Genomic DNA, 71893 nt, shown 5'->3' on the forward strand with positions numbered 1-71893 from the left:
TACTCATTGACCTACTCAATGCTCAGACCTACCCACGCTACTCATTACTGAGTTCATGTTTGTGACTTTGATTTCTGTTTTGGGGGGTTTAAGGGGTTTTTGGGGGTGTGGTCCTAAACTTTTGATCAACTGTTAAACAGCTTCTTTGAGTTTAAGCTTTGTTTCCAATAAATTCCATACTCAAAAAATGTTTTGTCCGACTCCCATTTCCTCTTGTTGCTGAAGCTCTACTACTACTATTACTTTGAACCTTGTTAAGATCCAACCATGCAAAATATGATTTTTTGCCATTTTTCAAGTGGTCTTAAACTTTTGATCAGGACTGTATTACAAGGCCCGGGAGCCAGAGTGAGCGGGAGACGGATGAATGGTTGAGTTTTCCTTCCTGTCCTTAGATGGGGGTGAAACAGGGGCGAGCAGGGGGCAGGCAGGCGAAGTGAGGGAAATCCGTACTTTTTGGTGGAGGTGAATGAGAAGCCGGCACGTGGCTGCAAACAGTGACAATGATGAGAGTGGAGGTGATGGAAGCTGCAGGCACAACCAGAGGACACAATTGTTGAAGAATAAATCAAAAAGCGATGAAGCCGTGTTGTCACCATAGGTACCTGACAGACCGGTGAGGAAGAGATGGCCATGACTTAAATGCAGCTACGCTGATTGCTGCTGACGAGCAGCGGATGGGTGAGAGTGGACTGTGTTCCGCCCCGGATCGGATCCAGGAAAACACAGGCAGGGACAGAAAAACACTAGCCGGTAACTTAGACCTAGACACTCGAGGCAGCTGCTTCAGGTTTGTGAACCTTGAAATTATTTGCAAAGTAAAATGAGAAAAACGGTGCAAACTGAGGTGTGAACAGTTTGAGACTTACCTTAAAAGATGCTGCTATTTTTGCAAAAATATAAGGGATCTATATAATTAGAAACAGTCATTACATTATCTTACTACTACTATTGCAGGAGGATTTCATTTTTTTTAAATTGAAGTTTATTATTAGTTTTATATTAATTTAGATGCATGCAAATATAGGACTTATAAATACAGGCCTGAATACATATTTCATTTATGCACTTTACAACTCTATGGACATTTTGCTAAAATACCATGTTTGTTATTACAGGTGCCTGCTAGTCAGTTGGAGTCTGAAAGAAGAGATACACAACGGTGAATGGTTGGAGAACATTTGACTTTGGTGTGTGTGTGTGTGGTGCAAGGGGTACGGGTGGGAGTGGGGATGGGGGGTAGTGATGGATGGCAAAGCCCAGCTGAGCATATTGCTCCCTTAATAAAAGCTGCCCTGCAATCCACATGCAGCTGAGGGTGTATTTTCTCTCTGTGACTCCCTCCTCACTTCACCATCATTTTTAAGAGCGAAAACTGGTTTAAGTGTCAGAAAGAATGATGCCCCTCGTCATACTGCACCTCACCTCTGAGCAGTATCAACAGCTATATTCACACCATGTGGCTCTCTATTGGAGTGTGCTGTTTTCTTTTTTAACTCCTGTTTTTACCAAGGGTCCAGAACAGGCAAGTAAGACAGAAGACAATGTCAAACTTTCATCAAATAAGTTGTTACCCAAAAGTAACGTTAGTCTTTTCTTTAAGACGACTTGGTTGGTAATAGATTTTTATTTTTTAAATGTCATCAGTTCTAGAGAGGAATTGTGACTTTGGTTAATATTAGCCCTCATTTTGAAGTAGGGTTGCCAACTCCCTGAAAAATAAATAAGGGACACCTCGTGGCCAGGGCCGGGCAGCCCAGTTCACCCTTCCCAGTGTGGTGAATTTTGTAGCTCTTTTTTTTGTGTGTGAAATTATTTTTTAACCATTTGACTTGAATTTGATTTAAGCAGATGCATATTCTTTGTGATATGACCATATGGGAAACAAATTATCATTTAGCCATTTATTTTTAGCTCAAAATGACAACATTAACACAGTAAAACAGGTCTCTTTCTTAAACAGAAGCCTGTCATGCTTAACTTTTGAGAATATAAGTAAATCTTTCTTTAAAAGAACTCTGTCCTGCTTAACTTAAAGCTGCTCCTGTTTATAAACCCACTTGTTCCCATGATTACGCATCATAACTCATCATCATTATTAATCTATGTATTACTTTTATGTATTAGTGATCTATTTGTTGTACTCATGTATCCTTGCAGTTGTTTATTACACAAAATAAATTATATTATCACACTTCTGGCCACATAGCGCTGATATTCACTGCACATGCCCATATTAACCTTAACCAGAGGGTTTAAAAAAACAAACCAATGTTTACATACCATATCTGCTTCTGCCGTGGCCTGGTGGACAAAAAATTGGTTAAGGGTTCCCCGAGCTTTCACGCCCCTCATGTTCTTCATGTGCCCACCACTAGAAGCATGCCTATGGAAAAAGTGCGCCGGCGCACAGTGCACTGCGCTTTATAGGTGTTATCGTGCACTTTTCCAGCCAGGTGTTTTCCTTTTCCCATCCCTCCCTGTACTTTTGCAGCCTTTTTTTTCTCTGAGGGGAACAAACATTGCTGGTCTAATGCTGGGCTTACACTGTGCGATTTTTGGCCCATTTTGAGATGATTTTTGAGTCGTGCGACCGATTTGGTGATCGGCCCGATTTTGGCCTTCATCGTGCATCGTGTAGTATACGTGGGGTAACGAGAAGCGATTAACACCTCATGACCAGCTCCCGATCATCAATCGCTCGTGAGCCGCTCACACTGCTCACGCGCAAACACGTAAACGTCGGTGAAAAAGATGGAGCAGCACGGCTGTGCAGCGTGTGATCTGGACACAAGCGATGGAGGCACAACTTGTAGAACTTTGGAAAGCTCATCCGAGCCTTTTCGATGTGGCATCACAAAATTATCACGACCACAACAACCGTGAAAATAGTTGGATCTACACTGCTGCTCAATCACAGCTGCCTGATTAATGTTTTTCATTAGCAATTTAGCAAAGTTGATGGTGGTGGTGTGTCTGTGTGAGTGAAAGACAGAGAGAGCGAGCGACAGATTTTCTGTTATAACCTTCATTTTATGGAGGCACAGTGTGAGCGCTCAGGTCGCATCAGAGCATCGGGCGGTATAGTGTGAGACTCTGCATCGTGACCTACCAACTTCTAACCCCTGCGAGTCAATCGTGCAGTTTGAGCAGAAGCTGAATCGCGTGACTGAAAAAATCGCACAGTGTCTGCCCAGCTTTAGGCGTACTGTCGTCCGAGACTTGCACCGCAGTTTGTTTCACATTTTCTCCAATTGGTATTTTGAGATGAGACAAATTAATAAAATGCATTTCACTATGGGCTATAATAAAGTACAGTCAATGAAACTGAGTAAAATCAATGTAGACTTGAATAAAATAACTAGCATCTAAAATCAAACTGTAAGACTTCAGTTTGTGCATGAATTTGGACACTCAAATGTTATTAATTTTGACATAATTAGCTTTTCTGTGTTTTAAAACTATAAACTGCTTTTCATACTTAGCCTTCAACAGTTTGTCCACATGTGCCTAGAAGTCCCATAGGATGTTAGCCCGGTCATCCTCATTCTCTTCCAGGCCATACTCACCACAAATGTTCCAGTATACTATGCTAGCCATTTGGTTATGGCATCTCACTATGACATTGTACGCTAGGTGAAAGGAAGGTGGCTAAGGACTGATGCTGGCTGCACTGTCTTGTTTTTATGTCAGTGTCTTCTATCTATTCCTTTGGCCTGCAGATCTGATGACTGTCAGGGTATAGGTGTCGATTGCCCAGATCTTGTCCTTCCCATTCAACTGAGTCTGCAGGACTTGGTGGTTGAGGCATTTCTAGTGGTCCCCTCATGATTCCCAGGTACGTATCGTTGTCCTTGATGTCTGCAATGTTACCTTGCCTACTGAGGGGGTTCAGGCCTATGCAGAACAGTGGGGACAGAGCATCTTCTTGCTAGATCCTGTACTTGACGGTGACTTTTACTGTTGGCTTGAAGTTGGCCTGTGGTGTTGCACCAGCCCTTTGTGCTGTCTTGAGCTTGGCCTCTAGTCTCCTTCGTATGGAGTTCAACTCATCCATCCATCCATCCATTCGCTACCGCTTATCCTTTTCAGGGTCGCGGGGGGTGCTGGAGCCAATCCCAGCTGTCATAGGGCGAGAGGCGGGGTACACCCTGGACAGGTTGCCAGTCTGTCGCAGGGCTAACACACAAGGACATTCATACTCACATTCACACCTAGTGGCAATTTGGATTATCCAATTAACCTATCCCCACAAACTGCATGTCTTTGGACGGTGGGAGGAAGCCGGAGTACCCGGAGGGAACCCACGCAGACACGGTGAGAACATGCAAACTCCACACAGAAAGACCCTGGCCTGATGGTGGAATTGAACTCAGGACCTTCTTGCTGTGCGGCAACAGTGCTAACCACCGTGCTGCCCGGAGTTCAACTCAATTCAATTAAATATTATTTCTATAGCACCAAATCACAACAGCAGTTGCCTCAAGGTGATTTATTTTGTAAGCTAAATATCCTACAATAATACAAAGAAAAAAAGAAAAACCAAACAATCATATGACGCGCCCTATGAGCAAGCACTTTGGCAACAGTGGGAAGGAAAAACTCCCATTTAACAGGAAGAAATGTCCAGAGAGACAGGATGATAAGTTGTGGCTGGACACTGGGTGATTAAATATCAACAACGGTGACTGGATGTCTAGAGAGAATTGATTTTATAATTTTTGACTCCCCCCCCCCCTTTTTTTTTTTCCCTGTCAGATTATAATTTCAAGAGGATTCGGAATTCCATGGTCTCCTACTGGATTACAACTTCCAAGGACTTGAATCCTGTCTTATTGGGTCATATCTACACAGAAGGGACAAGGCATGCCTATTCTCTCCAACCTCTCTCCTCTGAAAGATCAGAACAAAGTGAGCAATACCATAGAGTAGGTTAAATAGATAATTATAATTCAAGTGATGTGATTATTTGTTATTATCATAATTATTACTTTTTATTTATTGCTTTGTTCCTGGGAAAATTGCTTTGAGAAATTATCCCACATTCAAAACTCTAAATTGTGTACATTACCTTCTTAACCCTTTGATTTTTACCTTTACTGCTTCACAGAGTATTAGTTTACATCGGTATCGATAGCACTTCCAGGTTACTCCAACCTTTAAAAGTAACAGACCCCAGGGACTATTTTCCAGACCACTAAACCCAGTCATGTTGCAATGAGCGTGGCTGGTAAAATTTGCAAGGCTGCGCAGGTTGAATTTAATGAATGAATGAATGAATTTAATACAAGAGAAACTATGGAACAGGTGAAGCACTGTGAATAGTTTCCAGATGGACTGTGCAAATAATAGAAGAACACAAAACATTAATTGTGATACTGTTAGTGTGCAATGTATGTAAATGTGAACGTGACTCTGTTTTTTTCTCCAATATGAATTGCAGAAATTCATATTGGAGAATTTAAATGACACAACTGACCTTAAATTGCCACAGTCAGATTTTTGTGTCAGCTTTGTGTACAATATATTGGCAATGAATCTGCATTTATAATTACATTAATTGCAAATTTGTGATTAATTGCAAATCTCTGTCAATCTGTTTGAGAGTGATTACAGTCACAGTTACAGAGTGGAAGAGGGACAGGTTGCCACCCACTCTAAGTGATCTTTGAGATTGAAGGTGGTCACTGAGAAGTCGAGGGTGTTGTATGTAAAACCTCTGGGTATCCAGCTGGCTGCTGCAGCTGGTTGCTGAGCAGATAGCAATAAATAAAACATAAAATAAATAAATGTGATAACTCACCAACCACTGTTTATTTGTACTTGTGTGACTGATATCTCAGGTATTGTTTTACATTGACTATTATTTTATCTATAAATCCTTTATTACTAAAGCAAGACTTCATTCTGAAACATTTGGAAGCATGTCATATGCATTAAAAGCTAAATAAAAAATATTTAACCGGGGGCCAGCCTTTGTTCATGTTTGAACAGGGTCCATTAAAACTATACTTGAATAAACTGAACATCTAAATGCATGCTATACATAAATTGTATAAGAGTTACAGATAATGAAAATCCTCCTTTTCAACAGTAGCAAACAGGTAAGGGCACACTGTATAGATTCTTATACAATCTGCAAATGACTTCTTTTTGTTGTCAATAACTAAGAAGATCAAAACTGGGTGATTCTCCTTGCTTCACAGTGGTGATCTCTGTTTATTGTAAATATTCAGTCAGTAGACAGTACAATTAGCAGAGGAACGCTGGGTGCACAGGAAGTCACTGGTGACCTCTTTATAATCCCTGGATTCAGTTAGACCACTTCCTGTTGAACAAATGAGAAGAGAAAGAGGTATGAGCACACAGAACACAAAAGGCCTGTAGTACCTTGATCATTAATATGCAAATTGCAGAATCAACTTTTTGGAGACTTGCTTGAGTTCTGCTGTCCTTTCATTTTCATTTATAAATCCTTTATAAGGTATAGATCAGGGCTCCCCAATCCCAGTCCACAGGGGCCGGTGTCCCTGCAGGTTTTAGATGTGTCCTTGACCGATCACAGTTGATTTAAATGGATAAATTACCTTCTCAGCATGTCTTGAAGTTCTCCAGAGGCCTGGCAATGAGCTAATCATGTGATTCAGGTGAGTTGACCGAGGGTGAGACCTAAAATCTTCAGGGTCACTGGCCTTTGTGGACTGGGATTGGGGACCCCTATTTTCTATGACCTCACTTTAGATGAGGTCATAGAAAATACTGAACTAACAACTTGTAAATGCAGAAATAACAATTACAATATGAAATAAGACATTATAACACATCTTTTAACACACAAACAACAAGCTCATCTTAATCATTATATGTATAAATGCAATGACTAGAAGAACTTTGCTAATGATTTCCTTGGCTTTTTAAAATGATACTATGACCCATTAACAGCTCCTAAATAACTTGTTTGTAGTGGATGTAATATTTTTTATAAACTTGGTTTTCATTCAATGTTATATATGAGCTTATTAATCCATTAATATCCATTCATATCCATGTAAATGACACAGTAAGGAGTGATGCTTTCTAGATGATTAATTATTTAATAAAACCTTACTTACCTTATTGCCTCCAGTAATATGTAATTACTTTAACATGTTACCACTTGTAGGACAAACTTATCAGTGAAGCCCAGGAATTGCAAAAGGATGTCACAATTTTTATCAAACCTTACCTTCAATCAGGTTATAAAGGTTGCAGTAGTTGGTGCCATGGTCTTTAATGGCATACCAGGTTTCAGAGATAGACATGCCCTAGAAATTAAGTAGATCAATTAATTAATAAAAAAAAGGCCATATTTGTTAAATAAAACATACAAATGCAAAAGGTAAGCAATAACAAAAATAAACAGAAGGTGAGGTGGTGAGAAAGACAGAAAAATAAAAATGAAGACAGAAAAGAAAGGATGCATCAGAAGAGAAAGGGGAGAGCATGGTACAGTGAACCAAATATACAGAAACCAAAATTATTGACAATAGACAGTTTGCTAATTTTGTTTCTTTAACCTGTCATATAATACTGTAAATTAGAGAAGAGAGATAACCTACCGAAACATGACAGCAAGTGTAGAAGTGAAAGGAGACCAATCGAAAGTTAATGTCATACACATTCTTCTTAAAGGGAGTAGTGTGCTTGGCAGATATGAAGTGAACTGAGGCAGAGTGCAACTGGAGGCAGAAATTAATTAATTTGTTAATCTATGTATTGTTTCTACAGAACAGAATTAAGGTTAAAGAGAACTCAATAATACAATTATATAATATTATGTGTGTATGGGTGTGACTTCACATACCTTGTACAGGCACTTTTCTCCTCCCATAGTGCAGCTAGCCATGGTTTCCCATTTCTTAATCTGTGAAACCAGGGATTCATAAACTACCTGACATGGTATCCCAAAGTACCTGCATGGCATAAAACAAACATAGCTACTTTAGTGTAGTAATTGCTAGTGTTGCATCACCTTGGAATACTATAACAAATGGTCCCATCTAGTGGAGATTGGTTGTGAGTGTTACTTGAGACTATTTGGAATTTGTCTATTGTAAGAAACAAAAGATGGGCTTTTTTTTTTTACTGCTGACAAAAGGTAATTATCACTATTTACTTCTTTTTGATTATTAAATCTTACACCATATATTTTTATATCACAAGGAAGCTTTATATGATGAAAGATTACATGTATTTCATTTAATTAAGGCATTTTAAAAGTTTGCAAGTTTGTGTTATGACATTTTTAGCCAATTAAGAATGACAGAAAGGTGAGACCAGTGCTCTTTATGAAAAATATTGCCTCAATCCAGTTTATAGTAAACTATGGCTAAGCTCAAAAAGTTTCCAATTTACACAATAAATTACATTTCGGTGGCAGCTCAGTGATTTTACAGGCCAGTTCAGTTGTTACTACCGAGAAATGTGATCTCATTATTGTTCTATAAAGCATACAGAGTTGTTTCAATTACAAAATAACCATTACATATGCTTTAATACTTTCATATAGAAGAATATAATATTTATACACATATTAATTATTGCATGTCTTAGGTTTACATATTGATATAGAAGATACTTTCCTCTATTGAGATTGCATTGACGACAAAGAAAGAAACGAAAGGCGAAGTACTGTTTACATGCAGAGGCAGACTAACATTACGATGCATAAAAGAATATTTACTAAGCATTACTTCAGATACATGTTTATCACATTATTTTAAGGCAAAGCTAGAAGAACAACAGCAACAAAAAAACAAATTGTATACAGAGAAAATACATCATACCATTCTACTTTGCACTGAGCATGGAGAGGTCCTGCATAACAAATCTCAGATGAGCCAACTGCCAGGAGAACTGCAATGACCCAATAAACTGAATGCATTTTGTCGTTGTCGTTTGGAATTCCACTGCCTGTAGTTCCAGTGACTTGGATATATAAAAGGATGAAAAAAATGCCAGCAATCACAGGATGGTCATGTGCCTTTCTGAAAAGGAAAGAAGACCAAATTAGATTAACTTCTGAGGAATAGACAATAAGCAGAACCTTAAGAATCACTTGGCTTAGAGAGACATCTAGAGTCAGTATCTAATAGTGCAGGGGAAACGCCTATTTTATAACCACAATATGGCCATTCTGTCTACTCTACCCACATACAGCTTTATTTATTATTAAGTAATCAGCACTTGGAAGAATCTCATTTTGATAAAAGATAATGTTACACAACTTGTCAACTATTTGACCTCTGTAACTTTATTTTTCTTTAAGCCTGTCCTGTCTGGCAGCTTTTGCAATCTGAATGTGATGTTCCAAAAAACATTTGCTTTACCAAGATGAGCTCTATTCTCATTAGGCTCTAATTCTCTATAGGCTCCTCTTGTTTATGTGTTACACGTGTGTTAAATTTTTTGGTTTATTTATTAGGTTAAATTTGTGTCACGTCCATTATTACAATTCATTTCCAATACAGCAATGTCCAAACGAGCAGGTAGGGGGAAAAAAGAGAAATCATTAAATAGTGTACAAGAGTAGAAATAGAAATGTGCAATGGATCTCTTTGGCTGCACCTGCAAAATAAGAAAACAAAAACAAAACAAATAAAACAACAAAACCTGGAACGGGAAAAATATAAGAAAGTATGCATACACAAATTAACAAGAGAGCAGCCAGCCCCACCACCACCATGGCACGAGCTGAGAACATGGCCCCAGGGTCCTAGGTGCCCAAGAACTGACTGCACCTGGTGAGACAGGGTATCTATCTGGCTTTTTTTTTTTTTGTATGTCCTGTCTGGCACTGTAGCAATCAGAATTATTGTCTGAAGGCCAAGACAAATGCCCAACAGATTTACTTTCCCAAGTGGGCCTTTTGCTATACTGGTCCACTTGATTGTCATAGTTTATTTGATCTTTATTAGTTAGTAGCACAGTGTGCTTTAAGGTAGGAGCCAAAAAGGGTGTAGTTTGTGTGTGTGAGCACCTGTGTGTACACCTGTGAGCATGAACACGCTTGTTTTTAAAAGGTTCCTACATGTAATGATCTGTTAGAGGGTGTGGGGAGCCATAGCCCCGTCCACCAGGGCATGAAGCAGGTATGGAGGAGATCAAAACTCCAGACATCCGGAGGCCCCCAGAACACGAGACCAAGGAAGACCAACAGAGGGGCAGCTGCGCCACTATCCCAGAAAGAGCTGAGGAGAGTCCCAGATGAGGGGTCACTCAGCAGCCGCGGAGCGTAAGCCGGGGGGGTTGCAGTGACGTGCCCGGGAGCTCCGCCGGCAGCCAGCTGTGCCAGAGTGACCGAGCCCCAGGCCGAGAGGCCGAGGGCACCTGTCCCGATTCGTGATTGAGGTGAGAGACAAACGACCACAAGTCCAAGTGCGTCAAAACAATGATTTTATTAAACACACGTGTGGAGGAAATACACCATCACAATCTTCAGCATAAATCCCCCAAAGAAAGCATACTCAGAATGTTTTATACGTCAGGGTATTATTACGCCCCTTCATGTGTCAAAGCAGATACATGACACGCATAAGTTACAATAACCACAACCTTTGACACATTCAAAAAGAACATTTTCTCCGTCTCGACGCCAGATGCTTCCTGTTGATCTTACTCTGCTTATTTCTGGATCATCAAAACCACATCCTACAAAAAACTGTCACTTCTGCAGGCACAAAATGTAGTTACAAGCAAAATATGTCTGAACTCTTACCTAGAAACAAGTCTGTACACTGTGTGTGTGTGCAGGCAAACTGTGTGTCTCGCACTGAGGTCGAGACACCTCAGTGCACTCTGTCTCACCTCGCCAACTCAAGCTCACAACCAGATAGAGGCCACTCTCATATGTGTAGGAATCTAACTGAAACTATATATGTATATATTGAATAAATGCTTTAATCAAATGCCACTACTCAAAGCTTAATAAAAGCATATAAACAAATGAAAGGATATGAATGAATAAACATGAAATTAAAATGATATAATCCCCACACACCCGACCCCCGAAGTAGCCCGATCGAGCCCCAGGCTCCAGGCCCCGATAAGCAGCCACCAAGGAGTGAGCCAGTGTGTACCTGGACGCCCACCCCCAGACACAAAGAACCACCAACGCACCGATGTCTGAGGGCGTCTGCCACTGGCAGGGGAAGTGGTGGGGGGAGATAGGCCACCATACCTTGGAGGGCCTGAGATGTCCCCAGAGAGGTGGCGTCTGATACCCGACCTGACATATGGACAGACATACAGGCACACACAGATACAAACATCCATTCCCACCCTCATGCTCTCATATGCAATTACTCAACACTCACCCAACGTGGAGACAGACATAAAGAGACACTGTACACACAATCACACTCCCCAAGCGTAAAAGGGTCTAGGTACCCTTGCCCCTGGAGGGGGAAACTGCACCCAGACCCAGGTGGTGTTACCCTTTTCCCTGCGGTGGGGAGATGCAGACCACCCCGAGTCCGCAGCAGCAGGGAGGCCCCACATTTCAGATCCCAGTTCGACGGCCAACTCCTCCTCCTGGCCCCCCCGCTCCAGCAGGTCGCAGAGAACAGGGGTGTGAGAAGACTCCAAACCTCTCTCCACCCGCTCATATGTAGTGTTGATGCATGTGTGTTCTAAGGTGCATTTAAAACCCAGGAGGGCATGGAGCTACCTGCCAGAGAGCAGCGGGTAAGCGCATAGCCCCTCCTGATAGCCCTCAATGTTTACGTGTATTTAAAATTGAGAGGTGGGCAACGACGCAAAGGGTGAGGTGTACACCCTGATGGTAATTTGGAGTCCTTGTAGCGTGCCCACCCCCAAGATCCTATATGTATGTGTAATGAGAGTAATCTGAATGTCTAAGTTGTGAGATAAAATTGAGGCACAGTCAGCCAGAAGGGGACAGGGGGGGGATGCCTCCCCTGCACCCTGGTGACACACCTTTATCCCAAGGCCCTGCATGTGTGGGTGATTGTGGAGGAGCCGGAAGAGGGAGGCAGCTGGAGATGGGGAGGGAAGGAAGGGAGGAGCAAGTGACCCCTCCCTGGGGCCAGCTCCCCCGCTGACCCCAGTAGGCACCCCCATACTCCGTACAGCAGCGCCGCCCGGCCCCACAGAGCCCAGGACAGCCCATCCGACCCCACCACAGAGAAAACTGCACCCACCCCGTCATCCACTCATCTTCCAGACTACACGAGACAATAGATGCCCAGGCTGAGATCTTCCTCCACCTCTCCTGTATCTCCCCCTCCTGCAGAGTGAGTATCTTTCTGGCTTGGTGTCATTAACACAGGCTTAGAAGATGGCTGGGGCATTAAGGAAGCCAAATGGTTTCCCCAGATATTTGAAATGCCTCAGGGGAGTGTTAAATGTCACCTTCCACTCATCATCATCCCAAATAGGGGTAGGTGGTAAGTATTTCTTAGGCTGAACTGGTTAAAGATGGAGGACCCCTGCAGGAGTTCAAAAGCTAATGCGATCAAAGAAAAACGGGGTAATCAGTTTATGGGCAGAGTGTTTTGTCTTTCCTTTCCACATAAAATGAAATCTGCAGCTAATTGTGAGGAGAAGGAACAGATACCATTTACAGAGTCGTGAAGGTATTTTTCCATAGCTTCCCTCTCTGACTTGGACAAGCTCTAGTAGAGGTGACCAGTGGCAAGAGGCAGCCCTGAGAGGAGGTCTATGGAGGCTGCAACCTTGCAGACGCTGGCGGAGGACCATCTGACAGTGTTGCTGGCTGTTATGGGTGGCACTTCAATGGACCCAGAAGCAGACACAATGCACAAGAGAAAATCGAGGTAGATATAGGTTTATTGAAAACATAGTACAGGGGAACCCAAGGAGAATTTTGTGGGGCAGAATGCCTGGAAATGGAGAGATTAGAATTAGCGGAGAGTGGCATGCACAGTAAGTTATCAATGAATAGTGAAGTGAATTTGTCTTACTTGTGATGTGGAGAAAGAACGCAGCGAAGGAAGTGGAGAGCTCCGTGGGGATCAGCAAATTGAGGTAGATCGAGGGGAAGCTTTAGGGGTCTATGAGCACGAGGGCATGCCACGTTTTCCAGGTAAACAGGTGAAGTGAGACAGGTAACCGTGCAGGTGAGTGGCAGCGCGGGAGGCAGGTAGCAGCTACGGAGATAGTGAGTATAGAGAGAAAACAAGGGAGTCGCCAGGATGCTGGTAACTGAGGAGAACAACAGAGAATTATTCCAAGAATCACCTTTCCTTCCTGGTGCTGTTAACTGACACTCTGGACAAGACTTGCAAAACTGCACAGTGTCTGTAAACTGCTGTGGCCAGTAAAATCTAGTTGACATACGAGAGAAGGTTTTGGCTTGACCCAGGTGTCCTGCCCAAGGGACTGAGTGGGCTAACTGCAGTACTGTGGATCTTAAACTCTTAGGCACAACCAACTGGTCTCCCACCCTACTGCGGCGATATAATAGCTCACCCTTTAAGAAAAATAGCTCTCTGCCTCTCTCAGTGACCTCTATTGCGTTTGTGACACTTTTTGAAAACAGGGGAGCTAAAGATGGATCCTCTCTTTGAAACTGAGCTATTTCACCAGGTACGACTGGTAATTCGTCACATTGTGGCACTGGAACTGGTTCAGTGAACTTTGTCCCCCTCACCTTAGCCTGTCGCCTCTGGGCTCTGCTCTTTCTTATGCAACCCTGACTTTATCCTTCAAAATCAGGAACATCACTGTTAGCGAATGGAAATTCACCCCAACCTAAACCTTCTTCTGCGTGATGCTTATGTTACGTGTCTGCAGGCTGCATGTTTTCTTTCCCTCCCCTTTTGTTTGCCATTCCCTTAGGTCGCAGACTGCAGGCTGATGTCAATCTGGGGACGTCCAATTAATTAGAGGAGGGAGGCCCTGATTGGACAAACCAGGAGTGAAGCCCTTGATAAGGAGACTCACCTGTGGCTGGGCGCGGCTCTCTTCCCTCCTTGAATTGTTTGACACATGTGTGACGGTTTCCTGCTGTCTTTCTTTTGTTTGATGATTGTGGTGGGAGTAAAGTGGACTAGGTGAGTTTGGGGACCCCATACACTTACTCACGTAGAGTCTTTGTGTTAGAAACACTAGGTAAGTAGGTTGGTGCCACCCATGTAATTTTGAGCTTGTTTTAAGTTGAGGTTTGGGTCTATCTCTCCTGTTTGTTGCTTTTCTAGGATAGTAGCTCAGCTCAGCTAAGTTTTGGTTTTGTCTTTTTGGGGTTTTTTTTGGCACAACCTAACTGTCCCTTTTTCCCCCACATTTGTTGTTTGAGTCTGGGTTGTTTATTTTGTGAGAGCGCTGCCATTAAACCTTTTTTCATAACACCTGTACTGAGTTTCGGGGTTGTTGTGTTATCCCCTCCTGCCCTCGGGGAGACGTAACACAAGTGGGGGCTCGTCCGGGATCTATTTCCCAGAGCTATGGACAACGCTGGTGCTTGTTACAGTGTTACTGCCTTGTAATTAAGTATGGATTTCGACTTAGAAGATTTTATTCGTGCTCCGAGACATGAGAAGTTTGAGTTATGTCGCAAAGACGACTTATTGAGTATTGCGGCACACTTTGATATTCCAGTAAAGAAATATAGTGCGAAGAAGGAAATCAAGGGCATTATCTTACAACGTCTGGTTGAGTTGAATATCTTGACCGGTTCTGATGTGGGTGATAGTAACGTTCTCTCTGTTGAGCAAGGTGTCGCACCTCTGAAGGCGGAGGATGGTGCAATAGCTACTCCCCCCAAAGTCCAGGTGGAGCCTACAGTTCCTCCCACTCTACCTCGCTTTGATCCTCTGTCCCCGGACTTCAGTGGGTCAAATGGACATGCTAGACTTAAGGTGCGTCTAGCTCGCCTTCGGCTGGAGGCGCAGGAAAGGGAGCAAACACGTAAGGCCGAGCTTGACTTCAAATTTCGGATACGTCAGCTGGAAATTGAAGCTGAGAAGGAGGTAAAGTTGAAACAGCTAGAGGTGGAAGCTATGAGACTTACACAAAGCCTGTCTTCTCCCAGCTCACCGGTTACTTCAGAACCCTTGCCTTCATCTGGCAGCACCTATAGGTTTGATGTACGCAAAAATATTGCTTTGGTGCCAACATTTAGAGAGACTGAAGTCGATTCCTACTTTAATGCTTTTGAAAGGATTGCAACAGCATTAGAATGGCCAAAAGAAATGTGGGCTGTGCTGCTGCAATGCAAGCTAATGGGCAAAGCACAGGAGGTTGTATCAACTCTCTCTATCGAAAATAGCATGAAATATGATGTACTGAAGGAGTCCATACTTCGTGCACTCAAAAAAATGAACGGGATGAATTGTTCAGTTTAAAATAATTATTTATTTTCATTTTACTTAAAATATATGTCTTTGTTGAGTTAAAATATGTTTTTCTAATAAAGTCTACATAATTGTGTCTATTATTGTCTGTACAGAAGACGAATGTGTTACTTGAAGACATAACATTTAATTTAAGTTAATTAGGATTGATATACTTCATATATCCACAAGGTGGCAGTAATCCAACAACAGAGGTCATAAAAAAACCAAAGAATAACAGGCTTGGGCCTGCTCATGCGCAAGACTTGAAATTTATCGAAAAAACGTTGTTTTGGCGGCAAGCTGCAGTTGGATTTTCATTTGTGAGAGGTAAGACCACGTCTTTCTTTGACTATGTTGTCTAGTATCTTCATATTGAGCATGGTTATATGTTGTGTTTGTCGCACAAGACATGTTACATATGTTGTCTATGCTTGTGCTGCGTTAGTTTTACTGGGTCTTGGACAAGTTAGAGATGTCAGATATTTCATCCTGTCATCCAAACAAGGGAACCGAGAGACCATTGGAAAGTTGGTGTGTATAGGTATACATCTAGGGCGGTATTTTTGTGCCTCTATTCTGAGCGCACGTAAAAAAAAAATTTTTTTAAAAAATTCAAGCGCAAATGTTGCATTTTGAGAAAAAAATTCTTGAGTGAATAAAATTTTAATTTGAGCGAACCAAATTCATTGCTGCGTGCAAGAAATGTATTGTTTGCAATTATCCATCTACACATGAATTTGGACACGACGTGACCCCCTCTCACTCAGTTGTTGGTATTAGTGATGGGTCGTTCGCGAACGAAATGGCTCTTAGAGCCGACTCTTTGACGTGAACGACGAGAGCCGGCTCCTTATCGCGAGCCGTGACGGCTCGTGGGGTTTTTTTTTTTTTTTCTTTCTCTCACCCTCTCTCTCACACTTTTTTCCGCTTCACTCTGCACGCGAGCCTTGTGCTTTACGCTGGGAAGAGGGGGGAGGGGCGGTAGTTACACTCAGTAGCACAGGAACAGAGCCAGAAGGAGAGAGAGAGAAAGAGAGCCAGGGACAACAACTTCACATTAGAAAGGTATAGTAATCATCCACAACTATTTTCGGTTGCAGATGATAAAGGATTCAGAAAGTGCGGATTCATGCGGGCCCATATGACAGAGAATGTGCATGTTCTTTTTGTTTTCATATTATAATTTATATTTAATTGTGTTTTGCAGTGTTTTGTGTTGTTTTCACTTTAAATTTGTAAAAGGAAACAGCTGAAAATTTAAATAGTTAAAAGTTGAAATGTTAATAGTTGATTTTTATATTATATGATTTATTTATTACATTTTATGTGGCGTGAATAAATAAAAGTATATTTACAGTGGTCCCTAGAGACAAAGCACATACAAACTTCAAATCACGTACGAACTCTGAAGCATGTACAAACTCCAAAACACGTAAAAACACGTACAAACTCCAAAACACGTAAAAACACGTACAAACTCCAAAACACGTACAAACTCCGAAGCACGTAAAAACTCAGAAGCACATAAAAACTCAAAACACTTACAAAAGACAACAGAAGTGCTCCAGGATGCTGGGCGCAGTGTTGAGCTTTTGTTATCTTGTGGCTACACAATCGAGCAAGTACCAACGACCGGATTTGGTGTGTGATAGTAACAGGTAGATGAACTTTTTTTTTAAATTATTTGAATATATTTGAGTGCCTGTGTATAAATACACAAACAATACACACATGCTTTCAATTGTGTAATTTAAGTGATCTAGTAGCTCTGCTTTGGAAGTTCAGTTCATGCTAGAAATGTGTTTTAGAGTTTGCACGTGTTTTGTCTCTAGGGGCCACCGCATATATTTATATATAAACATATATAAATAAAACCACTTTTTTACGTTAGTAATTCCTTTTGTGCATAATTTTATATTATTGTGAATAATAAATTAATTAAAGCAACAAAACAACCTGAAGAGCCGGTTCGGAGCCGAAAGAGGCGGCTCTTTTTAGTGAGCCGAGCAAAAAGAGCCGGAAATCCCATCACTAGTTGGTATTTGCTCTTGCTCAGATCTCTGCTCTCCAAACTCGATTTAGCTACATTCTGGACCGTGTTTCTGGAAAGTAGTAGCTAGCAAGCTGATTGGAGACTGTAGCAGCCAATCAGAATTTTAGCATCCAAGTCTGTGATTAGTTGGTTTTGTGGCACATTTAAAACGGTGTACAGAGAGTTGAGCGGATCTGATCAAGAGCAAATGCAAACAACTGAGCGAGAGGGGCTGTCATTGTGTGTGTGTATATGGATAATAGCAAACACTGAAATACATTTCTTGCATGCAGAAATGAAATTTTTTCGCTGAAATTAAACTTTTCTAAGATCAAAATAATTTTCTCCACAAAATGCAACATTTGAGCTTGCATTTCTTTTTTTTACAGCGCTCAGAATAGATGCACAGATGAAGTATGTCCCTCATAGAGCAAACCTGGGAATAAGATGAGATATAATAGTACAAATGATAAAATTTAGTGTGCCTGTTTATCCCAGGTTATTGTAAACAATTGTATTAACTGCTAACATGTTAATATCCTTACTTTGCGGAATGTGTAAGACACATTTTTAATGTTTCTTTGCTTGTTAAAGTGATTAGCTAAATGGGTTCTAGGATATTTTTCCACTTGCTTTATTGAGATTGCTTTATTGTAATTTGAGAATCACACAAATGTCTAATAGCATAACAATGATAACATGAAGTTGTGACATTTAAAATCCAAAAATTGAGGGCCAGAAGCCACTGTGACACCATTGTTGTGCTCTATCAGTCATCTGTATTATATGAAAATGGTCTGTAAAGACAGCATGTTTCCTAGCAGAGTTATACATATCAACATGGTTATAAATTAAATTTTGTTAAATAAACACTACATTTTTTTTAAATGAAATTATTGACGAAAAATAACTGGACAGACAGAAGGTCAACAGACCTGATAATTTTTTCTATAGAAAGTTGGCACATGGCAGTGTCAATCTCTTGCTTTTCTTCTGAGTAAGATTTTATTTACTTGTAATTCAATCAATAATTTTTAAGTTTTTTCCTGGCCTTTACCTGCTCCCTCTTATACTGATGTGGTGTATGTGGTATGCCTGTGCTTGCATGTGGTATGTGAACTGTCATACTTTTTTCAAAAAAAAACTGTTTTACGAGTTAAGTTTTGTTTACTTTACTTTTATGTCTTCTCCAGATCTGAATGTGGCAGTGTAAAGGTTGCAGTGCAAGGACCTCAACTAGGGGCCAATTACTTAAACATTATAGATTAAAACATCCAGATTATGGGCACTGGCGCCCATATCCTTGCCCATATATTAGTTGTCCATGCACATTTAAGTCATGGAATGCACTCAGGTCCCATTTTTGTAGGATTCATAACAGAGAGAAATCACAGAAAACATTGTCACTGGCCACATTCAGCTGCCATGTTTGTGGATTCTCTGAAGTTACCTCTGAAAAGGAGTATTTTAGTCACATAAATTTGCATCTGAAAGCAAATGAAACGGTCCCATGCGTGTTCAAGGGTTGTACATTTATGACAAACATCTATGGAACATTCAAATCACATAAAAATAGAAAACATCTTGGTTATTCTTACAGTGACTTTAAAGGTGGAATAGTAACAGTAAGAGACCGTTTTAACAGGCCAGCTCCTGAAGGGGAACATGAAGACAGTGAAGTATTTGACGAAGGCCAGGTGGAAGTGCAAGACTTGTCTCAGACTGGGATCTCTAAAAGTGATGAGAGGATGATAGAAGAGAAATTTGCAGTGATGTTGCTTAAGCTGGAAAATGTACTCCATGTTCCAAGCAGTGCAGTGGATGAGTTTTTGCAGGACTTGCACTTCCTGATGAGTTCTGCATCCCTGACTGCAATAAATGCCATAGTTACAGATTTTTGTACAAAGCAAAGTCATATTAATCTTAATGTGAAAGAAATTGAGGATTTGGCCTCTGCAGTCTGCATCTCTAACCCTCTGACAAAAACACTTGGACATATGGGTACACTTGGAACTGCTTTTAAGCGGAAACAGTACTTCAGCAAAAAGTTCCATGTCGTTGAACCAATTGAATATATTTTGGATAAGGAGAGCAACCACACCTACCAATATATACCATTACTGCAGACCCTACAACAGCTCCTAACAAAGAATGGTATAGTAGATGACATAGTAGAAAACTACAATGCTCAATCCAAGGAAACTGAAAGTATGCAACAAGAATACAGATCATTTCAAGATGGAGAATTTTTCAAACAAAATCAGTTCCTGTCTGCTGATGAATTGAGAATTACCGTGATGCTTTACATTGATGATTTTGAAGTATGCAACCCTCTCGGTACTTCAAGAAAGAAGCACAAACTTTGTGCAGTGTACTGGATATTAAGCAACTTATCCCAAGACCAACACTCCTCTTTGTCATCCATCTACTTGGCAATACTGTGTAAAAGCAGCTACGTCAAGGAATATGGGTATGAAAAAGTGCTTGAACCTCTTTTGTGTGATTTGGCAGTCTTGGAGGAGCATGGGGTATTTGTCCCACAGATTGGAAAAAATATTAAAGGCACGGTACAGTGTGTAGCTGCAGACAATCTAGGTGCTCATGGGATTGCAGGTTTTGTGGAGAGCTTTTCAGGAGAGTATGTTTGTCGATTTTGCACAGGACGCTTCAGCGACTTTCAGACCAAACTGGTACTTTCTGGAGAGTTTACTCTTCGATCCAAAGACCTGCACAAAGAACATGTCAAACATGCAGTAGAGAGTGGAAAGCATTGTGTTGGAGTAAAAAGGCCATGTGTGCTGACGGAAAATCTTTCTCATTTTCATGTGACAACTGGATATCCACCTGACATACTCCACGATCTTTTGGAAGGTGTTGTTCCAGTGGAACTTGCACAGTGTCTGGGTATGTTCATATCCAAAAAATACATCACTTTGGACTCTTTAAATAAAGTGATTGTCAGTTTTCCCTATAAGGGAAAAGATAAAACAAACCGTCCACATATTGTTCCACGAACATTGTTAAGAAAAAATACAATAGGTGGCAATGCAGCGGAAAATTGGACTCTGTTAAGATTGCTGCCCTTCTTGATTGGAGATGTTATACCTGACGGTGATCCAGTGTGGGAAATCATTTTGGATTTAAAGGAGATAGTGGAACTTGCTGTTGCCCAGATCCATACAGAAGAATCAATTGGATATCTTCAGTTCAAAATTTCTGATCACAGACAGAAATATCAAGAAGCATTTCCCAACAAAAAACTTCTGCCAAAGCATCACTACTTGGAACATTACCCTCAGATGATCCGATGTTTTGGTCCTCTTGTTGGATTATGGACAATGCGATTTGAGGGAAAACACAGTTTTTTCAAGGAAGTGGCTCATCATACCAAGTGTTTCAAGAATGTTGCTCTAACACTGTCAAGGAAACATCAAATGCTGATTGCCTATCACTTACACTCATTACATCCACAGAAATCTGGAGTTGAAGTGTCAAGTGCATCAAGAGTTCCACTTGAGGTTCTGAAAGATGACATTTCTCTGCCTATCAAAAAGATGTATCCTGACATGACAGAAGGAAACATGACTAAAAGTGCAGACTATAGAGGGATCAACTACAGAAATAGAATGATCGTTATCTGTGGTTTTACTGATGGGCTGCCTGAATTTGGAGAGATAATCAGATTATGTGTTGTTCAGGGTACACTGAATTTCATTGTCAGCAAGTTTTCGTCTTGGTTTAGGGAGCACTACCGGGCCTTTGAACTGCAACCATGTACAAGTGGCAAAATGTCCCTGATAACATATGATGAACTGGCAGAGAAGTACCCATTAAATGACTACTTCATTGGTCCCCTTCGAATGGTTACATTGAAAAGATATCCTTACATCAAAAGCACACAATGAATATGTGAGTAAACAGCTGTAATTAATACCTTACTCAATATGCACTTTAATCTCACTGGCATAAGCACCTAAAGTAGCATCTGGCTTTATTGTGATGTTCAGCCACTAACTCCTTGTGACTTGTTGAATCTAACAGTCTGTTAGGCCCATCAGTACATCTTCTAGACAAGAAAACCTTTAATCTGTGTTTATGTTGAGATTAGCCAGAATTTTTCTCACTTCTCTGTTAAGTACCGTTGTGAAACATGTTGACATCTCAATTTTAATACTTTCAATTTTGTACGTAGTTACTGGATTTATGTTCATGTATATATATTTTTTCTTTTCTAGACTGAAGCACGGAATCGAATGATGGCTGAACCAGTAAAACTGCGGATCATCCTTGGTTCCAACAATACTGAAAAACTGACGATAGCATCGGGCATGCCAAAGTCTGTGGAGGATCTTTCAGATGAGATCAAACGTCAGTTTGATATTCAGGGGGACATTAGACTCCAGTACATGGACAGTGACTTTGATAATGAGTTTATCAACCTTAAACGAATGGATGATATTCAGGACAAGAGCACAGTGAAAGTCATCTGTCTGACTGATGCTTCAGACTTTGGTGAAGTTGGGATGAACCAAAGTGGGGAAGAAACGTCACTATCATCTTCTGACACACTATTACTTTCATCCTCTGACTCCGAAACTGCTCGATCTCAGTGGCCTGCAGAATTCCAAATACCAAAGTTTCCGTATGACGTGGAGATGCAACTTCAAAGTGCAAACCAGGCTTTCATATCAAATGGAATTCTTCTGAACCCAGGACACAAACTTAAGTCAGACATTTTAGAAGCTCTAGCTGAGAAAATCATGACGTTTAAGGCATATCCTTCAAACTTGGAAATAGAATCTGTTGCTGAAGCTTTAATCAAAGCACATCCATGCTTAAGAGAACAAGGATCTTTCAGTGGTTTCTACGGATGGAAGATTAGCCTCAAGTACAAGATGGCAAATTATAGGACAAAGCTTAGAAACTTGGGGTGCCCAGAAGTGAGCATTAATTCCCTCAAGCACAAACCAACCGATCGATGTCACCCAGCATATGCTGTCAAAAAACCTAGAAAGGCAGAGGTAAATTTTTGTCCTCCTTATCCGGCTGGAGAGACCCAGGACAGCCTTGAAAGGGAGAGATTGGCATTGCTAACTGAGGTCAAGAAGAAGCATAATGAGATAGTTATCAAAGAGAAGATGGCCAGGACCTTTGCATACAGGAGGCAGGAACTTGTCAAAAACAATCCCATGATCGCCGACTTCAAGATCAGATGGCCAGGACTATTTAGTGTGGCTGAGGTATGAATCTTTATAAATAACAATAAAAGCTGTAATGGCTCCAGTAGTATGTATATGTGTACGTATAGTATATATAAATATAGTTACAGTACAGTATGTTGTGTTTGTTGACATGTTTTTAGGTAGAAGCAGAATTTGTAAGGATTACTACTGCTCCACTGGTTCCGAGGTTTCTTGCACAACTTGACCAATACACTGACCAACTAATAAAAGTCTTCAAGAATAAAGGAGGCGCTGCAGGGAGGAAAATCAGGCAAATTTTGGCCCCAGCCACACAGGTGCGTTTTTCTGTTCGCAGCAAAATGTTATGGCATTATAAGATCACTTTCAAATTTAAACAGCTAGTGTATAGTACCTGTAAGTTCCATTTTGGTATGCAAAAAAAGATGCCGTATTAGTTTGTCTTTCCCTCTGTTGCTTAATATGGATATGTATAATATGGTGGAAACCCTGCCCACATGTTAAATATTCATGTGATCATTAATTGGTCTTGTGTACATGTCTGTGTCAGCAGTGGATATGTCATTCATTTTGCATATACTGTCAGTTTGTGTCATTCTAAAGTATTTCTGTTTTCTCTTTCTGTACCTCTGTCACTCTCTCCAGAATGAAACTATTGAAAAGAGGAGGGAGTGTGTCCTCAGGGCACTACCTCTTTACCTAAATGAAGACCCAAGCATCCTCTTTAAAGAATACCTGGTTGGTAATTTTAGCGTAGTCTTTATCTGTATTAAACCAAATCTTGAATAACTAATGTTGTCACATTGTTATAATTTGCATGGAATCTGTTTAAATGCTTTGGGGAAATGTTAGGAGTTTTCCTGTAATGCAACTCAGGTCAGAATAAATGACACTCAGACAGGTTTGCAGGTTTAACGTGCACATGGGTGAGAGTTCAAACGGAGACTCACACTCCGCAGCAGTCACCACCCTTTATTTATACTCAAGCATGTTTGCGTCACAGTCACATGAATGGAAGAGATAACATATAACAGTAGAGACTTCATCACATGCAGGAAGAGATAACATACAATGGCATAGACTTCGTGCTGAGCTTGCACAGTGTAACTTCTCTAGTAAAAAGAGCAAACACATCTAGAGAACCTCAAATGAAATGTACTTCTATACATAAACATAATAAAATCTTTCAACAGGAATCTTTATGTATACACACATTTCAGGAAGAGTTATGCAATGTAATGCAATCCAATACTAAAAAGTTAGTAATACATAATACTTAGAGGATGCATATATACAGTGGGGCAAAAAAGTATTTAGTCAGCCACCGATTGTGCAAGTTCCCCCACTTAAAATGATGACAGAGGTCAGTAATTTGCACCAGAGGTACACTTCAACTGTGAGAGACAGAATGTGAAAAAAAAAATCCATGAATTCACATGGTAGGATTTGTAAAGAATTTATTCGTAAATTAGGGTGGAAAATAAGTATTTGGTCACCTCAAACAAGGAAAATCTCTGGCTCTCACAGACCTGTAACGTCTTCTGTAAGAAGCTTTTCTGTCCCCCACTCGTTACCTGTATGAATGGCACCTGTTTGAACTCATCATCTGTATAAAAGACACCTGTCCACAGCCTCAAACAGTCAGACTCCAAACTCCGCCATGGCCAAGACCAAAGAGCTTTCGAAGGACACCAGGAAAAGTATTGTAGACCTGCACCAGACTGGGAAGAGTGAATCTACAATAGGCAAGCAGCTTGGTGTGAAAAAATCAACTGTGGGAGCAATCATCAGAAAATGGAAGACATACAAGACCACTGATAATCTCCCTCGATCTGGGGCTCCACGCAAGATCTCATCCCGTGGGGTCAAAATGATCATGAGAACGGTGAGCAAAGATCCCAGAACCACACGGGGGGACCTGGTGAATGACCTGCAGAGAGCTGGGACCAAAGTAACAAAGGTCACCATCAGTAACACACTACAACGGCAGGGAATCAAATCCCGCAGTGCCAGACGTGTTCCGCTGCTGAAGCCAGTGCATGTCCAGGCCCGTCTGAAGTTTGCCAGAGAGCACATGGATGATACAGCAGAGGATTGGGAGAATGTCATGTGGTCAGATGAAACCAAAGTAGAACTTTTTGGTATAAACTCAACTCGTCGTGTTTGGAGGAAGAAGAATACTGAGTTGCATCCCAAGAACACCATACCTACTGTGAAGCATGGGGGTGGAAACATCATGCTATGGGGCTGTTTTTCTGCCAAGGGGACAGGACGACTGATCCGTGTTAAGGACAGAATGAATGGGGCCATGTATCGTGAGATTTTGAGCCAAAACCTCCTTCCATCAGTGAGAACTTTGAAGATGAAACGAGGCTGGGTCTTCCAACATGACAATGATCCAAAACACACCGCCCGGGCAACAAAGGAGTGGCTCCGTAAGAAGCATTTGAAAGTCCTGGAGTGGCCTAGCCAGTCTCCAGACCTCAACCCCATAGAAAATCTGTGGCGGGAGTTGAAAGTCCGTGTTGCTCGGCGACAGCCCCAAAACATCACTGCTCTCGAGAAGATCTGCATGGAGGAATGGGCCAAAATACCAGCTACTGTGTGTGCAAACCTGGTAAAGACCTATAGTAAACGTTTGACCTCTGTTATTGCCAACAAAGGTTATGTTGCAAAGTATTGAGTTGTATTTTTGTTATTGACCAAATACTTATTTTCCACCCTAATTCACGAATAAATCCTTTACAAATCCTACCATGTGAATTCATGGATTTTTTCTTCACATTCTGTCTCTCACAGTTGAAGTGTACCTCTGGTGCAAATTACTGACCTCTGTCATCATTTTAGGTGGGGGAACTTGCACAATCGGTGGCTGACTAAATACTTTTTTGCCCCACTGTATATAATGGTGATTCTATTTAGTATTTATTTATTTAACATTTTTTGTTAAAACTGTAGTCGAAAATAATGGCGCACCAGGGTGCAGAATCATTAGTCTTCCTGATATTGTGTTTATTTCATTAAAGGGTGACTTTGGCTTTTTTTTTTTTAAGGATGCATTTTTCTGTGTTTTTGTGTCTAATTCCCAATGCGATGGGTTTTTGTTTTACTCTCTGTTTTAAAGGATTCTGATGCTACAGCTGTTCAAAGGGAGCTGGAACAAATTACCCTTGGTATCTTCACCATCAGTGTTGAAGGAGGTGATGCCAGCACTCCTCCAGCTGATGTGGGTATAACCATCGAGGGTGTTGAAGTTCTGCATGACCTGGGAGACATGGCCTCTGCGTGTGCGGTCTTAATGGGTGTGATATATGCACTCAATCTCAGTTATCCTCGGGAACTGAAAGCTTTCTTTGAGGTACTTCAGAAGGTCTTCCTTCATCTGGATGCCAGCAGACTCTCAACAAAGGTACAGATGCTCAAGAATAAACTGTATGAATAATCCAACCCTTCTTTTATTTGGATGAATGTTCTGTCAGATGGACAGAAGTTTTTGGGAGGCGAATAAAATGGAAATTTGGTTTAAAAAATGTTGTTGTTTTTTTTGGTGGGGGGGGGGAACCAAAATTTGAGAGAGATTTAAAACATTTGTTTGTAAACAATTGCAATTACAGAGATTTTACTCTTTTTGGGGGCGGGGGGGTTTAGGGCCTACTAAAAGATTATTCAAAGTATTTAGATTTAAATGGTTTCATTGAGAGACGATACAGGATGAATGTGCATTTTGCCGCATTTTAAAAAAGAACAATTCTTTCCATGTTAAAATGTTTGCCACTTGAGTTTTTTCCCTATACAGTGGTAAAATAAATGCTGTCAGTGGCAAGTGTTAAATGAGTTCTGTTAAGCTGCTGCAAAAAACTGAAAACTGGCAAGCTGTTTTATTGTCAGATCATAATGTTTGCATATTTTATTCAAGTTTTATTTGGGATGGTGATATCATTTTGGGAATATTAGTAGACTATTTGTTTTTATTATTATTATTATTACTTTTTTTTTTATCTAACCTGGTGACTGGAACCTGTTTATTCTGTTCTTCACAAATTTGTCATGGGATGCCGTCCAGGATTGTGGCTGTTAAGGTGAACAGTTCATTTTGATTTGTTAAAGGTTTTGTGGTCAACCCAGTATGTGATCTTAAATGTTTTTTCTTCTGTTTCTGGCAGAGACATTTAATTTAAAATCGTTATTTTTATGGTGCATCTGTGTGCATACTATTAGTTACTAACCTTAATGGGTTAATAATGTGTGGTGCAGCTGTTTTGTTAAAGAAATGTTTAATGAATGTCTTGGCAATAAAGGAAATTAAAGAAAATAAGTGGCTTGTATTAAATTCATTTGTGTGGAACCTGTTGACAAAATAGATTTGTGTAAAACTAATTAGTAAAGCACAATTTCGCTGAAAATATAATATTTTAATTAATCTAACTTAAATTTAACATTTAAATACCACAAACAAGAAATGTGTTCACAAAACGAATCTAATCTATCTAACCTGTAAATACATAATTTATGTCCATACAACATAACTTGTTTTAGGTGGTCTTAAATATTGCTTGTTAATTAATCCTAAATAGATTTATAAAATTGGCTCACTTCAAAAGGATTGTTTTACTGTAATGCAAGTTTATTAAATTAGATGACCTAAAGATTTTTGCTTTAAACTAACACAATTCAATTTCGTGGAACCTGTTGACAAAATAATTTTAATTAAAGTCAACGTTTCATTTTTTTGAGTGTATGAGCTTGTGCCTGAGGCCTACCGGCAAAAGTTCAGGAATCACAAGAAGTCTGATGGTCACACATATGTAGAGTTTGCGCGTGAGAAAGCCGTTCTTTTCGACAAGTGGTGCACAGCAAGTGAAGTGAAGAAAGAGTTTGAAGCGCTTCGTCAGCTAGTCCTGTTGGAAGATTTTAAGAATCTATTACCAGAGAAGCTTGTAATGTTTTTAAATGAGCAAAAGGTTGCCTCACTGTCAAAAGCAGCCGTTTTGGCTGATGAGTTCACTTTGACTCACAGAAATGTGTTTGCATCACCCCCTCGTTCAGATAAAGTGTTGATCACACGCTCACCGAAGCCTGATCGTGGTCAGCCTGAAGCCAGAGCTAAGCAACCGTTTCTCTCTCGTGAGGTACGCGAATGCTTCTATTGCCACAAAAAAGGTCATGTCATAGCTGATTACCTTGCACTAAAAAATAAGACCACGCCGCCACAACCCAAGGGAGTGGGTTTGATTAAAAACATGTCGCCTCCCAGAAACCAAACATCTCAGAGTGAAATAGACCCTTGTTTCAAACCATTTATCACACAGGGATGTGTTTCTTTGACGGGTGGTGCTGGTAATGACCAGTCTGTAACAATGCTGCGAGACACAGGTGGTTCACAATCCATCATTCAAGAGGGTATTTTGCCTTTGTCTGTTGAGTCATCCTGTCGGTCAAGTGTTGTGGTCCAGGGTATTGGAATGACTTTTGTGTCTGCACCTTTGCACAATGTTCATATCACTTCTTCTGTGTTCAGTGGAGTTGGTAAGGTCGCTGTCCTCCCCTCGCTGCCAATAAAAGGGGTTGATTTCATCCTAGGGAATGATTTAGCAGGTGGAAAAGTGATGCCTGTCCCTGAGATGCTGGATACGCCTGAACCAGGCTTGAAAGTTAGCCAGCAAGAAAACACTAACATTCTTCCTGCTTGTGGGGTGACTAGATCTCAGTCCAGGTGCTGTCATTCTACAGGAAGATCAGGATGGACTCGACCACCCTGTGTGCTACTTCTCAAAGAAGTTCACTCTTCCCCAGAGAAGGTATTCCACCATCGAACAAGAAACCCTTGCCGTTCTGCTGGCTCTGCAACATTTTGAGGTTTATCTCGGATTAAGCAGGGAGCCCATAAAAGTCTTTACAGACCACAATCCACTTGTTTTCCTTTCAAGGATGTACAATAACAATCTTCGACTTATGAGGTGGTCTTTAATCATTCAAGAGTACAACCTTCAAATCTGCCGTAAAAAAGGGACAGAAAATGTCCTGGCTAATGCACTATCCCGTGCCCTGTAGTCTGTTTAGGGTTTTTGCTTTTGTTTGAAGGAACCAAACTGTTTGTTTGGTCTTGTAAGGGTGGGGGTGTTACGTGTCTGCAGGCTGCATGTTTTCTTTCCCTCCCCTTTTGTTTGCCATTCCCTTAGGTCGCAGACTGCAGGCTGATGTCAATCTGGGGACGTCCAATTAATTAGAGGAGGGAGGCCCTGATTGGACAAACCAGGAGTGAAGCCCTTGATAAGGAGACTCACCTGTGGCTGGGCGCGGCTCTCTTCCCTCCTTGAATTGTTTGACACATGTGTGACGGTTTCCTGCTGTCTTTCTTTTGTTTGATGATTGTGGTGGGAGTAAAGTGGACTAGGTGAGTTTGGGGACCCCATACACTTACTCACGTAGAGTCTTTGTGTTAGAAACACTAGGTAAGTAGGTTGGTGCCACCCATGTAATTTTGAGCTTGTTTTAAGTTGAGGTTTGGGTCTATCTCTCCTGTTTGTTGCTTTTCTAGGATAGTAGCTCAGCTCAGCTAAGTTTTGGTTTTGTCTTTTTGGGGTTTTTTTTGGCACAACCTAACTGTCCCTTTTTCCCCCACATTTGTTGTTTGAGTCTGGGTTGTTTATTTTGTGAGAGCGCTGCCATTAAACCTTTTTTCATAACACCTGTACTGAGTTTCCGGAGTTGTTGTGTTATCCCCTCTTGCCCTCGGGGAGACGTAACACTTATGTTTTGACCTGGTGACTGCTACCATGGACTCAGCTGCAACACTTGGGTTGATTTCCTCTCCCCTGGCTATCAGATCTCGCAAAATGGGAAGATCACAGCCCAACACAACCTGATATGGCAGTTTACTCATAACTCCCACTGAAAGTAAATACAGCTTGCCGTCAATCAGAATATTAATGTTGGCAATTGGGTAATCCACATCATTACCGTGAACACACCAAACTTTTACCTTTCCCCAAACGTAACATCCCTGGGAAGACATTCATGGCATACATGAACCCAGAAGAGCCACACATGGCTTTTCCTCAATAAAAACGCATGTGGTGCGCTCATGCTGAGAAGAGGGCGCTAAAGACTCAACTTCATGTTCCTGACCTTCGACACCCCTTGAAGAAAAGCACATATATGTTTTACTAACAGTCTGACTTGGACAATCTGCCCTAAAGTGACCTGTTTGACCACAAGAGTGACACACTAAAGGCCCACGTGGCTTGATTTCCCTATCCCGACTAGTGGAATTATGGGGGCCCTGCCTGAAATTCGTAGTTTTTTGACTGTTCCCACTCACCGTCCTACCTGCTATTACTGGGGCTAATTGTTTGGGACTTGCATACCTCTTTAGTGGCCGACGGGCGGCAAGAAAAGCGTCAGCCAGCTCTGCTGCTTGCTTAGACGTGGTTGGGTTTTGCTCCTTTATCCACGTGCGCAGTTCAGGATTGAGAACTCTCAGGAACTGCTCTAAAACAATGACATCACCAATTTCATCTTTGGACTTTTCTTTTGGAAATATCCACTTATCATACTGTTCTTTCAAGCATGTCCTTAACTCTTTAGGTGTCTCGCCATCGCCCAACGTAGTGGAGTGAAATCTTAGTCTGTAAGTCTCTGCACATATTTCAAACTTTTCAAGAACAGCTTTCTTCACCTTTACATAGTCCATAATCTCATCAATGTCCATGGCTACAAAAGCAGCTCGTGCCTTACCAGTGAGAAGTGGAGCAAGATGTAGTGCCCAGTCCTCATGTGGCCACTGGCACCTGGTTGCAATCCTCTCAAAAGTTGTTAGGTAATGCTCAATGTCTTTGTCCTCGTTATAAGGCTGCATTTTAGGCCCTTTCCAAGCTGGTGGTCTTGTTAAGGAGGCAGACTGAGTTGCTGTTGTGGCCTCCATGAAGTTAGATTGTAGCTGAGGCATTGCTGGATGCTCCGCAGTAGGCCTCAAATGCGTCTCTGGCTGTATCCTAGTGATGGGTCGTTCGTGAACGAAATGGCTCTCAGAGCCGGTTCTTTGACGTGAACAACGCGAGCCGGCTCCTTATCACGAGCCGTCACGTGGGTTGTTTTTTTTTCTTTCTCTCACCCTCTCTCTCGCCCTTTTTTCCGCTACACTCCGCACGCGCGGCCTGTACTTTGCGCTGGGAAGAGGGGGGAGGGGCGTTAATTACACTCGCAGTATCACAGGAACAGACCCAGAGAGAAAGAGAGCAAGGGACAACAACTTCACATTAGAAAGGTATGGTAATCATCCACAACTATTTTCAGTTGCAGATGATAAAGGATTCAGAAATCATGCAGGCCCATATGACAGAGAATGTGCATCTTCTTTTTGTTTTAATATTTTAATTTATATTTAATTGTGTTGTGGTTTGCAGTGCTTTGTGTTGTTTCACGTTAAATTTGTTTAAAAGGAAAAAGCTGAAATTTAAATAGTTAAAAGTTTAAAATGTAAATAGTTGTTTTTTGTATTATATGATTTATTTATTACATGTTATGTGGAGTGAATAAATAAAGTATATTTATGGTGGCCCTTAGAGACAAAGCACGTGCAAACTCCAAAACACGTACGAACTCCAAAACACGTACGAACTCCAAAACACATACAAACTCCGAAGCACGTACAAACTCCGAAGCACGTACAAACTCCGAAGCACGTACAAACTCCGAAGCACGTAAAAACTCCGAAGCACGTACAAACTCCAAAACACGTAAAAACTCAGAAGCACATAAAAACTCAGAAGCACGTACAAACTCAGAATCACGTACAAAAGACAACAGAAGTGTTCCAGAATGCTAGGCGCAGTGTTGAGCTTTTGTTACCTAGTGGCTACACAAGCCAGGAAGTATCAACAACCAGATTTGGTGTGTGATAGTAACTGGTAAATGAACTTTTTTTTAAATTATTTGAATAAATATGAGTGCTTGTCTATAAATACACAAACAATACACACATGCTTTCAATTGTGTAATTTAAGTGATCTGGGTAGCTCTGTTTTGGAAGTTCAGTTAACGCTAGAAATGCATCTTGGAGTTTGTACGTGCTTTTTGGAGTGTGTATATGCTTTAGAGTTTGTACGTGCTTTGTCTCTAGGGGCCATATATAAACATATATAAATAAAACCACTTTTTTTACATTAGTGATTCCTTTTCTGCATAATTTTATATTATTGTTAATGATAAATTAATTAAAGCAACAAAACAACCTGACGAGCCGGTTCGGAGCCAAAAGAGCCGGCTCTTTTTAGTGAGCCGAGCCGAAAGAGCCGGGTCTCTAAAAAGAGCCGGAAATCCCATCACTACTGTATCCCAATTCAGGGTCTGCAGCCTTAAAGTACGCATTTCAAGTCCGATTACGTCACAGCGGCGCGCCGAAGGCTGTCCCAATTCAAAGGCTGCTCGAAATGCGGCCCTGAAATGCATCCTTCATTTCCCTGAATTTTAAGGCTGTGGCAGCGTAGACTTCGTGGCCCAACATATCCCAGAATGCATAGCGCGGCGGTGGGTGTGGATAAAAAACGGCGAATGAGGGGCGGCCGAAGAGTAAACTTTAAGTAAGTACTGAATATTATGTCACTTATTTATGTGCAAATGTTTAATAATGAAGAACATTAAAACATTCCTGTTGGCCACATGTCGGCGAAGTTATGTGACATTAGTGACGTTTGTACTAACTTGGTTTTAAAGCCTTTACTTTAAAATATATGCCGTTCAATAGCTGAGCTTAATCTGACAGAGAATGATCAAAGCGCATGTAGAAAGAAACAAACAAATGAACAAAAGATTTTCTCCTTCATTTCTGTCAAACAAAGCTGTATGACACGTTTCCAGCTGTTAGTATCATGGTTGCTAGGCAACCTGGGCAGCGCAACGGAGGCTAGACCATCCCATTTCACAAGCCTCGCACTTCCGGCCTTAGCGGTCTTTGAGTACGCGGCCCTTGAGGATCGTTGAGGCTGCGTACTTTAAGGCTGCAGATCCCGAATTGGGATACAGCCTCTGTGTCAGCTGTTGCACCTTCCAACAGCAGCTGGCGCTCTCTACGTGGAGCTGAGTGAAGTGGTGCTGAATTTTCCACCAGCGATCTTCCTTTTTTTTTTTTTTCTTTCTCTTTTCCTTCCCCTTTTTTCCTTTCTGCCCATCCCGTTTGGCTCTTTTGCCATCAGAATTGTTGTCTAAAGGCAAAGAAAGATGCCCAACGGATTTACTTTACCAAATTGACCATCCCAGCCTTGCCGTAATGGTCCATTTGATTCACCTTTTATTGTTTATTTTATTTTCACTTGCTGAATACGGGACAGACTTGACTGGAGGAAAGAAGGGGAGACAGACACCAACTTCTGTCAACTCACTGCTACTGATCAGGCACCTCACTCCAGGAAGACAGAGGGCTGCAAGCCTGTCATCGTTTCCAGTGTGGCTTTGTATTCTTGGGGTAGCATCAGATTTTTCCCACAAATATTCAAAGGTAACACTTATTTTAAGCTTAGTTATTAAATCAGAAGTCTTCCCTTGTGTTAATTTTATTTTTTTTTTTATTTGTTTTTGTTTTCTTTTAGATTTATGTGCAGTGATCGGATGTGGTGGAGCTTTGTTAACTGTGTGGAAAACATCTGTTTGTGATGATATTTACAATGAGGCTTTAAGGTGACAGTTTCCATGTAATTTCAGTCCTTTTTCTAAACAAAAACATTTTTTAATTAACATATTTTTTATTTGTTTTACCAGCACATCACTGGTCAAAGTTAAAAAGAGCCACATGTTACACCAACAATGAATTTTTGACTCTGTTTGTGTCACCAGATTTTACAAACAATATCAGACCTATGAAATAAGTAATTGCACCATTTTTGGATAAATGTGCAATTATATTGTTTTGTATTTTCAATTGTTGAATAATTATGTTGTAGAACAAACTCAATCTGTTTAGCCAAACAACATAATTTGTTTGGTTAAATAGTGGATTTGTATAATTTTAGTCTATAAGTACAGCAAGCTGAATTCATACAAACACACAGCTCTAAATCTTGAATTGTAGGATGCACAATAATGATCATTTAATTATTATGGACATTTAAATCAGAATCTATTGAACCATTACACATATTCTTTATAGAGATTACACAACCTCAAAATGCGAAAAACAAACAAACAAGTGTTTAAGAGGATAAATAAAGAAAGCTCAAAGTGTGTTCGTATGAATACTGCCTTAGTATGGGGTGTCAGTAAGTACATGAGTATAGAATAGGTGTAACAGTGGTTTTCCACATCTGTGCTTAGACTGCTCTAAAAATATATAGATAATGGGTCAGACATATAGTTTGACCCATTAAGTCTATTTGAAACGTTTATGAAGTTCATGAAGATCACACGCAGTCAGATGTGTTTCTGTTTATCATTTTATGAGGTCACACAGCTGATATGAGTTTTGATCACAGTAGAACCATAAAATTCATGTTAATGAGTATACTGTTTCCAGCTACTTTATGATGAATTTTATCCTGGTCACAGCACTATGTTAAAAGCTGTAAGAGGTAAAGTTAACCCAATTAATACCTGATCATAAATCACTCTCTAACACAGGGCAGTGATTATTTTTCAATGTAATTTATTCCACAGCAATGTTCTTTATTTGATCCCTGTTTCTTTAAATATGTGCATCAATTGTTCAGCTGTGTGACTCTCCGTACCTGAAATATATCACAATGTGAACTTCATTTCAACAATATTCTGTAGTTTATCATCAAATCAGGAAAGCTAAACTAAAACTAAACTAAATGGAAAAAAAGAAGCTCTTGGGAGTTTTAATGAAGTTGTAATGTTATTTATCCTTGCCATACGGGATGTGCACACAACTCCAGCAAATCAAAGAATATATTTTGTCTCTCATTTCCTGTTTATATATGTATATATTTTTGCAGTTAATAGCCTATCATGTGTCTGCGCATCTTAGGGCCATAAATGTAAACATGGCAAACAAGGATGTATTCACAATTCCAACGGATGCTTCAATTGTTTGTATAGATTTTGGATTGATTTGTAATGTAATTAATGTAAATGAATGTAACTATGTAAAAATCGTGTTTCTGTTCTGTGTCCTGTTCTGTTTGTATATGTGTGTGTGTGTTTTCTTTTTTTTGTGCTGCTGAAACAAACAAATTTCCCCTTGTGGGACAATTAAAGGATTATTATATTCTATTCTATTCTCATTGATATCATGTCTACCCAGAAATCTCAAGTTCATCATTTTGCGCTTCCACAATTATTTGAATAAAAAATTAAAAGAGCAGGAATGTTAAAATGAATATTTATTAGATTTTCAAAACAGTTAATTATGGTACAGGGCTAGATTCTAATGAACAGTCTCTACTTTATAATAAAAAACAAACAGAATAATTATTTTATATACCTGTGTATATAAATTTACACAAAGGTCTTCATCTTAATATATACTTTATAATAAAAATAAAAGCATACACAATGGAAAATGGCAAAATTACCCTGAATTGGGCATAATGGACACCAACTAGAATTTGTAAACTTGCAAACTTTTCATTTATGTTGCTGTCACTTAAGCATTTAACAATGTGTGATTAATTAAAGATTATAAATACACAGAAAATATTAACTTCATTGTTTTTAATTTATAAAATATAACATTTTATATTTTTGAACAAACAAACAAGTAACAAACAAAGGAACAAATGAATACATTTTTTAAATTATTCACAGTGTTTTTTTTAAATCTGCATAATTTGCTTCCCCTTAATTTGAACTTTTACCCTGACCGCTGCCTCCTCAAGTTCATTGTCAAATGGTTTCCAGAGCTCACTGTTGATGAAGAGGCTCTGCCCATCATCCAGAAGAACCTCAAGCTGGTTTGGCTTGTCACTCATGGCCACACCAACGATGAGGACCTCCTCTCTGTCCTCTACTTTTGTCTGTTGACAAAGCATAAGCACATATTTAGCCCTGCAAACATTCCCTTTTTTTTATCCAAAAAGAAAATCTATGGTCATCATGTGGTTTCAGTAAGCCACCAAGACATACACATTGTGTTTATACGTTTATATGTATGTGTTACATTATGCATTATATGATGCATGATCAATCATGCAGGTAATTAAATCCCAAAGACATCTTGGGATTATGTTCATCTGGACATCTATATATATGTGCGTGTGTGTGTGTGTGTGTGTGTGTGTGTGTGTGTGTGTGTATATAATAATTATATATATATATATATATATATATATATATATATATATATATATATATAATTATTATTATTTCATATTTTGACCCAGACTGAAAGAATATGTAGTTACATTTCAAAACCTAGTTCTAAACATTTGTTAATAAGACAATGCTGTGAAATATTGGTACAAAGGTTTAGCTTCTTCATACCTGAACCTTCGTATAAGTAGTGCTGTGCAGCTGTGGCCCATATGCGGTGCGGTTCAGCTTCATGTGGGAGAGGTTAATCTGGTCTCCCACATTAAAGGTGTGAATTCCTGCCTCCCTCCAGAGGCAGACTGATATGGTATAACCATCCTGAAATCACAAATATGACAGAATTATAGATTTATTAATTAAATAATCCAAAATCCAGTAACTAGAAAAAGAAAGCCCACAGCCTCATACACTCTGCTCATGTACCAGCAATGTTAAATTTGTCACATTAGTTTAACCAATTTCAATATAAAACTAAAATTGCATCATTACCTCCTTTAGCTGGAGATTTCGCAAGGGAACGTGCTGTTTTCCCAACACTACGTCCTTTACTGCAGAAAACTGAAAAGTAAATTGAAATAAAATATCAATAATAGTTAGTGTATTGATATGTGGTAGGTTTTTATTTCTTCAGTAAGATTTTTAGATTATATTATTGCTGTTATTAAGTATTCTTCATTGAACTTATCAGAAGCAGTTTATTAGGATGTTTTTCATGATTATGAAACAGCTTGAAGGAAATCTTTCTACAAACAATACATTTGTAACTTAGTTGGATTCTTAAGTGACAGCAACATAAATGAAAAGTTTGCCAGTTTACAAATTCTAGTTGGTGTCCATTATGCCCAATTCAGGGTAATTTTGCCAGTTTCCATTGTATCTGCTTTTATTTTTATTATAAAGTATATATTAAGATGTCTGTGAAGGTTCTCAGTCATCCAGGTCATCGTAGTCAAAGGAGCTTGCAAAGAAAAGTGTCTGGACTTCTTCTTTAAAGAAGTCCAGACGCTTTTCTTTGCAAGCTCCTTTGACTATATATTAAGATGAAGACCTTTGTATAAATTTATATACACAGGTATATAAAATAATTATTCTGTTTGTTTTTTATTATCAAGTAGAGACTGTTCATTGGAATCTAGCCCTTACAATACAAATGTATGTAGACACAATGCAAATTGGCTGCATAAATACCAGAAACGGTCTTTGGAAAATATTTTTTAAAAATTGTGCTTAACAATCTTAACAGAATTTAGTCTCTGCTTGACAGCAAAAATGAGTTTTAACTGTAAAAAAATACACGCAATAATGGGTTATTTGGAAACCTAAAGCCATGTAAATTCTGATGGAACCACAAATACTTACCTCCACCACCTCCCCTTGGACTGTGATGAGCCCGCCACTTGTGGAGCCCATCTTCAGAGGTGTCAGTGGAGCAGGAGGATGTAGAAGATGCTCTGCTTCGGTGAAACAATCCTCACTAACAGTTAGGTTTGCAGCCTTAAAAAATTGGGTTCGTGCAGTTATATTTATATTGTATGGTGGGGCCGGGCCCCTGAGTTCATACCCCCTCATTATGTAGCATCCCCCCTGCTGGATTTTAGAGGAGAATTCCTCAAATATTGTGACCTTGGTCACAGTCTGGGTATCTATGATGGCTGCCACAGTGTTCTTTTTGGTAATCAGGGGTGTAGCTGTCCCATCTTGGAAGTGCCAGCTAGTGACCCTCAGCTGGTCGCATGATCTTAACATTTTGAAATGCAGTGGGGGTGGCCAGAAATACGGTGTGTCAGGGCGAGTATTTAGAAGCTTCATCAAAGCCATTCTGAAAAAAAGGCAACACAAAAAATATTAAAAAGTTAATACATTTCTGTTACAAACAAGGGTCATATAATATGGTAACACCTGTAGATTTTGTGCAGTCTCTTTGCTTTCTGATGTCAAACAAAAGTCAAAAATACCTTTCTGAGGTTCCCGCTTAAAAATGACAGGCCAAAAAACCCAGGCCTGTCTAAAAGTATTTTTCTGATATTAAATACAATGTTGGTTTTAAAATAAAGCTAACAGTTCTAAGATTTCATTGAATTAATGCAAATATTACAGCAAAGAGAGTTGGTCAAAGTAACTGAAGACTGAACTCATACTCATAGAACCAATGAGATGTTTTTTCTTACCAAATTTTTATTCATTTATTTTTTATATTTTCTAGCATATAATGTCCTTTGAAAATATGCTGGCAATACACTCCAGAAAATAAGGAATCATCACATGAATATTATCTGTGCAAAGATTGATGCTGCTGAAGTGAAACACAGTGAAACCACAGTTTTAGTTAAAACAAGGCTGGGTATTCATAATTTGTGAATAGCTTCTTTGGCTCTAAATTTGTGAACAAGAAATGATTTAACTTTATTTAAATGCCTAAAATATTTGTTGTTTGTTGGAGATCTCCCCCCCCCCACACACACGCACACACACGTAATGCACTTGCATAGTTCCTGTGGCTGTGGCTCTTTCTATTGGTCCCCTTTGTTAATCATTTGAGCCAATAGAATGACAGTAATCTAGTACGTTTTCATGTCAGTCACAACCTCTGTAACCGCGCAGAAAATGGCCTTTTTTTGACGAGTAATGGCTCTGAGGCATTGTGGGAAATGAAGTTATTCAGAATATGGTTTCCATTAGGTTTTTGTCTAACTCTTTTAGCTTAATTCCTATTGGTTATTCAGTTTTTGTATAGCTTAATTGAGAAAGTGCTAGAAAGTGTTGTTGCCAGGGCAGAGTGCCAGCCTTAAGCAAAGTTAGAGACTCACAGCTCAAACTTAACATCTTAAAGTTTATAAAACTGTTATAGATCTTGAAGATTTGTCAAATTCGTTAAGATCTTAATATTTCATATAAAAAATTAGGACTGAAATTATTCTTCATTAATACATTTAGATCTTTTTTTCAATTAAACACCCATGAGACAATAAGTTCATCAACTATGACACCCACTAATATATTACTGTCAATAGTAAATGTGAATTTATTGATAATGAATTTCTCTGCAATAGAAACGTAACATAGGAAAAAGAAAGAAAAGTCAGATTAAGTTTTGGTACTTTGACAGTCTTTATATTGACAGCAAGTTAAATGGCTAGATCTTGTGTTTTGCCCTATATTGTATTATACATATTATAAGGGTAGTAAAAAAAACACCCTCAAAATTCAATCCGGTTGTTCAGTCTTACTTCACTAGCCGTGTCTGGACCTAAACTCCATATATCAAATGATCACTATGGCATTACTGAGAGTTGAAAAACTGTCTAAAGTCTTTCATCTTTAATAAAATGATCAGCGTTCTGCTCTACCAGGTGTAACAATTGAGTTTAACATCCAGGCATCCATGAAAACAGAATTTATGACATTTAACGGAGTTAGAAGTCGGATACTGTTAGGTGTGGCTGTGTGCAGACAGGAATAGGACCCAAGGTGCAGACTCCGGAGACAGAACTTAAACCAAAACAGCTTTAATGCTGAACTCAAACATAACATAACTGGGGGGGAAAAAGGTCAAAAATAAACTAACACCGGCGGATTGACAAAACACACAGCAAAATAAACGGTAGATCGCGACACGGACACAGAGAAACACAGGGCTTAAATACACAGAGGGAGCAATCAGGGAATGAGTAACAGGAGGGAAACACAGCTGGGGCAAATCAGGCCTAACGAGACAAGGGGAAGCAAAACCAGACACATTAACATCAGACATGGACTTTCAAAGTAAAACAGGAAACGAATAACACAGACTGAACAAAGACACAGACTCGCACGCACTGCAACAGAGGGAACAGAGACATGGGACCAGGGCAGACACAGACACTGACTGGACACGGGGATATAGCCACTAAGGACACACAGAGACGCGAACTAGACAAGGGGATACAGCTGACAGGGGAGACAGAGCAGCTAAAGAAGACAGAGACATAAACCATAAGACAGAACTCAAAGAAACCAAAAACTAGAAAGTATAAATAATATAATAAACTCAAAACCCCTGGGTCAACGACCCAGGCATCCTAACAGATACTTACGTTTTATGAAGTTTTTGAGAACAGTAAGAGCCGTCTGTGTCCCTCGAAGTATCTTGGAAAGATTCAGAAAGATCAAATAAGGTTCCCGCCGGTCTTTAAGTTACAACTTGTGACGTAATCTGTTGTCACCCGCCCTGATTGGCTAACTACGATTGTGTTTCGTGATTGGACTGCCTTGTGCTGATTTTATGTTATCACTGTTTTCGGGTTTTTTTGTTTGTTAACTCGTCTAAATTTAATTATGGAATTATCATTACTATTTTATAAGACTCAAACGTAAAATTTGAGATTTATAAAATCTGTTATAGGGCTTTGGAGTTAACGTCACGCCGCAATGCATTGTGGGAGCATGCCACCATTTTATCAGGCCACGAATCAAAACAAACACACTCGTTTGGACGGAAGATACAAACCGTACTTAAAAGCAGCTCAAAACAAAAAGAACTTTATAGACTCAGATTGTGTCGGATGAGAAGAGACGGTACTTGCAAAAAATAGCGTGCATTGGAAATGTGGACCCGTATGAAAAAACGGCAGTGGAGCAGAAACCCCGAAGCCTGATATATTTCCGTACCTGTGGAGTCAGCGCATACACAGCGAACCATTTCGATTAACCAATGGTTGGTTACAAGATTTGGCTATTTTTAGACTCCACGTTGTGAATACGTCATTCAAACAAAGGTAAGTCAGCTTGAGTACTGCCAGTAAAATGCGTTTGATTTCCCTCCGAACATTCAGATTAGTGCAGCATAAATTCATTCATGAGGGGAAATTACAGTGAGAACATGTTGAGGCTCTGTTAGATGGATAACATAGTGAGTTCAGTACACTGATATGACTGATATGTAAGCCCAGCATTAGAGTGCCTCTGTGCTGGGCAGACACTGTGCGATTTTTGGCCCATTTTGAGCCGTTTTTTCAGTCGTGCGGCCGTTTTGGTGATCGGCCCGATTTTGGCCTGCCTCGTGCATCTTGTAGTATACGTGGGGTAACGAGAAGCGATTAACACCTCACGACCAGCTCCCGATTATCAATCGCTTGGTCCTGCCTCGGGGCCGTCGTGAGGGTGTCACCGCAGCTTCTCACACTTCGCACGCGCAAACACAAATGTCAGCGAAAAAGATGGAGCAGCACGGCTGTGCAGCGTGTGATCTGGACACAAGCGATGGAGGCACAACTTGTAGAACTTTGGAAAGCTCACCCGAGCCTTTTCGATGTGGCCTCACAAAATTATCACGACCACAACAACCGTGAAAATAGTTGGATAGACATTGCTGCTCAATCACAGCTGCCTGATCAGTGTTTTTCATTAGCAATTTAGCAAAGTTGATGGCGGTGGTGTGCGTGTCTGTGTGAGTGAAAGACAGAGAGGGGGAGCGAGCGACAGAATTTCTGTTATAACCTTCATTTTATGGACGCACAGTGTGAGCACTCAGGTCGCATCAGAGCATCGGGCGGTATAGTGTGAGACCCTGCATCGTGACCTATGAACTTCTAACCCCTGCGAGTCAACCGTACAGTTTGAGCAGGAGCTGAATCGCGCTACTGACAAAATCGCACAGTGTGAGCCTTGCTCTTTCAATCAGAAATGAAGCTGCAGGTTGTCTCTTCACACCTACACCGAGACAGAGCAACAGTGAGACAAACCCAAACAGCACTGAGATTCATATTCAGGCCTGACCCTTTAATGTTCTTTTCTAACCTGCAATAAATAATATGTTATATGCTTGTTTGATAAGTATTTTTTTAAAAAAATATTTGTTATTGCTTTTTTTCAGGTGTTGGAACCCTATGCCAAAAGGCACACTTATTACTATTGCTCGGATTTAAGGGCATCCACACTATTGAGATCCTGTTTCTCTTTATTCTTTATTTTTTCTTTTTCAAGTTGCTTCCGTACGTTTTTGGACTTTAACTACTCCTTCAGTTTTCAGCCGATTTTCTCCGTTCAAACTATATACTGTTCTGCTCTTTCTGCTAATGGGTGCTATGACTTTTGGTGTTTATTACTATTATACTTTTTAAAATATTACACTTTTTTCCTTTAATTTGTCCCATTGAAATGAATGGAAAACTTCCACAATTCTGCTAAAACTTTCTTGTCTTTGAAACTTAACTACTTCCTCATACTTTCACCTAGAAACTCCATTCAAACTTTAAAATGTTCTCAAATGATTGGGCTTTTCCTGTGTGATTCAGCTTTTTCATATCTGTTACTGTTTTCATTTAATGCCTCTTTAAGTCTTCAGTTGCAAAATTGTGATTTTTCACAAAATACATGCGTTGCTATGGTTGCTATGCAATTAACTCAGAGTGAGCCCTCGTCCATTCTGAATTTTCTCTTCATGTCCAAACAACTTCTTGCTACTCGCTCAATTTCCACTCAACTTCCACAAATTATACATCAAAACGTAGGTATTTTTGCTGGCTTTCAGGAAATGTCACTATCATTGTTGTGGGAGTTACAGATTTTTTGCAAATCTCCTCAGAGCAACAATAAGTCTCAAAACTCTCCATTGAAAGTCAATGGAGAGTTTATTCAAAATCACCGCTGGATTTCTCTAATGAGAGGCATTTTCAAATTGTCATATCTCCTTAACAAAGCGAAATTAAGATATGAGGCTTGTCCCTGTATATCTTCAGACACTCCTGACACTCACAATTCAAGAATTATTTTCTCACCTATTACCATTCTGAGATGAGTTAGACTTGTTTGAGGGGTGGAAATCTGTCCCTCGCTCAGATTTCTTCAGATTTCAAACTCTGGAAATGAGGCACTTTTTTCTCTCGTCATATCTTTTTGATGGATTTCCACAGAGCCCTGAAAATTTCCATGACTGTTCGCCAAAGCCTGATGTTTGTTACGGTGAAAGAATGATCTTGGCATCGTTGCCCACCTCTCAATTTTAAATACACGTAGACATTGAGGGCTAGCAGGAGGGACCATGCGCTTACCTGCTGCTCTCTGGCAGGTAGCTCCATGCCCTCCTGGGTTTTAAATGCACCTTAGAACACACATGCATCAACATTACAATGAGCGGGTGGAGGGAGGTTTGGAGTCTTCTCTCACCCCCGTTCTCTGCGACCTGCTGGAGCAGGGGGGCTAGGAGGAGGAGTTGGCCGTCCGACTGCGGTCTGGAGTGTGGAGCCTTCCTGCTGCTGCGGAGTCGGGGCGGTCTGCCTCCCCCCACCGCAGGGAAAAGGGAAACACCACCTGGGTCTGGGTGCAGTTCCCCCCTCCAGGGGCGAGGGCACCTAGACCCGGTTTGTAGAGTACGCTTGGGGAGTGTGATCGTGTGTACAACGTCTCTTTATGTCTGTCTCCACGTTGGTTGAGTGTGGAGTAAGTGCATATGAGAGCATGAGGCTGGGAATGGATGTTTGTATCTGTGTGTGCCTGTATGTCTGTGTCTATATGTCAGGTTGGGTGTCAGGCGCCACCTCTCTGGGGACATCTCAGGCCCTCCAAGGTTTGGAGGCCTATCTCCCCCTACCACCACTTCCCCTGCCAGTGGCGGACCCCCTCAGACATCGGTGCGTTGGTGGTTCTTTGTGTCCGGGGATGGGCGTCCAGGTACACACCGGCTCACTCCTTGGCGGCCGCTTATCGGGGCCTGGAGCCTGGGGCTCGCTCGGGCCACTTCGGAGGTGGGGTGCCCCCGGCCTCTCGGCCTGGGGCTCGGTCACTCAGGCGCAGCTGGCTGCCGGCGGAGCTCACGGGCGCGTCACTGCAACTCCCCCTGGCTTCTGCTCCGCGGCTGCTGAGTGAGCCCTCATCTGGGACTCTCCTCAGCTCTTTCCGGGACAGTGGCGCAGCTGCCCCTCTGTTGGTCTTCCTTGGTCTCTTGTGTTCTGGGGGCCTCTGGATGTCTGGAGTTTTGATCTCCTCCACACCTGCTTCACGCCCTGGAGGACGGGGCTGTGGCCCCCCCACACCCTCTAGCAGATTATTACATGAAGGAACCTTTTAAAAAACAAAAAACAAGCGCGTCCATGCTCACAGGTGTACACACGGGTGATCACACCCACAAACTACACCCTTTTTGGCTCCTACCTCAAAGCACACTGTGTTCTGTTGATCTTATGTGCTGCACAATAATGTTTAACATTTAGTATTTACTGTCATATTCCCATATATCATTGTGATGTTGTTTATTCTATTACTCTTGTTCTCTTCTGCTTGCTTTCTTTTTTCTTTCTCAGCAGGTGATCCAGGTGATTGATATATGCATTTTTTTTCTCTGCCCGTTCTGTTGGTTTTTGTCTTTTGCCCTTCTCCCCCGTCCCTCTTCTCAGCTGTTTCTCTTTCCCTCTTTCTTTCTCCCCTTCTTTCCCCCAGTCAAGTCTGTCCCGTATTCAGTAAGTGAAAATAAAATAAACAATAAAAGGTGAATCAAATGGACCATTACGGCAAGGCTGGGATGGTCAGTTTGGTAAAGTAAATCCGTTGGGCATCTTTCTTTGCCTTTAGACAACAATTCTGATGGCAAAAGAGCCAAACGGGACAGGCCAAAAAAAAAAAAAAAAGAAAGAATGATCTTGATGCTCCATATAGATTTAGAGTTACCAAAGGTTGTTTGAGAGCAAGTCAAGGCAGTTTTTGCTTCGCCTCTACTCAGTTACAGTGTATTACAAGTCATATATCTTTAATAATTTATATTTTATCTCTGAATTATGAAGACCCGAAGATTCCCCCATCTCTTCTGAACAAAACAATGTCTGAATGACCGTTCAAGCCTCTACGGTTAGGAAATTATGGCCATTTGTTCGAGGGGAATCCTGAATGTCAGAAATACACTGAAGAAAACACACCTCTCTCTGTGTCTGTGTGTGTAAGGGCTGACTACAGCAGGTGCAGCTAATTCAACTGACCTACATATACCAAGCCCAGACTCTCAACAGCTCCTGTTCCCTTTACTCTCTGTGTATGTGTGTCTGTGTATCAATATTTCTCCTATGTTTAAGTATTACTCCTCAATCATAGTATTTCTGCTAAAGCAAAGTACTTCTACTACATCTTAGTACTTCTGCTAAATCATAGTATTTCTGCTAAATCATAGTATTTTTGCAAAATCATGGTATTTGTGCAAAATCGTGGTTTTGGGGCCAAATCCTAATATTTCTGTTATTTTATAATATATGTGCTGAATATATTATATGTGCCAAATCATAGTATTTATCCCAAATTATAGTATTTATGCCAAATTACAGTATTTCTGCTTAAAAGCAGAAATAGTCCTTTTTAGCAGGAATTTCTGCCAAAAGATAGTATGTATGTTGAAACATAGTATTTCTGGTAAACCAGAGTATTCCTGCCAAATCATAGTATTTGTACTAAATGATAGTACTTGTGCCAAAACATAGTATTTGTCCCAAAGCATCGTATTTGTATGGAGTAATAGTATTTCTTCTAAATCATAGTATTTCAATCAAATCTCAGTAGTTGTGTTAAAATGCAGTATTATTGCCAAATCATAGTATTTGTACCAAATCATAGTATTTTTGCCAAATCGTGGTATTTGTGCCCAATTAATAATTCTGTTATGTTATAGTATTACTACTTAGTCGTAGAATATCTGTTATGTTATAGTGTATCTGCGGAATATAGTATGTGTGCCAAATCGTAGCATTTATACCAAATCACATAATTTGTGCTAAAACATAGTATTTCTGCCATATTGTGGTATTTGTGCAAGAACATTGAACTGTTATGTTATAGTATTACTACTAAGTCATAGTATTTCTGCGTTGTTATAGTATTTGTGCTAAAACGTAGTATTTCTGCCAAGTCATAGAATTACTGCAATTTCATAGTTTTTTTTAGGAAATCTGTTATGTTATAGTATTACTAGTAAGTCATAGTATTTCTGCCACATCATAGTATTTGTGTGAATTTGTATACTGTAATATCACTGTATTATGTAGTGGCTAAGTAGGGGCTGTTTACAGTGGAAATAGGTCATCTCTTGCGTTGGACTGCCCTCTTGTGGCGCCTTTTGGGTAGTGCCTTAGTAAACATGAACCCTGTAAGAAGTGGTATCAGACTGATTTGTAGTGGAGGAATTTGTTGCCAGTTTTCTTAACCTTCCTGCCTTCTTGGGACCTTTTTGTGCCACTGCTATGTGTTAAATGGCTGCCATTTCCACTGTGTTCAGTGGAATATAACCAAACTTGCCACAGGATAGTTTTTACCTGTCAATGTTAATATTCCAGTGTGAATTCCTTAAATCAGCCTAAAATGGCTGAGCAGCAGAAATCCCCACACCCATCACCCTGGGGACCATTTTCTGCCCATTGACTTCCATTATAAACGCTATTTTTCAACTGACGTACACCATTCTGTACAATAGTATTTGTGCTAAAAAGTAGTATTTCTGCCAAATCATAGTATTACTGCTATTTCATACTATTTAAGCGAAATTACAGTGTTTCTGCAAAAACATGTTTGAGGGGTGGAAATATGTCCTCCTCTCATTTTTCAAACTCCGAAAATGAAGCCGTTTCTTCTCTCGTCATATCTCTGCGACGGAGATACAAAGAGCTATGGAAATCGCAGTCAAAGTACACCAAAGGCTGCTGATTCACCCAGTGCAAGAATTATGCTTCTATCCCACCTAGTTTTTGAGTTACACGACGTTTTGTAACTCCCAAAAACGGCGTTTTTCACCTCTCACCGCGATCAAATTCTGACTGCTGATCACCCTCTTTTTTAAGGCGCCCCGCCCCCTTTTCAGGTGGCGCGATTGGTAATGACACGGCACTTCAGACCAAAGGTCATGGGTTCGATTCCACCTTGGCCCACATGGTTTTTTTAACTACAAATTTATACACTATCACAGACCGGTAATTCATATTGATAATTTACTATAATTCTGCAAAGTTTAATGATTTTAGCAGCTTTTCTAATATGGACCTCAGATTCTTGTTAACAGTCTATGGCAGAAATACATACAAGTACACAGCCTGATGAAGCAGACAGAAGCAGTACCTCTGATTGGTTCAGTATTTTCACCTCTTATCAGCACAAATCTCAGCCTCTTCTGCTGTTTTCATTAGAATTTTAACCTTTTCCACCTTTTTTCAGTTACGTGAGAACCAGTTTGGCTCAATGAGTAGCTGAAAAATATCAGCCTCTTCTGCTGTTTTAGCAGGATTTCAGAGTTCAGCTTTTTCACTTGTTTTAAGCACAAATTTCAGTTTCTTTACCTCATTTCACAACAAAGTTCTTCCTCTTCACCTCTTTTCTGCTAATTTGAGCTTCTGCTCCACAGTGCACATTTTCCCTCTCATCATATCTTTGCTTGTGACCAGAACTCATTTGGCTCAGAGGGTAGGGCAGCTGCCGTGAGACCCGGTGGCAGAGGTTCGAATCCTACCTGTGACAGTTGCTACACATGTTCCCTGCTTGCATGCGCTCTGCTTTCTTGACACTCTCCAGTGTGTCATTACACATACAGCCATCTTCAGCAAGCACTTCTGCTTCTACACCTCTTTTCAGCTCATCTTTTTGCTTCTTTACCTCTTTTCAGCAGAAATTCTTCTGATTCACCTCTTTTCTGCCAAATGTTTAGCCTTTTCACCTCTTATCAGCACAATTCTCAGCCTCTTCTGCTCATTTCTTTTTTTTTTTTTTTTTTTTTTTTTTTCTAAATGACATCAGAAACAGCAGTATGCGACATTACGTGATGGCAGAGCTTCAGTTCATCCTTTGTCTTTGTTTTTTTTTTTTTTTTTTAATAAATAGGACAGGGGGAATGAATGAGAGAGAGAGGGGGAGAGAAAGAAAGAAAACCAAAGGGGAGAAGAGACGGTGAGAAGGGGGGGGAAGAGAGAGAGAAAAAAAAAAAAAAAAGAACTCCTGGGTCACCTGTATGGAGAAAAAAAAACAAACAAACAAAAAAAACAAACAGAGGAGACAGCAAACAACAAAGAGCAACATAATAATAGAGAAAACAAAGCACCATCACAATAAACTAGCTAGTCATAGATATCAGTATTTACTAAGTAATAAACGATATTGTGCAGCACGCAAGATAGACAGCGCACAGTGTGCTTTGAGGCAGCAGCCAAGAAAGCTTTAGTCCGCGTCTGTGAATACCCATGTGTGCATACCTGTGTGGATCAGCATGCTTGCATTCCAAAGGTTTCTCCATGTAATGATCTGCTAGGGAGTGTGGGGGGGCCACAGCCCCGTCCTCCAGGGTGTGAAGCGGGTATGGAGGAGATCAAAACTCCAGACATCCAGAGGCCCCCAGAACACAAGAGACCATGGAAGACCAACAGAGGGGCAGCCGCGCCACTGTCCCAGTAAGAGCTGAGGAGAGTCCCAGATGAGGGCTCGCCCAGCAGCCGCGGAGCAGAAGTCAGGGGGAGTTGCAGTGACGCGCCTGTGAGCTCCGCCGGCCCCCAGCTGCGCCTGAGTGACCGAGCCCTAGGCCGAGAGGCCGGGGGCACCCCACCTCCAAAGGGGCCCGAGCGAGCCCCAGGCCCCAGGCCCCGACAAGCGGCCGCCAAGGAGTGAGCCGGTGTGTACCCGGACGCCCACCCCCAGACACAAAGAACCACCAACACACCGACACCTGAGGGAGTCCGCCACCGGCAGGGGAAGTGGTGGTGGGTGGAGATAGGCCTCCAAACCTTGGAGGGCCTGAGGTGTCCCCAGAGAGGTGGCGTCTGATACCCAACCTGACATATAGACACAGACATACAGGCACACACAGACACAAACATCCATTCCCACCCTCATGCTCTCATATGCACTCACTCCACACTCAACCAACGTGGAGACAGACATAAAGAGACGCTGTACACACAATCACACTCCCCAAGCGTACTCTACAAACCGGGTCTAGGTACCCTTGCCCCTGGAGGGGGGAATTGCACCCAGACCCAGGTGGTGTTACCCTTTTCCCTGCGGTGGGGAGAGGCAGACCACCCCGACTCCGCAGCAGCAGGGAGGCCCCACACCCCAGACCGCAGTCGGACGGCCAACTCCTCCTACGGCCCAGCAGGCCGCAGAGAATGGGGGTGGGAGAAGACTCCAAACCTCCCTCCACCCGCTCATTGTAGTGTTGATGCATATGTGTTCTAAGGTGCAATTAAAACCCAGGAGGGCATGGAGCTACCTGCCAAGGAGCAGCAGGTAAGCGCATAGTCCCTCCTGCTAACCCTCAATGACTAAGTGTATTTAAAATTGAGAGGTGGGCAACGACGTCAGGGGTGAGGTATACACCCTGATGGTGATTTGGACTCCGTGATTGTGCCCACCCCCAAGATCCTATATGTATGTGTAATGAGAGTGTGAATAATGTGAATGTCTAAGTTGTGGGATAAAATTGAGGCAGAGGCAGCCAGAAGGGGACAGGGGGGGGGGGGGGGGGTAGCCTCCTCTGCACCCTGGTGACATACCCCCACTCCAAGGCCCTGCATGTGTGGGTGGTTGTGGAGGAGCGGGAAGAGGGAGGCAGCTGGAGATGGGGAGGGAAGGAAGGGAGGGGCAGGTAACCCCTCCCTGGGGCCAGCTCCCCCGCTGACCCCAGTAGGCACTCCCACCCTCCGCGACCCGCCAGGGAAGGGGGGCCCAGGCCCATCAGACCGGGGCCCAGTGCAGTAGCGCCCCCCGGCTCCACAGAGCCCTGGACAGTCCACCCAACCCCACCACAGAGAAAACTGCACCCACCCCACCAACCACACATCTTCCAGACTACATAAGACGGTAAACGCCCAGGCTGAGATCTTCCTCCACCTCTCCTGTATCTCCCCCTCCTGCAGAGAGTTCCTGAGAGAAGAAAGCTCCTGCAAGATGTGACCATCCCCCCCACCAGTTGAAGAGCCCCCCAGGCGGCTCGATGCACCGGCGGCACCCTGCTCCAGGGCCGGGCCCCCATGCACCCACCCGCCCACAACCCCGGCAACACACCAACCAGGACCCGAGCCCCCGAGGCCCGGCCCGGGCCCCAGCCCAGAGATGGAGCGCCCCCAGAACCTCACGCCCATCCCGGACCCACCCAGGGGCAGCCAGGTTGCCAGGTCAGTAACCCGCGTCCGTCAGCACAGACCCTCCCCTAGCCCCGCTGCACGCAGCCGCGAGGAAACAGTCACCTGAGAGCCAACAGAGCCCTCAACCGGACGTGACCGCTACCCCGGGTTGAGCCCCCCAAGGAAGATGCCTCCGGGGAACCCCCCGACGCCCTAAGCCTGTCCCTACCCCCTCACCAATCACAACAGTGAAGGCGGGACCAAACTATGACCCCCCACCCCCACTAGGTGATGGAGCTGATAAAAGGGGCCCAGAGCAATTGATCTAATGTGGTGGCAGAGGCTGTGTCAAGACTAATGTAATCTAATAGATAATTTCTATATTGGTTAGAATTAAGATTATTTTTATTTTTCCAGTTCATGAGGACTGTTTTCTTGGCTATGCATAGGGCAGTGAAGATCATATGGGCTATATTCTTTTCTGAAGTGACATTATCTAAGCTGCCCAACAAACACACTAAGGGGGAGGTTGGAATGTTACATTTCAGACATTTTGATAAGTCTTCACATATCTCGCGCCAAAACTTTTGCACTGGTGGACAGAACCAAAGAGCGTGGATGTAATTGTCTGGTGTATTGCCTTGACAGTGTGAGCAGTTGTTGGAAGATGTAAAGCCCATCTTGAACATCCGATGACCTGTATAGTGCACTCTATGAAGTATTTTGTATTGTATTAATTGCAGACTGGGATTTTTAATTAATTTAAAAGTTTTTAAGCAAATCTGAGACCAGAAGTTTTGGTCTAGGTTGACTGATAAATCTGCTTCCCACTTTGCAGTAGGAAGGGATATTGATTCATCTAATTTAGAAAGTGTTCTGTATATTTTAGATAATAATTTGGGGGATTTAAGAGTAAGAAAATGTGCCGCACTTAGTGGTGTTTGTAATTCAACTTGACTGAGGTTAAATTTCTTTTTTACTATGGATTTAATTTGTTGATATTCTAAAAACCTTGTCTTGTTGATCCCATATTGTTCAACTAGTCTGTCAAATGGAATAAATTCTGTTCCCTCTAATATATGTTCTAAGTATTTAATTCCTTTACAACTCCATTCTGGGAAATTAATCATATTATTGTTTTGTAATATGTCAGGGTTATTCCAGATAGGTGTACGTTTGCATGGGATTAATGAAGACTCCGTTATTTTTAGAAACTCCCACCATGCTGTTAGAGAAAAGCTGATGTTGATACTTTTAAAGCATTCATGTCTTTTGATGTTTGAGCTAATAAATGGTAGGTCTGAAATCTCTAGATCCTTGCATAGTGCCTGTTCAACATCTAGCCAGGGCTCAACTAAGAAGGTATGTTTTAACCATTCTGAGATGAACTGAAGCCTGTTGGCTAAGAAGTATTGGTGAAAATTAGGCAGATCTAATCCTCCTCTATCCTTGGTTCTTTGTAGCGTTTTTAAGCTAATACGCGGGGGTTTATCTTTCCAAAGGAATTTGGAAATATATGAATCCAGAGATCTGAACCAATCTTGTGATGGTTTGTTAGGGATCATCAAAAATAAGTAATTTATTTTTGGCAAGATCATCATTTTTATAGTGGCGACCCTTCCCATGAGTGATATGGGTAAAGATTTCCATCTAGTCAGATCGCCTTCTACTTTCTTTAGAAGTGGGATGTGGTTTAGTTTAGTTAAGTCTGAAAGCTTAGGAGAGATATTAATACCTAAATATTTAATATTTCCGGATTGCAGTGGGGCAGAGGAAGAATTATGGAAGGAGCAGTTAATGGGGAGAACTGTAGATTTTGGCCAGTTAATTGAATAATCTGAAACTCTTGAAAACCAGTTTATTAAAGTAATTACCTCAGAGAGGTTGGTTTGTGTGTTTTGCAGAAAAAGCAACACATCATCCGCATAGAGACTGATTTTATGTTCTATGTTCTTACATTTTATGCCCTTAATTGTTGTAGCCTGTCTAAATGCTGCTGCTAGAGGTTCGATAAAAATTGCAAAAAGTGAGGGGGAGAGTGGGCATCCCTGTCTGGTGCCCCTCAGGAGACAGAAGCTGGAGGATGTCTGGTCATTTGTTCTGATACGAGCCGTTGGGGAATTGTATAATATTCTTATCCAGTTTATGAAAGAGTTTCCAAAACCAAATTTGTGTAAAGTTGCGAATAAAAATTTCCAATTAACTCTGTCAAATGCTTTTTCTGCATCTAGAGATAATATTATGGCTTCGATGTTTTTATCGTATGAGTAGTCTATTAAATTAAGTAATCTACGAGTGTTTGTTGAGGAGTGCCGACCTTTTATGAAACCAGTTTGGTCAGGATGAATTAAGAGGGGGGTCATTTTCTCTAATCTCTTTGAGAGAGCTTTGCAGATTATTTTAAGGTCTACATTTAAAAGAGAAATTGGACGATAGCTTGAGGGAAATAAAGGGTCTTTGCCTGGTTTTAGCAGGAGACTAATGTTGGCAGAATTCATATTTGGTGGTAGTCTGCCCTTTTCCTCGATTTCCTGCAACATGCTGTGGAATACTGGTGCCAAAATTGTCCAGAATTCTTTGTAGAATTCTGCAGGGAAGCCGTCTGGACCTGGAGCCTTATTATTGGGCATACTTATCAGGGCTTCCTGGAGTTCACTTGGCGTCAGTGGCGAATCCAATTCCATTGCTTGACTGTCTAGTAATTTTGGAAGAGTTACGTTGTCAAGAAACAGATCAATTTCATTTTTAGATGGGTTTATTTGTGGTGAGTATAAAGTTTCATAGAAATCCCTAAAAATGTTGTTTATTCTTCCAGGATCATATATTGTGTTCCCCGATAAATCTTTAGCAGCACATATAGTTGTTTTTTCTTTATTTATTTTTAGCTGGTTAGCTAGAAATCGACCTGATTTGTTACTGTGTTCAAAATTCTGCAAGCGAAGTCTTTGTATAAGGAATTGTGTTTTTTTATTAATAGTTTCATTTAATTCTAGTTTTGTTTTGCATATTTTGTTCAATGTTTCCTGATCTTGGTGGGACGCGTAGGCTTCTTCTAGTGATTTGATGTTTTTTTCTAATTCCTGAATATTTTTGTTTTCTTCTTTCTTTTTGTGTGATGAGAAAGAAATTATTTTACCTCTCATCACAGCTTTCCCTGCTTCCCATAGAACAGAAGCAGATATTCCGGGAGTGTCATTAAAGTCTAAATATGAAGTCCATTCCTTTTTAAAGTATTTAATAAAGTCTTCATCTTTAAGTAGTGATATATTAAATCTCCAGTTTTTACTTGGCGTAGTATTATTCTTGTGCATTAGTGTTAAAGATACAGGAGCATGATCGCTGACAGCTATAGGATGAATCTCAGTGTCTGAAATGTCACACAGCAGTGAGCTGCTGACCAAAAAATAATCCAGACGAGAGTAAGAGTGATGAACATGCGAGAAAAAAGTATATTCCTTACTGGTGGGGTGAAGAGAGCGCCATGCATCGCAAAGACCAAAGTCGTTCATATACTGTTTGATTATATTTGTGGACTGCCAATTACGCTGAGTTCCTGTTGTGTTGAGCCTATCCATTTCTTCATTTAGTCCAAGGTTGAGGTCACCGCCAAGAATGAGTGTGCAATCAAGGTGTTCAGAGAGTGCACTAAAAAAACCGTGGAAGAATGAGGGTTCATCAACATTTGGACCATATATACTTACAATACATAGTTTTTTGTTCAATATTGATAGTTTAATAATTAGAAATCTACCCTCTGGATCTATAACTGTATCGAGTACTGTAAAATTAACATTTTTATGTATTAAAATTGCTACTCCCCGTTGTCTAGAATTATAACCGGCTGCAAACACGTTAGGAAACTCAGGTGTTTTAAGTTCATTTAAACCTGTGACAGGTTTGTGAGTTTCTTGTAATAAAACAACATCTGCCTGTAGTTTTTTAAGCTGGTTAAATATTTTTAACCTCTTTCCTCTGGTGCCAGCTCCATTTACATTCCATGTGACAAACCTCAGCATGCCCTTAATTGTGCGTGTATGTTTAATGATGTATGCTGGGTGTTTCGTTTAGACAGGTGGAGAGAATATGGAAACATCCCTTGTTTGTAAATAGAAAGAGAAAAAGAAGTGTGGTGAGAGACTCCATAAGTCTGACTATGTGTGTGAATATTCACTAATATGAACAAGCGTGGCTTGCTTATGTGTCCTGCAAGTCTGTGCGTGCTGTGAGGCTGTTGTGAATGTGCTGCCGTTGAGCTGATGTGTTTGCGTGATCGTGTTGTGAAAATATGGAGAAATAGAGGGTGTTGTTTGTAGGTGAGTGGGGAAGTAGGTGACCACAGCAGTGAAAGACAAGAAAAAGAAAGAAACCACATGAACTGTGAGCGACAACAAAAAAAAGGAAACGAAACGGAAACATTCCAATTAAAGCAATGACGGAGGGTGACGGTGTTATATCTGCTATGACATCATATTGATATTACTAGGTTAAACACATTTTAAAGGAGAAAGTGTGAATGAATAAGAAAAGAGTGTAGCGGGTTCTTATCTGGAGTGCAGTCAGTATAACCACGGTGTGGTGCCGGGGTCGCGGTACAGCTGTCCGTCCACGTAGAGCCGGTCCACAGCGATGACAGCACGGGAGCCTTTCTGGATAAAGCTACGTCGAACTGGGAACAGGACCTTGCGTCGTTCCAGGATCTCTTTGGGGAACTGGTCGTTCACGCTGAAGTCCGTTCCTTTCAGCTCTCTGCCGCGACTCTTCACCTGTTCCTTCTGTTTGAATTGACTGAATTTGGCCACAATAGGCCGTGGTCTCCCGGTCCGCGACCGCGCGCCCCCCAAGCGATGTACTCTATCGAAGTCGATGTTCTTTACGGTGTCCTCCGGCAGCTTCAGGTGGATTTTAATGAAGCTTTTCACCGTTGCCTCTGCGTCCTCTCCGGCAGTTTCTGGAATACCAGAAAACACAAGATTATCTCTCATGCTACGGGCTTGTAGATCGATAACGGACTCTTTTATTTTTTTATTTTCAATGTTTAGCTGGGTCACGTTATCGGTGAGAGATTTAACCGACTCCCGTAGCGTGGCATTTTCAGCGGCAAGCGTTTCCACCTGCTGCTGGCTGAATTCCAGGGATTCTCTCAGAGATTTAAATTCCCGGTGTAAGATCTCCACCAGGGACAGCCTCGCATCGAAACTGGACAATCGCTTGTCGATTGACTCCAGGATTTCTGCGATGTCTTTGCCGGCAGGCGATGTTGTACCGGGGGAGTCTGCCTGGCGACTTCTCTTCGATGACGGCGTCTCAATTTTGGCCGGGGAAGATGCACTCTGGGCCTTATGCATTACTAAATCTTGAAAACAGCGGTCGATGTAATCTTGGAGAGCGTCTAAACTCTCCCCGTTGTCCTCCAGGGTGTTAGAGATGATAAAACAGATGTTGTTAGTTATATGACAATTGATTAGTATATTTGGTAATACTGAAGCTTGGAAAACCTTTGTTAAACTCTATGCTACCATTTGCTTTTTCTCCGCCAAAATCTCCGGCGTCTGACGTCACCTACAACATCACTTCCGTCACTTACCTCACTTCCGTCCGTCACTTCCTCTTCTGCTCATTTCAGCACAATTGTAAGTCTCTCCACCTCTTCTTTGTGAGAAAGAGTTTGGCGCAGGGAAATGAGAACCTGCCTTGCGCACCAGAAGGGCTAAGATTTTAAAATTATTCACATAATGAAAACCTATACTTTGTTTCAGGCGAGTTTCCCATTCAAATGCATGTAACAGTGAGAAACGCATTGTCTTGGCGAAATAAAGCGTTTTTGAACAACTTCATATAAATCGCTGTAACTTTTGATAGAAGACTCAGACAAACATGTTTATGGCTTTATCTTATAGAACTCAATATCCCTGTGCTGGGCAAACAGGTTTTGCAGCCGTTTGAGCTAAGATTTTAAAATTATTCACATAATGAAAACCTATACTTTGTCTCAGGCGAGTTTCCCATTCAAATGCATGTAACAGTGAGAAACACACTGTCTTGGCGAAATAAAGCGTTTTTGTACAACTTCATATAAATCGCTGTAACTTTTGATAGAAGACTCAGACAAACATGTTTATGGCTTTATCTTATAGAACTCAATATCCCCGTGCTGGGCAAACAGGTTTTGCAGCCGTTTGAGCTAAGATTTTAAAATTATTCACATAATGAAAACCTATACTTTGTCTCAGGCGAGTTTCCCATTCAAATGCATGTAACAGTGAGAAACACACTGTCTTGGCGAAATAAAGCGTTTTTGTACAACTTCATATAAATCGCTGTAACTTTTGATAGAAGACTCAGACAAACATGTTTATGGCTTTATCTTATAGAACTCAATATCCCCGTGCTGGGCAAACAGGTTTTGCAGCCGTTTGAGCTAAGATTTTAAAATTATTCACATAATGAAAACCTATACTTTGTCTCAGGCGAGTTTCCCATTCAAATGCATGTAACAGTGAGAAACACACTGTCTTGGCGAAATAAAGCGTTTTTGTACAACTTCATATAAATCGCTGTAACTTTTGATAGAAGACTCAGACAAACATGTTTATGGCTTTATCTTATAGAACTCAATATCCCCGTGCTGGGCAAACAGGTTTTGCAGCCGTTTGAGCTAAGATTTTAAAATTATTCACATAATGAAAACCTATACTTTGTCTCAGGCCAGTTTCCCATTCAAATGCATGTAACAGTGAGAAACACACTGTCTTGGCGAAATAAAGCGTTTTTGTACAACTTCATATAAATCGCTGTAACTTTTGATAGAAGACTCAGACAAACATGTTTATGGCTTTATCTTATAGAACTCAATATCCCCGTGCTGGGCAAACAGGTTTTGCAGCCGTTTGAGCTAAGATTTTAAAATTATTCACATAATGAAAACCTATACTTTGTCTCAGGCGAGTTTCCCATTCAAATGCATGTAACAGTGAGAAACACACTGTCTTGGCGAAATAAAGCGTTTTTGTACAACTTCATATAAATCGCTGTAACTTTTGATAGAAGACTCAGACAAACATGTTTATGGCTTTATCTTATAGAACTCAATATCCCCGTGCTGGGCAAACAGGTTTTGCAGCCGTTTGAGCTAAGATTTTAAAATTATTCACATAATGAAAACCTATACTTTGTTTCAGGCGAGTTTCCCATTCAAATGCATGTAACAGTGAGAAACGCATTGTCTTGGCGAAATAAAGCGTTTTTGAACAACTTCATATAAATCGCTGTAACTTTTGATAGAAGACTCAGACAAACATGTTTATGGCTTTATCTTATAGAACTCAATGTCCCCGTGCTGGGCAGCTGTTTGAGCTAAGATTTTAAAATTATTCACATAATGAAAACCTATACTTTGTCTCGGGCGAGTTTCCCATTCAAATGCATGTAACAGTGAGAAACAGACTGTCTTGGCGAAAGAAAGCATTTTCGTACAACTTCATATAAATCGCTGTAACTTTTGATAGAAGACTCAGACAAACATGTTTATGGCTTTATCTTATAGAACTCAATATCCCCGTGCTGGGCAAACAGGTTTTGCAGCCGTTTGAGCTAAGATTTTAAAATTATTCACATAATGAAAACCTATACTTTGTTTCAGGCGAGTTTCCCATTCAAATGCATGTAACAGTGAGAAACGCACTGTCTTGGCGAAATAAAGCGTTTTTCAACAACTTCATATAAATCGCTGTAACTTTTGATAGAAGACTCAGACAAACATGTTTATGGCTTTATCTTATAGAACTCAATATCCCCGTGATGGGCAAACAGGTTTAGCAGCCGTTTGAGCTAAGATTTTAAAATTATTCACATAATGAAAACCTATACTTTGTTTCAGGCGAGTTTCCCATTCAAATGCATGTAACAGTGAGAAACGCACTGTCTTGGCGATAGAAAGCGTTTTCGTACAACTTCATATAAATCGCTGTAACTTTTGATAGAAGACTCAGACAAACATGTTTATGGCTTTATCTTATAGAACTCAATATCCCCGTGCTGGGCAAACAGGTTTTGCAGCCGTTTGAGCTAAGATTTTAAAATTATTCACATAATGAAAACCTATACTTTGTTTCAGGCGAGTTTCCCATTCAAATGCATGTAACAGTGAGAAACGCACTGTCTTGGCGATAGAAAGCGTTTTTGAACAACTTCATATAAATCGCTGTAACTTTTGATAGAAGACTCAGACAAACATGTTTATGGCTTTATCTTATAGAACTCAATATCCCCGTGCTGGGCAAACAGGTTTTGCAGCTGTTTGAGCTAAGATTTTTAAATTATTCACATAATGAAAACCTATACTTTGTTTCAGGCGAGTTTCCCATTCAAATGCATGTAACAGTGAGAAACGCACTGTCTTGGCGAAATAAAGCGTTTTTGAACAACTTCATATAAATCGCTGTAACTTTTGATAGAAGACTCAGACAAACATGTTTATGGCTTTATCTTATAGAACTCAATATCCCCGTGATGGGCAAACAGGTTTTGCAGCCGTTTGAGCTAAGATTTTAAAATTATTCACATAATGAAAACCTATACTTTGTTTCAGGCGAGTTTCCCATTCAAATGCATGTAACAGTGAGAAATGCACTGTCTTGGCGAAATAAAGCGTTTTTCAACAACTTCATATAAATCGCTGTAACTTTTGATAGAAGACTCAGACAAACATGTTTATGGCTTTATCTTATAGAACTCAATATCCCCGTGCTGGGCAAACAGGTTTTGCAGCCGTTTGAGCTAAGATTTTAAAATTATTCACATAATGAAAACCTATACTTTGTCTCGGGCGAGTTTCCCATTCAAATGCATGTAACAGTGAGAAACATACTGTCTTGGCGAAAGAAAGCGTTTTTGAACAACTTCATATAAATCGCTGTAACTTTTGATAGAAGACTCAGACAAACATGTTCATGGCTTTATCTTATAGAACTCAATATCCCCGTGCTGGGCAAACAGGTTTTGCAGCCGTTTGAGCTAAGATTTTAAAATTATTCACATAATGAAAACCTATACTTTGTCTCGGGTGAGTTTCCCATTCAAATGCATGTAACAGTGAGAAACACACTGTCTTGGCGAAAGAAAGCATTTTCGTACAACTTCATATAAATCGCTGTAACTTTTGATAGAAGACTCAGAAACACATGTTCATGGCTTTATCTTATAGAACTCAATATCCCCGTGCTGGGCAAACAGGTTTTGCAGCTGTTTGAGCTAAGATATTTAAATTATTCACATAATGAAAACCTATACTTTGTTTCAGGCGAGTTTCCCATTCAAACGACACTACAGTGGTGGGTCTTATCACCAACGGTGATGAGACGGCTTACAGGGAGGAGGTCAGCGCCCTGACCCACTGGTGTCAAGACAACCATCTCACCCTCAACGTCGCAAAGACAAAGGAGTTGATAGTGGACTTCCGGAGGTGCAGAGAAGTACACACCCCCATCACCATCAACGGCGCTGCTGTGGAGAGAGTGAGCAGCTTCCGGTTCCTTGGAGTACATCTGGCTGAGGATCTTACGTGGTCAGTACACACAAACAAAACAGTGAAGAAGGCGCAGCAGCGCCTCTTCTTTCTCAGGAGACTGAAAAGATTCGGCATGAGCCCCCGCATCCTCAGGACCTTCTATCACTGTGCCATTGAGAGCATCCTCACTGGATGCATCACCACCTGGTATGGCAACAGCACCGCCTACAACTGCAAAGCTCTCCAGCGAGTAGTGCGGTGCTCTGAACGGATAATTGGAGGTGAGCTTCCCTCCCTCCAAGACATCTACAGGAAGCGCTGCCTGAGGAAAGCGGGGAGGATCATCAAGGACTCCAGTCACCCCAGCCATAAACTGTTCAGACTGCTTCCATCAGGAAGGAGGTTCTGCAGCATCCGGTCCCGTACCAGCAGACTGAGAGACAGCTTTTTCCATCAGGCCATCAGACTGCTGAACACGTCATAGACACCTCAGCTTCACTACTGGAACTTCAACATTATGCACTCCACACTGTATATAAATGCCACTTGTTTTGCACATATTCAACTCTGTATATTTTATATATTTTATTATTATTATTATTATTTTTTTTTTTTTTACTATTTAATTTGTAAAAATGTGTATACACACACACACACACACACACACACACACGTAGGAAAATATTTAGTATACACATCCAGAAATGCATACACTATTATATATTGTACATATATTTATTAGTTTCAGGTTGGCCATTCTTGTATTTTGCTCGTTTGTGTTGTTGTGTTTGCACATCTCTGTTGCTTGTGGGGCTCGCACACAAGAATTTCACTCGCATGTGCTGTGCCAGTGTGCCTGCACATGTGATGTGACAATAAAAGTGATTTGATTTGATTTGATTTGATTCCTGTGAGGCCATCTTCACCAGACCAGGGCCTGTGCTGCTAGCCATCCAAATTACCCAAAGGCCTGTGTTGCTGGCCGAAAACAACCACATTTCACCAGGGCCTGTGGTGTTGCTGGATGAGGCCATCCACATTATACCAGGGCCTGTGCTACTCGTTGATACCATCCACATTTCACCAGGGCTTGTGTTGCTGGCTGATGCGATCCACAGTACACAAGGGCCTGGTCTACTGGTGAGGACATTCACATTACAAAATGGCCTGTTGTGCTGGCCAATACCATCCACATTTCACCAGGGCCATTGTGGTTGGCTGAGGTCATACACTTTACATCAGGGACAGTGCTTCCTGTGAGGCGATCTTCACCACACCAGGGACTGTACTGTTGGATGATTCCATCCACATTACACCAGGGCCTGTGCTACTCGATGATACCATCCACATTTCAGCAGGGCCACTGTTGTTGGCTGAGGCCATATACTTTACATCAGGGACAGTGCTTCCTGTCAGGCCATCATCAGCACACCAGGGCCTGTGGTGCTGGATGATGCCAACAACAACAACAACAACAACAATCTTTATTGAAGGGAATCATTGCCATGGTAACAACAAATGGTAGTTAACATTTTTTTAGCATTAACAAAGATGAGGAGATACATTTACTGAATACCAAATAAAGACACCTTCAATGCTAAAGATATCACAGGTGTAATGTCATGTTGCTATGGTTTAGATTTTATTTTCTATCATTCATAGACTATGATGTGTTTGTAGTCACATGGACATCTCACACTGATTTCAGGACCCTGCAAAGAAAACAACATGGCCACCATGTCAAATCAAATCAAATCAAATCACTTTTATTGTCACATCACATGTGCAGGTACATTGGTACAGCACATGTGAGTGAAATTCTTGTGTGCGAGCTTCACAAGCAACAGAGTTGTGCAAAATACAATAATGTAAACAAGCAAAATACAAGAATGGCTACATCTTAAACTAATAAATATATGTACAATATATAATAGTATATGCATTTCTGGATGTGTATACTAAATATTTTTCTACGTGTGTGTGTGTGTGTGTGTACACATATTTTACAAATTAAATAGAGTAAACAATGAATAGAATATATAAAATAAATAAAATAAAATATACAGAGTGAGACATGTGCAAAACAGTGGCGTTACTGTACAGTATGGAGTGCATAATGTTAAGTGTGCATAATGTTGGAGTGCATAAGGTTAATCCATGTTGGATTTTTGGAGTCACAAATCTAGGCTAACGTTAGCAAGCTGCATTCAGAGAAACTATGGATTTTGGGACTTGTGAGCCATACTTTTCACTGGCAGCTTTATCTACTTTTAAATTAAATCAATGTCTCTCCCAGAGCTCCAGTTTGGTGGCGTCTTATATGGCTCGATCACCTTACACTGGTACCAAGATCAAAGCTTTCAAAGTACGGACATCTACGTGCATTTTCGATCTGGATGGGTAAATATGGTTGTCATCAGAGAGGTGAAGAACAAGAAATTGTTGTTTGCTGAAATGAATGATCACGTGTAAATCTTATATTTTGTTGACTTGGAATTTTACAGTGAATCAGTCCTACAGTTTAAATGAGCCTCCATTGACAGACTAGGTTACTGTGGAAATGCAGGGATTGGCGTGATTTGACCTGTAAGGCAGGGTCAGGAGGGGTGTGTTCACATGTTGGTGCCATATTCTACGCCCTTCTGGCCGCTGTAAAGAAACACGAAAAGGCAGCAGCTATCCGGCATTTTGGCTAAACTCAAAGACGTTCATAAGATGGCTGGAGAGCAAAGGACTGCACTACTGTTTTGACTTTCATGTGTGCATGTCCCAGTAGCTCTGATGTCACGTGAAGACTCTTTTAAAGCAAAGAAACAGATGAATAAAATACTAGCATTTTACTCAGCAAAACTGAAGTGGATGGTTTGTGGATGGTTTGTAGCAGTTAGCAGGCCAGACTATTTGTCATAAAAAAAAAATACTCCAAAAGGCACCATGAGCACAAACACAGTTGAGAGGTTCAGTTCAGCCACAGTGTATTAGTGGAAGCCAAAGAGTTAATCAAAGAGGACATGCACCCAAACTTTAAGCCTCAGCAAAACTGAAGCAGTTTAGTTCTGAGAAAGAGTTCAGTTATCATAGACAGAAACTATCCATGTTTAAAGTTGGACATTTTAACATGGGACACCCATGATTCCCAGCCTCAAGTGGCCACTATTGGACCTGCATCTTTCAGCACCTCAGTGCTGCTTTTCTTTTCCAGCCCCAGATGATGTAGCTTTGTGTACCTATCTACACCCTAATTACAAACATTGGTAAAAAAAAAGTAAAGGAAAAAAAAAAGTTTTCTTAAGTTTCTAACTTTGGCTTGATTCATGGCTTCCTCTTCATTGGTCCATACATGATGTAAGTATGTATTCTAGTTGTCAACTAGAAAGTGCATTTTCTGAAGAAACTGCAGTGTGAATGCTTGAATCTGAATGTATGCATTGAAATGAATTAATTGCTGAATTTTAAGTTAAAAAGTTTGAATGAGATAAAAAGAAAAAGAATTTAATCTGAAAACAAAAGTGCTGAAGTGCTAAAAGCTGACGTTTACACAGAAGAAGAAGTTGGAAAAAAGCTGAAAATGTTTTAATTGTAAATTAGAAAAACCTTAGAAATGAGAAAAGAAAATTTAGAGTCAGAAAACCTCTGAATGAATATTAAAAGTTCATATTCTTTGAGTCACTGAATGACTAAAATGTGATCCCTCCACTTGGATCCACACAGTTTAAAATTTTTAAATGTCTGAGCTTTGAAAGACAAGGTGTTGGAAAGAGAACAACGATGGCAACGTTTTGAGGGTAAAATCATACCTGTAGAGCAAACACTGAGGACACAGCAGCAGTTGAAAGAGAAGTGTTTAAGATGAATCTTGGCAGAGTGAGAGACAGAGCTAGTTAAGCAGGCAGGTGTGAGCCTGGTTGCTATAGTGACTGCACCCAATGGCTCCATACACACGCACACAGACATGCGCCTCACTTCTGCTGCTTAAAATGAACAGAAAAGTCATGTGAGTGAAGTTGGCCCCCCCACCTTCTTCAAATCCAACAAAAGTGGTATCAAACGTTTGTGCTACGTTTGTGCTGGTTTGTGCTGCAAAAATTTTCATTTGTGCTACTATCATTTTAAAGATATTAATCAAAATTTCTAGAGGTCATCAGAGGTCAACCAGCCCCCCAACATTACCCAAATCCAACAAAAGTGGTATCAAACGTTTGTGCTACGTTTGTGCTGCTAAAATTGTCGTTTGTGCCGCTTTCATTTTAAAGATATTAATGAAAATGTAAAGGTCATCAGAGGTCAACCAGCCCCCCCACAGTAATGGAATCAAACAAAACTGGTGTCAAGCGTTTGTGCTACGTTTGTGCTGGTTTGTGCTGCTAAAATTGTCGTTTGTGCCGCTTTCATTTTAAAGATATTACCAAAAGTTTCTAAAGCTCAACCAGCCACTTTCTTTACCGTAAAGAAATTGAGAGATATTAACCAGCATTGGATATTTTTTTCTTATGATCACACTCTTAAACCTAGTAATCAAACTGCAATAACTTATTTAAAAACTAGGTTAAATATAGCATTTAAAATAATTAATGCATTCGGTTAGAGAAAAAACTTTATTTGCTGGTAACAAAATACAAAACTACGAGAACAATGTAGTATATATGTTTCCTGTTAGAAAAGGTAAATACATTGAACTGTCTGAGCCTCACAAGTCTAATACAATAACTGAAAAATAACAGCTATTTCCATCATCTAACTCACAAACTAGAAAAGGACTTTCTTTCATGAGATCTTGCCATCATTCCTTTGTGTAGAGCACAGTGTGCGGACATACGCTGGTGTTTTCAGATGCTATGGTTACATCCTTTCTTAGGTCATCATACATCTCCCAGATGTACGGGGTCCTGTTACAGAATGTCATATAATGCCCGAGTGTTTCTGGTGTTGGGCCCTCCTGAAATGTAATGACTGCTTTCAGTGTGAATTTCTCTCCTTGAAATAGCAGAGTGGATGGGAATTCAGTAAGCAAAAACCTTTTTGGACTGTGAAAACTGTGCTCCAGAGTTTCTGTAGAGCATTTTCCAAGGTCTGTGTCAATCCATACAAGCTCTCTCAGGGTGAAACTGTGACAAACAGTCCCTGTGCAAAGTTGCTTTCCTGATGAATCTGTTTTAAATGCTGTTGGAGATGCATCAGGACTTTCGATTGGTCTTAGGCATGGCGATGCTGGAAGGTTGAGCCCTTGTTCAACAGCAGACTGAAGGTGAGCTATGCCAGAAGCTGAGAGGACTGACAGATCAATGGAAACAAAAGGTATTTGCCTTGTGTTTGGTGTGTAAAGTTTGCAGTACTGGGAGGAACACTGTCTTGTGAAGTGAACACTTGGATTTTCCGTCATTGTTTTTTGAATTACTGTGGACACATGGCACTGTGCATCAACACGATGAACACCAGTCTTCAACTGAACAGGGCAGAATATTGAGCTCAGCACCTCTGCCCTCAATGAATAGGCATGTTGAGTGACACCCTTTGTAGCAAGGGATTTCACAAGCTGGAATACTTTGTTCTCCTCTGAACTATTCAACATGTTTTGAGCAGTACGACTGTCACAGTAAGCGCAGCACAGACTTTGACAGAAGGCATCAAAGGCACAGGTGTTCATGACACAGTATTGTCCTTTGCCAAGTTTTACTGCACTGTAAACCCCAACAGTCTACCTGACTTATAAAGTTTGTGGATATAACAATTGAAATTCCTCAAAGTTGAAAGAACTTAAAACTTTTGTTCTGTTAACGATTCAAACAGTTATAATTGTACATGGCTTAGAAGTTAAGAGTAAATACTGCTTTCTTAATTATGATTTTTGAGTAAATGTTTTTTTTCCGAGCTCCGCATGTGTATGTCAACTACGTCATGACGTTTTCTCTCTAACCTGAACGACGTTGACAAAAAAATTCTGTTCAATATGGCTGCCCTTCTCGAGCGACTGGAGAGCACATTTGGAGAAACTTGTAAGTAAAACGGAACCTTCGTTATGTTTATTTTTTCCGTAAAAAAGCAAGTATATTAATATGTTGCAGGCAAGAACTTCGATTTCGAATGCGCTGTTGTGTTAAAAAGCACAGACCCAGGTGGTGAATAGTGGTTCGCTGTTGTTCGCGCTGTTTTTCAAACATAGATTATGTCGTCAGTTTTAACCGATTAAAACAGTTTTACTAAGAATTACATAAAAAGAAAGGGTCTTAATGACATTTTAACGACCACTTGCCAACACAAGAAAGTTGGCGTTTTTACAACAGCAGCCTAATTGTTCGGCAGGTTTTTTTTTCTTCTTCTCATTAGCATGATTCAAAACTGACTTAGCTAGCAGTGGCAACTTCAATCTAAAACAATTGAAATATAGCAAGGTTTTGTATATTTAGTGTGCTAATAAGGTTTTCAATATTTTTATTTTTTCCTTCCAAGGCTGAAGACCGAAGACAAAAGGACAGAAGAAAAAAAAAAATTCAGACTGCAATTAATTTCAGGTGGAGACAGTAAACACAGGTGAGTTGAAAAATCTATTGAAGAGTCCTTTCTTCATGGCCATTAAAACATTTTTAGGTTAAAAGACCCGTGTCATGAATCGCTGTGCGGCAGGCAGGAGTTGGACCCAATTCAATTCAATTTTATTTATATAGCGCCAAATCACAACATAAGTCGCCTCAAGGCGCTTCATAGATACAGAGAAAAACCCAACAATCATATGACCCCCTATGAGCAAGCATTTTGGCGACAGTGGGAAGGAAAAACTCCCTTTTAACAGGAAGAAACCTCCGGCAGAACCAGGCTCAGGGAGTGGCGGGGCCATCTGCTGCGACCGGTTGGGGTGAGAGAAGGAAGACAGGATAAAAGACATGCTGTGGAAGAGAGACAGAGGTTAATAACAGATATAATTCAATGCAGAGAGGTCTGTTAATACATAGTGAGCGAGAAAGGTGACTGGAAAGCAAAAACTCAATGCATCATGGGAATCCCCCGGCAACCTACGTCTATTGCAGCATAACTAAGGGAGGATTCAGGGTCACCTGGTCCAGCCCTAACTATATGCTTTAGCAAAAAGGAAAGTTTTAAGCCTAATCTTGAAAGTAGAGATAGTGTCCGTCTCCTGAATCCAAACTGGAAGCTGGTTCCACAGAAGAGGGGCCTGAAAACTGAAGGCTCTCCCTCCCATTCTACTTTTAAATACTCTAGGAACAACAAGTAGGCCTGCAGAGCGAGAGCGAAGTGCTCTAATGGGGTGATATGGTACTACAAAGTCATTAAGATAAGATGGGGCCTGATTATTTAAGACCTTGTATGTGAGGAGCAGGATTTTGAATTCAATTCTGGATTTAACAGGAAGCCAATGAAGGGAAGCCAAAACAGGAGAAATATGCTCTCTCTTTCTAGTCCCTGTCAGTACTCTTGCTGCAGCATTTTGGATTAGCTGAAGGCTTTTCAGGGAGTTTTTTGGACATCCTGATAATAATGAATTACAGTAGTCCAGCCTGGAAGTAATAAATGCGTGAACTAGTTTTTCAGCGTCACTCTGAGACAGGATATTTCTAATTTTAGAGATATTGCGCAAATGGAAGAACGCAGTCTTACATATTTGTTTAATACGTGCGTTGAAGGACATGTCCTGGTCAAAAATGACTCCAAGGTTCCTCACCGCGTTACTGGAGGCCAAGGTAATGCCATCCAGAGTAAGAATCTGGTTAGATACCATATTTCTAAGCTTTTCAGGGCCGAGTACAATAACCTCAGTTTTATCTGAATTAAGAAGCAGAAAGTTAGCGGCCATCCAGGTCTTTATGTCTTTAAGACATTCCTGCAGTTTAACTAATTGGTGTGTGTTATCTGGCTTCATGGACAGATAGAGCTGGGTGTCATCTGCATAGCAGTGAAATTGTATGCTATGTCTTCTAATGATGGTGCCTAAGGGAAGCATGTATGATGTAAACAGAATTGGTCCTAGCACTGAACCCTGTGGAACTCCATAATTAACCTCAGTGTGTGAAGAGGACTCTCCATTTACATGAACAAACTGGAGTCTATTAGATAGATATGATACAAACCACTGCAGTGCAGTACCTGTAATACCTACAGCATGTTCTAATCGCTCTAATAGGATATTATGGTCGACAGTATCGAATGCTGCACTAAGGTCTAGCAGGACAAGCACAGAGATGAGTCCACTGTCAGAGGCCATAAGAAGATCATTTGTAACTTTCACTAAAGCTGTTTCTGTGCCGTGATGAGCTCTGAAACCTGACTGAAACTCTTCAAATAAACCATTCCTCTGCAGATGATCTGTTAGCTGTTTGACTAACAGATCAAACAGATCAAACAGCTAACAAAAATCCTCTTTCAAGGATTTTTGATATGAAAGGAAGGTTGGAGATTGGCCTATAATTAGTTTCATCAGTTGTTCAGTTCTTATAAAATGTTGTATAATTGTACCAAATCACTGAGGATACATCCAATGTGTAAATCACAATCAACAATTTTACTGTGATATTTGCTCGTGTTTAGAGAATCTCCATTATCTTTGTTACTGAGTTTCCATTTTTGTAGGGCCAAATTTGTATTAAAAATTAATATTTTCATATGATGTGAAATGACTCAATCATTTCTAATTTTTAGAAGAAACCATTCATTAAGTCCCTTAAGGTGACGATTTCATATATTGATAATGATAAAATTAACACAAATTAAAGGTTTCACTGATAAACACAATTTTTCCTTGCTTTGAACCCCATGTTCTATATAGATCACAGCTCTGATCTGGAGAACACTATTTTAAAATACTGTGTAGGGTTTTTGTCAAATGATTAAGAAACAGACTCTCTGTCACAAGAGACAGAAAGGTTGTATCTTAAAAGAAAAGTCTCCAAAATTTGGTAGAGTCTGATGTCATGCAGTTTCATAAACATGTATTCTCCCCAAAGAATGACACCTGAAAACTTTGCCTTAAATGAACTTTTCTTTTCCCTTTTTAGGAGGCGCCTGATATCAACGTGAAACGCACTGCAGTACTTCGTGCCCTTCCTGTATGTCTATGTCTGTGTCAATTTTGGGCTCCTGAGAGGGGTTATCATCCACTTCCTGCTCCACAAAGGCTTTGTGTGGATACTGACGCTTCACTGTACCATCCTGTCTGGCAACCTCTGCTTCTTTTCGTATTTGTTTTGCAGAAGAGATCCGCATGTTCCCTTCAATAAAACCAAGATGACGTGCAATGAATTTATCTATCCTTATAGGGAGATTTTCATGCTTGAACAGACCATGTTTAATGTTCTTGAACTCTGCTTCAACATTAGCTAAAGTTGCAGTGAGTTTTTTGCTCTGAAATAGGGGAACCATTTCTCCAGTCCAGAGTGGTAGGTATCCTCCCAATCTAATTAGGTGTGGGACGAGCTCAGGTAGATAGTGCATATTGTCTCGATCACCATGATCTTCAGCATGGCACCTGCTCCCCTCACAAATATCTGCCACCCACTGCCTTAAGTCGGTGTTTATTTCTGTGCATGGATCCAATCTAATGTCTTCTTCTTCCTTGTCATCAGAAACAGACATAGTCTCATCTGCAATTTTTCTTTTCAGATTTGATTTGGACACTTCTGACATAATGAGGTTTCCAAAACTGTCACAGCCTTCTGTCTCACTTAATGCCACAATAGCAATGCTGCGTATTAGGACCTCTGCTTCTTCCAAGGATTGGGACTTGACAAGTTGTGCCATTGATCGCACGTAGAAATCCCTCACCCGATGACGCTTTTTTCCCTCAAACAGTCCCACTGGCAAATCATTTTGATTAAGTGTGCCACATCCACTCTAATGAAACATTCAATTCAATTTTATTTATATAGCGCCAAATCACAACATAAGTCGCCTCAAGGCGCTTCATAGATACAGAGAAAAACCCAACAATCATATGACCCCCTATGAGCAAGCACTTTGGCGACAGTGGGAAGGAAAAACTCCCTTTTAACAGGAAGAAACCTCCAGCAGAACCAGGCTCAGGGAGGGGCGGCCATCTGCTGCGACCGGTTGGGGTGAGAGAAGGAAGACAGGATAAAAGACATGCTGTGGAAGAGAGCCAGAGGTTAATAACAGATATAATTCAATGCAGAGAGGTCTGTTAACACATAGTGAGTGAGAAAGGTGACTGGAAAGGAAAAACTCAATGCATCATGGGAATCCCCTGGCAGCCTACATCTATTGAAGCATAACGAAGAGAGGATTCAGGGTCACCTGGTCCAGCCCTAACTATATGCTTTAGCAAAAAGGAAAGTTTGAAGCCTAATCTTGAAAGTAGAGATAGTGTCCGTCTCCTGAATCCAAACTGGAAGCTGGTTCCACAGAAGAGGGGCCTGAAAACTGAAGGCTTTTATTCGATTCCATTACTGTGGGGGGCTGGTAGACCTTTTGACCTTTACATTTTCATTAATATCTTTAAAACAGAGGCAGCACAAACCAGCACAAACGTAGCACAGTTGATTGACACCAGTTTTGTTTGATTCCATTAATGTGGGGGGGCTGGTTGACCTTTTGACCTTTACATTTTCATTAATATCTTTAAAACAGAGGCAGCACAAACCAGCACAAACGTAGCACAGTTGATTAACACCAGTTTTGTTTGATTCCATTAATGTGGGGGGGGCTGGTTGACCTCTGATGACCTCTACAAATTTTCTTGAATATCTTTAAAATGATAGCGGCACAAACGTAAATTTTTGCAGCACAAACCAGCACAAACGTAGCACAGTTGATTGACACCAGTTTTGTTTGATTCCATTAATGTGGGGGGGCTGGTTGACCTCTGATGACCTCCAGAAATTTGTATGGATTTCTTTAAAATGATAGCAGCACAAACGTAAATTTTTGCAGCACAAACCAGCACAAACGTAGCACAGTTGATTGACACCAGTTTTGTTTGATTCCATTAATGTGGGGGGGCTGGTTGACCTCTGATGACCTCTACAAATTTTCTTGAATATCTTTAAAATGATAGCGGCACAAACAACAATTTTAGCAGCACAAACCAGCACAAACGTTTGACATCAATTTTGTTCGATCCCATTAATGTGGGGGGGGGGGGGGGGCTGGGGGGGGGCTGGTTGACCTTTTGACCTTTACATTTTCATTAATATCTTTAAAACAGAGGCAGCACAAACCAGCACAAACGTAGCACAGTTGATTGACACCAGTTTTGTTTGATTCCATTAATGTGGGGGGGCTGGTTGACCTCTGATGACCTCCAGAAATTTGTATGGATTTCTTTAAAATGATAGCAGCACAAACGTAAATTTTTGCAGCACAAACCAGCACAAACGTAGCACAGTTGATTGACACCAGTTTTGTTTGATTCCATTAATGTGGGGGGGCTGGTTGACCTCTGATGACCTCTACAAATTTTCTTGAATATCTTTAAAATGATAGCGGCACAAACGTAAATTTTTGCAGCACAAACCAGCACAAACGTAGCACAGTTGATTGACACCAGTTTTGTTTGATTCCATTAATGTGGGGGGGCTGGTTGACCTCTGATGACCTCCAGAAATTTGTATGGATTTCTTTAAAATGATAGCAGCACAAACGTAAATTTTTGCAGCACAAACCAGCACAAACGTAGCACAGTTGATTGACACCAGTTTTGTTTGATTCCATTAATGTGGGGGGGCTGGTTGACCTCTGATGACCTCTACAAATTTTCTTGAATATCTTTAAAATGATAGCGGCACAAACAACAATTTTAGCAGCACAAACCAGCACAAACGTTTGACATCAATTTTGTTCGATCCCATTAATGTGGGGGGGGCTGGTTGACCTTTTGACCTTTACATTTTCATTAATATCTTTAAAACAGAGGCAGCACAAACCAGCACAAACGTAGCACAGTTGATTGACACCAGTTTTGTTTGATTCCATTAATGTGGGGGGGGCTGGTTGACCTCTGATGACCTCCAGAAATTTGTATGGATTTCTTTAAAATGATAGCAGCACAAACGTAAATTTTTGCAGCACAAACCAGCACAAACGTAGCACAGTTGATTGACACCAGTTTTGTTTGATTCCATTAATGTGGGGGGGCTGGTTGACCTCTGATGACCTCTACAAATTTTCTTGAATATCTTTAAAATGATAGCAGCACAAACAACAATTTTAGCAGCACAAACCAGCACAAACGTTTGACATCAATTTTGTTCGATCCCATTAATGTGGGGGGGGCTGGTTGACCTTTTGACCTTTACATTTTCATTAATATCTTTAAAACAGAGGCAGAACAAACCAGCACAAACACAGCACAGTTGATTGACACCCATTTTGTTTGATTTAATTAATGTGAGGGGGCTGGTTGACCTCTGATGACCTCTAGAAATTTTGATTAATATCTTTAAAATGATAGCAGCACAAATGACAATTTTTGCAGCACAAACCAGCACAAACGTTTGATACCACTTTTGTTGGATTTGAAG

The 71893-nt window shown here is 40.8% G+C and overlaps 3 protein-coding genes across 4 annotated transcripts; 1 reads left to right on the plus strand and 2 right to left on the minus strand.

The window, feature by feature from the left end:
* Nucleotides 1–5786: 5786 nt before the first annotated feature.
* LOC147321488 (uncharacterized) lies at nucleotides 5787–9013 on the minus strand. Its single transcript, XM_086305084.1, has 5 exons — nucleotides 8826–9013; nucleotides 7844–7952; nucleotides 7599–7718; nucleotides 7226–7304; nucleotides 5787–6328 (listed from the first exon to the last, which is right to left on the minus strand). Exons 1-5 carry the CDS (start codon nucleotides 8921–8923, stop codon nucleotides 6237–6239), a joined length of 498 nt encoding a protein of 165 aa, XP_086161210.1. The 5' UTR covers nucleotides 8924–9013; the 3' UTR covers nucleotides 5787–6236.
* A 6570-nt stretch (nucleotides 9014–15583) lies between these two features.
* LOC147321489 (sterile alpha motif domain-containing protein 3-like) lies at nucleotides 15584–26156 on the plus strand. Of its 2 annotated transcripts, none has more exons than XM_086305423.1 (5): nucleotides 15584–15683; nucleotides 21624–22628; nucleotides 22751–22906; nucleotides 23235–23327; nucleotides 25714–26156. In XM_086305423.1, the coding sequence occupies exons 2-5, from the start codon at nucleotides 21642–21644 to the stop codon at nucleotides 26029–26031; spliced, it is 1554 nt and encodes a 517-aa protein (XP_086161549.1). In that variant the 5' UTR covers nucleotides 15584–15683; nucleotides 21624–21641; the 3' UTR covers nucleotides 26032–26156. The 2 variants fall into 2 exon arrangements, with proteins under 2 accessions (XP_086161549.1, XP_086161550.1); XM_086305424.1 differs by lacking the exon at nucleotides 15584–15683 and adding an exon at nucleotides 21010–21297.
* Nucleotides 26157–35356: 9200 nt separating this feature from the next.
* Nucleotides 35357–37688, minus strand: LOC147321490 (uncharacterized). Its single transcript, XM_086305388.1, has 4 exons — nucleotides 37212–37688; nucleotides 36342–36410; nucleotides 36024–36170; nucleotides 35357–35557 (listed from the first exon to the last, which is right to left on the minus strand). The coding sequence occupies exons 1-4, from the start codon at nucleotides 37668–37670 to the stop codon at nucleotides 35357–35359; spliced, it is 876 nt and encodes a 291-aa protein (XP_086161514.1). The 5' UTR covers nucleotides 37671–37688.
* Nucleotides 37689–71893: the final 34205 nt, after the last annotated feature.

Source organism: Aulonocara sp. 'chitande type north' Nkhata Bay, linkage group LG9 (genome assembly GCF_057382095.1).
Source record: "Aulonocara sp. 'chitande type north' Nkhata Bay isolate Kocher_YH1m ecotype deep benthic linkage group LG9, A_spYH_male_GT1.1, whole genome shotgun sequence".
Lineage (NCBI taxonomy): Eukaryota > Metazoa > Chordata > Actinopteri > Cichliformes > Cichlidae > Aulonocara > Aulonocara sp. 'chitande type north' Nkhata Bay.

What these genes read in the sequence shown, in the direction of transcription:
- LOC147321488 (XM_086305084.1), bottom strand. Translation starts at nt 8,923, where the DNA reads ATGCATTCAGTTTATTGGGTCATTGCAGTTCTCCTGGCAGTTGGCTCA. An exon ending in ACACTTGCTGTCATGTTTCG is followed by an intron (nt 7,305 to 7,598) that starts GTAGGTTATCTC and finishes CTTAATTTCTAG; the next exon opens with GGCATGTCTATCTCTGAAAC. An exon ending in CCTTTATAACCTGATTGAAG is followed by an intron (nt 6,329 to 7,225) that starts GTAAGGTTTGAT and finishes TTTGTTCAACAG; the next exon opens with GAAGTGGTCTAACTGAATCC.
- LOC147321489 (XM_086305423.1), top strand. Translation starts at nt 21,642, where the DNA reads ATGATGGCTGAACCAGTAAAACTGCGGATCATCCTTGGTTCCAACAAT. An exon ending in GACTATTTAGTGTGGCTGAG is followed by an intron (nt 22,629 to 22,750) that starts GTATGAATCTTT and finishes ACATGTTTTTAG; the next exon opens with GTAGAAGCAGAATTTGTAAG. An exon ending in TCCTCTTTAAAGAATACCTG is followed by an intron (nt 23,328 to 25,713) that starts GTTGGTAATTTT and finishes TCTGTTTTAAAG; the next exon opens with GATTCTGATGCTACAGCTGT.
- LOC147321490 (XM_086305388.1), bottom strand. Translation starts at nt 37,670, where the DNA reads ATGGCTTTGATGAAGCTTCTAAATACTCGCCCTGACACACCGTATTTC. An exon ending in TCCAAGGGGAGGTGGTGGAG is followed by an intron (nt 36,411 to 37,211) that starts GTAAGTATTTGT and finishes TTTACTTTTCAG; the next exon opens with TTTTCTGCAGTAAAGGACGT. An exon ending in GAAATCTCCAGCTAAAGGAG is followed by an intron (nt 36,171 to 36,341) that starts GTAATGATGCAA and finishes TTGTGATTTCAG; the next exon opens with GATGGTTATACCATATCAGT.